Source organism: Aristolochia californica, unplaced genomic scaffold, assembly GCF_029961685.1.
Source record: "Aristolochia californica isolate CCGP_79_NKW_82.1479 unplaced genomic scaffold, dmAriCali1.0.hap1 SCAF_16, whole genome shotgun sequence".
Taxonomy (NCBI): Eukaryota; Viridiplantae; Streptophyta; class Magnoliopsida; order Piperales; family Aristolochiaceae; genus Aristolochia; species Aristolochia californica.
This window is the reverse complement of record NW_027181837.1, coordinates 5,777,346-5,839,357: the sequence shown is the minus strand read 5'-3', so window position 1 is coordinate 5,839,357 and position 62,012 is coordinate 5,777,346. Positions and strand designations below refer to the sequence as shown.

Sequence of the window (62,012 nt, the reverse complement as noted above, 5' to 3'; positions counted from 1 at the left end):
ATTCCTTCGACAAGATGAAATAGAAGATCGTTAGATTGGTGATGATCACCCAAAAAAAACTGGTTTGGTCCGTTTTGTGTTTGCTGGGTTGACCCGGTTTGGGTCTCCGATTGTGGTCTGGTCCTCTTTCTAAATAAATTTGTTTTTCTTTCTTTCTTGGTCTGGTCCGATCCAAAAAATGGTCCGAGTCTCTGTTTTTGGTTCGGTTCAAGAAATCTCGCGACCCGCCAGAAAAAAAAAATCGGACCTAAGTTAATGGAAGCGAATTTTTTCGTACATGTCTTCTTCGTTGACGGTGCGGCTTCTTCGTTGCCGACGACGTTCGGGCTGGTGGTATGCTAGAAGGCCGAGCGGTGGCTCGGATTCAGTCTTCGGCGTCGTCCCGACGGTCCACCAGAGTGGGGGCGACGACGGAGATAATGCGGCTCTTCGTCTTCTATGTCGGTGATGCTGGTGCAGATCGCTGGAAGGTGGTTCATTGCCGGCGATTCGTCGACGGATTTCGGGAGTTCAAGTGACACCAGTTTTGTTGTACAACGACGGCCGAAGAGAACCTCAACAAAGTTGTAGACCTGCTCTGTTTTTTTCGGCGACAAAGTTGCAACTCTGTTCTTCGGCTATGGGAGTGACGACGGGATAGAGCTTTTGCTCTGTTCTTCGGCGACGAGAAGGAGAAGGATTCTCCTGCTCTGATACCAAGTAAAAAATAATACTTCAATTACGATCTTAATTTCTCATTCACATCATCGACTTAAATAGCCGTTTTACAGAATATACACGGAAGAATTTGAGTGATTAACGGGATTACCCCAATCACCAAATTTACAGAATATTTACTTATAGGCTTAAATAGCCGTTTTACAGAATATACATGGAAGAATTTGAGTGATTAACGGGATTACCACAATCACCGGATTTACAAAATATTTACATGATTTCTCCTTAAGGAAAAAAATCTCATAGTGAAATATTAACAAGTAGAACCGAGTTGGGATCAGGTCTGAACCACGGACCGATGGGAACCCGCTTTCCTTTGCTTCGCTGTGTAAAACATTCGCTCCCAAGTCACAGCGACTTCATTGTGAAGACTTCGGATCGAAGACTCGGAACAGAGCAAAAGTAGCGTGTTGTCTACGTCGATTTTCTTTAAAATTCCGAATCCGATGTTCGTCGCAGTCCCAGCAATGGCTGAAGGCAGCATTCGCGAAACGCAAACCGAGATGACCGCTCGACTGATCGCCGAGAACCAGAAGCTCCACGAAGAGAAACAAGAAGCTTTATCGCGGAGAGATTCGCTCCAAAGAGAGCTAAATTCGGAGCGAGAGAAAGTCGAAAATCTGTACAAGGAAATTCTCCAGGCGGAGACGGCACACGAGGAGACTCTCCTGGAGCTACAGGAAGAGAAAAAAGAGCTATACTCGCACAGGGATGCGCATCGCGAACTGGAGCGGGCGATAGAGTTGTTACACGAGGAGTTTAGCTCGATAATTTTAAGCGCGTTGGCGGCTCAAGGCGATCTCCAGGAGGGGTTCGAGAGGAAGACGCGAGAGCATCAGTTTCTGTCGGAGAAGGCTTTGAGGATGTTGATGTGGACGAGGGAGACTGTCTTCGAGGAGGAGGGAGCGAAGCGAGGTCCGATCGACTGTGAAGAGGTCGTTGACGAGGGGATGAAGACGATGATCGAACCGTTTGTTGCGGAAGTGGAGAAGATCAGACTCGGGTTGCTGAAACTAGGGATCGGTAGGAGTCACCGAGACGAGACTCTCAGTCGGTTTTAGTCTCTCATTATTATTATAGTATAATTATATTATTTTCCCTGAAGTTAGACTACTGGTTTGGAAGAAATTTCCGACCATCTGCTGCTACTTTGTATACATCTCAGGCATGTTAACGTTTAATTAGTAACAACAATTTCATTTTAGTAACAAAAAATTTCCGATTGCAATTAGGACTACTTTGAAAACAGAATTTCTAATAACATATATGAAATTCATGAAAGCAGAAGCCCAAGCATACTTCCAACCATGGAAGTCAAATTCCAAGAATTTCCAGAAACAAAGTTAGTCTATCCAAAGTGTAATTGATCGATCACAGACAGCTTTGCTAGACCAAAAATGTGTATAACTTTTCTAAACTCTTTCCCAATAAGGAGTTGGAATTGATCGCTAGTTACAATTTTCCCACTTGTTTCTACATCTAAGGGAAAAAACTACCTCATTATGGGTCAACTTAATTGAAAGTGTCTAACATTCTTTCAAAGCTTAATATGGTAACATTCAACATTGATGCATCCTAAAAAAATTCTCATAGATATAGTATCTTTATGTCCAAACAAAAGAATTTGAATTGCACGAATCATGATAATAAGTCTTTTAGAACAAGTATTCCTTTCCACATATCACAATGCAAATTTTCTCCTTGATAACCATGTGTGACACATTTCGTTATGAATGAACTTCCGAATGCTTACTTAGGATTACCAAAATTTAAATATACATTGTCATTTTCTAAACTTCATGTATATAATTTAATAGAAGATAATATGAAATTAGTGGACCTTTTCAATTGATAAAATACGATACAAATATAAAGGTTATCTCCATCACATAAAAACTACATAGAACGTAGTCCCACATGTTCAACATATCCCTTATAAACAATAGGTGGTAGATCTTTTGTCAACGGATCAATAATTATCAATCCAGAACTAATGTGCTCTACAACCACTTTGATTGCTTACTTATATTAGCCCCGATCTTTTTTTTTCACCCTTTTAGCCTACTTTCTACCACTTACTCTCTACTGCCCCCTTTCCCAAGCTGTCAAGACTATTCATTCCAATTATTTCTCTGATCTCCTCTATACCAAATTATTTCATTTTCAAATCAAATTTATCGACTCTATGATTTGAGAATATTTATAACCTTCATTGTCTTAATTCAATTAAAAAATCTTTCTTTACATTTATATGCATCTATTTGACATATTCCGAGTGATCTCTTAGCAAACATATATACATATATATATTTGAAAACATTTCTAAACATGGTGTTACGACTTTAAATCAGGGTGGACTGAGTCCTTGAAAATTCCGAGAATCATCTAAATTGGCAGGATCTGATCATTTCCACACAAGCTACCTAGACTCAAATCCAAGTTCATCTGGCTGAGTTCTAGGTCGAGTCAACTAATCGAGCGGCCGATGGATCTCCCATTTTCTCTCAAACTCCATTTCCATAGAGTGGCCGAGGGATGAGAAGTTGCCATTTTCAGCCAAAGCTCGAGAAACTGTAGCGCATAGATAGATTCTTTCAATCCTTAAGACTTGAGCGAAGACCCAAATCCACGAAGCAGCAACTGCCCCTCTATGCGTCTGCCGACGTAGATTTTCTTTGAATTCCTCTCACTGTCAGTCCAAGTTCGAACCTTTCCTTCTCAACTGATCAGTCTCAGTCCCAGCAATGGCCGCAGACGACATCCGCGAAACGCAAACGGAGATGATCTTCGCTCATCTCATCACCCGGAACCAGAAGCTCCGTGATGAACAACAATCAGCTTTGTTGCAGAGAGATTCGCTCCGAAGTCACAACCTGTACAAAGAAGTTCTCCGTGCGCAGACACTACAGGAGGAGAAAGCGCGACACTCGCGCACTGATGCGTACCGCGAAGTACTGGAGCCGACCATCGATTTGTTACACGAGGAGTTCACTTACATCATTTTAAGCGCGTTGGTGGCTCAAGGCGATCTGGAAGACGAAGAGAAGTAAAAAAAAAGAAAATTTAGTAATATTTTTAAAAAATTAAAATCATAACACTAATAAGTGTTACATTGATCTTGGTGATTTAAACCATCCTTTAAGGTAAAATTTGAACACCCTTCCCATTTCGAGTTTGTCTACTGAGAAAATTACAATAGATATAAGAAAAATTATATAAAAAATTAAAATAGCTTATAAAGAGTTACCCTTGTCCATCTAACTAATTTTTGAACTATCTTGCTAAATTTTATACTTTCACTATCATTGAAGACTTGAAAACGGTACAAAAATGTCTTAGCACTATTTTGTCAAAGCATGATACTACAACCCACAACCATGTTAATACGGTAAGTATGTTTATACCTCCAAATCCTATCATTGAAGACTTGAAAATGGTACAAAAATGTCTTAGCACTACTTTGTCAAAGCATGGTACTACAACCCACAACCATGTTAATATGGTAAGTATGTTTATACCTCCAAATCCTATCATTGAAGACTTGAAAATGGTACAAAAATGTCTTAGCACTACTTTGTCAAAGTATGGTACTACAACCCACAACCATGTTAATATGGTAAGTATGTTTATACCTCCAAATCCGATCATTTTGTGCCCGAGATTTAATTGGAAGTACTAACATAAATAGAGTAAAAAAATGAGTAAGATTATTGAAGACAAAATAAAAATAAAAAATGTAATTCAAACTTGATTCAAACTTTATAGTAATGACATTTGAGAGTACATAGAATTATTTCTTGGCATTTGGGAATGATTTGGGAATCAAAATTGTAATGTCTCTACTAGTTTCACATAGCTGATTATTGAAAAACAATTCATCTATGATTTTTTGAAGAGCAACTGCATTGCTACTACACTTTTTACTTTTAGCGATATACTTTTGCATAGCTTATATAGGAGGCATAGCACCCAATCTCAGCCATGCATTCCTTTGCACATGCCACCAAATATTGTTTTTCTTGGGTGTAAACCTAGTATTTTCTTTTGTTTGAACAACAAAGTTACCTGCTTTCACTGTTGCAAGCAAAGACATGTCAATGGGATTGAAGAATGTTGTTAACCAAGGAGGACTACGGTTGGGAGTGGTAGATAGATTCACTATGTCAACTCCATCTTGAACTGCTTGAAATTACAATCAAGAAAGATCAAAGGGACATAAGGACAAAATTTTAAGTTAAAATAGAGGATTAAGTGTGAAAGAATGAGAATATAAAATTTTGAAATATTCATTATGGAAGGGTACTATTTGTGAGATGTTGAATTGAATCACACCTTTGCATTGATTAAGGGTGATATTAATATAATTTATAATAGAAAAATTAAATACAATCATTGAGATATTGTCTCTTAAACCTAAGGGATAAACATAAATACAAATGGAGATAAATTTGACTAGGTTTAAAAGAGGCCAACCATTTTGGGCAACAATGGCTTGGTCCAACTCAACATTTGATAAATTTCCAATTGAAAAGCCTCCACGAGAAGTGATAGTATCATGAGCCTCCACTAGAAATGACAATATCATGAGACTCGTCAACCTCTAGCATGATAACAAGTATATGGAAAGAAAATTACCCAGAGTATGGTAAGAATCAGAAGAAAGACATTATGCAATTTGAGAGAAAGCTGGTGTCAAGAGAATCATTCTTACCCCCACTATTGGTTCACAAGGTATCTTGCTACACACTGGAATCCCTTGCTATAATATCTAAGTATTTGGGTGGATTGATTAAATAAAAGATCACTATCCTCCATTTTGGAACCAAGAACTCTTAAACGTTCGTGTACACAAGTATGAAGGTGATAAGGGATAAGCATAATCTCTTCAATTATCGTACAGATCCCATTGGATTTATCCCATGTTGTATTTATATTATCATGTAAAACTTATCTTCTCTATTCTAAATTGTATAAATACCACCCTTACTCAATTGTAAAGGTGTGGTTCATTTCATCCTCTAATGTTGTTTAGTTCAACATCTCACATGGTATTAGAGCAGATTGATCCCTCTGCATCTGTCGTCCTCCCAATTTTTTTTTCCGCATCCACTTTATCTTCACCCGTAACTCACTCTCTGCCACACCATCCCAAGCTAAACCACACGAATGATTTGCTCTCGATTACGTCCGCCTTGCTCTTTGCTGATATTGAGAAAAAAAACTTTTTCTTCCCGTTCTCTGCCTCACCCTCTTCCACCTTCACACTGGCCCCAATCTACGCCCATCGTACCTACAGAACAATTTCTCTTCCGATGTCGCACACCTGTGCGGCATTTAGCCATCACCGCCGAGCCCCTCGTCCATCTGACTCTTCTCATGTTGCCATCTTCCTCATACTTAAGTTGTTTCCACCATCACACCTCCAGAACGACTCCTTTCCCTTCGCCAGACATCTCCACCACCTCCATCCTGAGTCTGTCGCCTACATTCCCTCCTCGGCTACTCCCCTACCTCCACCAAAATTGCCCCCAATTAGAGCCTTTGCCCTACACTCAGCTCTCTCGATGTCGTCGCCGAAGATCATCATCTACCTTCGCCGATGTCACCATCACCATTGCCATTGAGCTTCACCTTCTTCATCACCATAGCTATCACTGTCCACCTTCCCCGTTGTCGCCAATGTTAGCCCCCCACCCCCAATCACGTCGTCTCTGCAGAGTGAGACCTAATTTTAGGGGGAAAATTATTCCCCCCCCCTGACGCCCCGTCCCGTGCATGTACCTGCATAGGGTGCAAACTCACACGTGTGAATTTTGCACGTGCGAGAAAAGAAAAGAAACCCTTATTGCAAATCATTCCCCACACCCCTATCCTGCGCTCATACCATTCGTGCATGGGCGAAATTCACAAATGAGAAAAAAAAACACAACCAACAATTGCTCTTCCACATCTCTTTATCGGATGATGTGTTATCTCCGATTCTTTCCGCCCCAACCGCTACCAGTGTCATTGCTCTTTCCAACTACTACCAATGTCGCTACTCTTCACAGTCGCTACCAATGTCGCTATTCTTCCCAATCGCTACCAATGCTGCTGCTTTTCCACTTCTCTTCACTGGACGATGCGTTCTCTCCGATTCTATCCTCCTGAGCCATTACCAATGCCGCTACTCTTCCACATCTCTTCATCGAATGATATGTTCTCTTCGATTCCAGTTGCCTCAACTGCTACTAGTGCCATTGTTCGTCCACATCTCTTCACTGGAAGATGCAATTTCGTCAGCCCCAACCGCCCACTAGTGCCGCTGCTCTTCTATATCTTTTCACTGGACGATGCAATTCCATCCGCCCCAATCGCTACCAGTGCCGCTACTCTTCCACATCTCTTCACTATATGATGCGTTCTCTCCGATTTTGTCCACCTCAACTGCTACCAGTGTTGCTACTCTTCCACATCTCTTCACTATATGATGCGTTCTCTTCGATTCCATCCACCCCAATCGCTTTCTCTTCCACATCTCTTCACTGGACGATGTGATTCCGTTTGCCCCAGCCACTACCAGTGCCGCCTTCTACATCTCTTTACTAGACTGTGATTTTGTCTGTCCCAGCAGCTACTAGTACCGCTACTCTTCTACATCTCTTCACCAGACAATTCAATTCCGTCCGCCCCAGCAACTACCAGTGTCGTTGATCTTCCATATCTCTTCACCGGACGTTGTGTTCTCTTCAATTCTGTCTACCCCAGCCGCTACAAGCCCCACTGTTCATCTACATCTCTTCACTGGATGATGTGTTCTCTTCAATTCCATTAGGCCTAGCCTCTACCAGTGCTACTGCTCTTCCCCACTACCAGTGTCGTTGCTTTTCCTATCCTTTTGCTTCCAAGAACCCTCAAAATAAATTTCCTTACATAGCCAATGCCAAGTTCATAGTTTCAATTCTATGAGAGAAGATTGGCCTCCCTAACGAGTGGCCTATCTCGAGGGAGCATGGTAAGGGATCAGCATAATCCCTTCAGTTATCAGGTAGATCCCATTGGATTTTTGCCATATGTTATTTATCTTATCATGTAAAACTTATCTTCTTTATTCTAAATTATATAAATACCACCCTTAGTCAATTGTAAAGGTGTGGTTCAGTTCATCCTCTAATGTGGTTTAATTCAACATCTAACAAAAGGCAACTCTATTTGATTCCATTTTGATGACCCAAACTCCCAACTTCCAAATTTCTTGCTGGAGGTAAACAAATTACAAGGTTCACACCATTATTTGGAAGAGCTAAACAAGTTTGCATTTGACCAAAAGATGTTATCCTAGACAACGGAAGAGTACTTCGAGAGATCGAGCAACCCTCTTGACAGGCGAAATAATGTACAACTTCTTTTATCTTCTCTACAACAATGTCAAAGAATTGAATAGATGGCTATGCAATGATATAATGGAATAAACACTCAATCACTATAAATCCTCTCAACTTCAAAAGACATCCAAAATGACATGATAAGAAGTACATGCTTGCAAAAGCAATCAATCTCCTTATGAAGAAGATTATGCATCAAATAAAAGTTTGTTTTATTTGAAAGACAAGAGGCAACTAGCATCAAGCATATCAACAAAAATAATTAACATTTTTGGACATGAATAAAAGCACAATGCTACTAAGACTAAAAGAACAAAATAGAAGAGCATGAAAAAATGGAGGAAGGAGATAAAAAAAGGTGTTGATCCAGGAAAAGTGGAAGATAGGCTCAAGCCCATAAGACAAAGGGAGGCTCATACATCCAAGAGATATAGAAGAAGGGATTAAGGCCCAGAGATCAAGGAGAAGGCTCATAGGCCCACATACAATGATGGTAGGATGGTAAATAAAGGATCATCTCATAGAGATAGCATTGATGTAATTAGGTTAAAGTTTCAGAGTTAAAACCCTAAACCCTAAACTCTAAATCCTAAGTTTAGGGGTACTATTGTAATATAGAAGTTTCATTAATCTATAAATTAAGCTTCGGGGGAAGGGTTAGGAAATCAAGTCCATAATCTCTTCTTCCTCTAGTTTTCTACCCCCTTTTTCTCCATGAGCTCAATCCATGGAGTCCTGAAAATCAACATAGTATCAGAGCATTGATTTTCAGGATTCTGACTATGGTTTTTAAGGTTTCATTCTCCTCCGTTTAGGCTTGGAAAATATTTTTTTCTCTTTTATTTCTTTGTCTCGTGCATTTTTTTTTTTTTTTTTTTGCATTCTTGTTTTGACTAAATCGTTGCCATCATAACTGGTGCAAAGGCCAACGCACTGGAAAAGTCTCCCGGTTGTCGACCCACCGTCGCCGAAAGTCTCTGCCTGCGGTTTCTGTGGGGTGTTTGGAAAATCTTGAGAAGGCCACTCCGGCGTTTACAAAAGATTCACCTTGTTGTTACCGGAGAAGACGACACCGAAAAATCTACTTGTCTTCACGTTGTTGATTTATCGTCATCTCTGTTGCTGAGTTGTCTTCCAAAGACGATCTCCATATATTTTCTTCTCTCTCACTCTGTTCGGCGCAGACAAAGACGACAACCACTGATCCCGCCAAATTATCGCTGAGCTATCTGTTGGTTCTTCCAAGTTGATCTCATTGAGTCATCCTGTCGTTTTGTTGCTCCACTAATAGAGGAAGTTTTCGTTTGGAGAATTGGTTTTCGGAAAGTTTCCTTCCTTTGTAGTAGATTGATTATCGAAAAGTTTCCCTTCACTGTTGTTGCGTATTTTTTTTGCAACTCCTGTTCGTTGGTTGGCAACTTCATCCAGAAACCTGTTGTTAGAAACTTTATTTCAGAAAGCTTTCGGCTGGAATTTTTATTTTTCTGGAAGTCTCTTCTAGATTGAATTATTTGTCAAAAGCCCTCTCTGTTCAGAAGCATACTGCTGTTGAAACGTTTCCTCCCGAAGAGCTCTGGTTTTCCACTCTGTTTGGCCGCAGGGAAGAAGAGATATTGTTGTCGAGTATCTCTATTGAGGTTCTATTTCTTCCAACACTTGTTGGAGTGATTTTTATTCGGAAACTTTCCTTTGGCTGTATAATTCCCGAGCACCAGATTTGTTGCCGTTTCTGGACGACAAATCAAGGAAACCAGCACCCTTCGGGGAATCATATCCAATAAGAGCAAATTGGAGCCTAGAGGGAGAGGCTTGAATTTGGGGAGAGATTTTTAGTGAGGGTTTTCTGTGTCCATGGTTTGGAGACATCAATGTACCCTGAGGAGATCATACCCGATAAGGGAGAATTTGAGCCAAGAATGAGAGGCTGAAATTTGGGGAGAGATTTGCAGTGAGAGTTTTCTATGGCCACTGTTTGGAGTCATCAATGTACTCAAGGAGATCATACCCAATAAGGAAAAGTTGGAGCCAAGAGGGAGATGTTTGAATTTGGGAAGAGATTTGCAGTGAGGGTTTTCTATGGCCAGGGTTTGGAGTCATTAATGTACCCAATGAGATTATACCCAGTAAGGGAAAATTTGGGCCAAGAGAGAGAGGCTGGAATTTCCCGAGAGATTTGCAGTGTGCTGGAACTGGGAAACAGTGAGAAGGCAATTGTTGACTATGAGGATATTTTTTCTCACACGTGTGGCACTCGCACGAGCAAGAAGGTATCTTGGGGGAGGAATTTATTTCCCTGAACTTAGGTCTGGCCAATCCTGTTTTAAGGAACAACGAAGTGTAGCTTCAGTGTCGGCGAGAAGAGCGTTCAGTGCCATCGAGACGCAACAAAGACAACCATCGGCACGACACAGGTGTGTGACGTCAAGAGATGAGAGAGGAGTCGGACCAAGGACAACAGTGGGAGAAGGCGAAGTGGACAAAATCGGAGAGAGCGCATCATTCTACGAAGAGATGTGTTTCTAGGGTTCTTGGAAGCAAAATGATGACATAGAGTGTTAGTGGTGCAATCGGAGAAGAGGAAGCTCTAGCTGTCTGCACAGAGGAGATCGAGAGCGGTGTTTGCAAAGGCAGGAAGCAACAATGACCATGATGCTTGATGGTGTAGAATAGGTCAGAGAGATTTTGGCCATGGACTGAGTGTGAGAGTGCAACCACAAACCCAAGGAAATGAATGCCGAATGGGGAGGAGAGGAAGCAGCGCACATCGTCCGATGATGAAAGGAGGAAAAATTGGAGGAAGACAAACGAGTACAGGTTGATGGTGGACGTCAGCAATTTGAGGGGCGTACGTAAACGGCTTAGAGTAGGAGGCAGGTGGTGGGCCGATGGTTGCTGGTGTTGCAATCGATGGAAGGGAGGTCAGTAACGGAAGGGTGACGACAGAAGCAATCCATCACTATTGGTGATTCAACTTGAAATGTTGGAGGGCGTTGTAGAGAGGGTGTAATCATTGGAGAGGAAGAAGAAGCAGAAAAAAAAATTGGAAGATGGAAAATGTAGAAGATTGATCCGCTCTGATACCATGTGAGACGTCTAACTAAACCACCCCTTTGTATTGATTAAGGGTGGAATTTATACAATTTAGAATAGAAACGATAAATACAATCATGGAGATCTTTATCTCCTAAACCTAAGGGATAAAGATAAATACAAAGGGAGATAATCCCTTATCACTATTCAACAACACAAAATTAATTAATTGTTGCTTGTACTCCTAGAATTATGAAACGAGCAAAAAGATGCAAGCAAATCAAAGTAAGTTTTTTCATCCTACTAATTGTAATCCTCCTGGCACTTTTTTTTATTTGCATACAACCTTTGGTGGAGGCTTTTATTCCATTAATAAATCTATTTCTTGGTGGGTTCAGTGTTGAATTTATGGAAAATAGAAATACTTCATTGACTTATTGTAATCAGAGTACATGAACCTCTATTTATAATAGAGGAAGGTAGTAGAATCCAATTATAATTAAACTACCTTTGTCCTAATTACACCCAAACTTTAACACTTAAAGATAAGTCCTAACATAATTAAATAACCCAATATAAATAGAATATTAACATGACTAAAACACCTTTAAACTGAAACTCTTCTGTGAGACCTGCTTCCATAATAATTTTAGCTTTGTAAGACTTCTTATGCCACCTCACGTGATCATGGTGGGTCCATATCTTATGAGTTTGGGCCCATCTTCCAACACACTTGGATATGTGGGCTTTCCTTAGTTGTGTGGGAATGGGCCCATCTTCCAATACTCTTCCTCAAGCTGGGGGTGAGAGAACATCATGAACTCCCAACTTGCTGCAAATGATGTATAGGATCTTCTCGCAAAAATGGCAATCCTCCATATCTTCCAACACTCCCTCCCCCTCACACTGGTGGTCTCTTCTATGAAGCCCAACTGGCAAAAGATAAGTGACAGTAAAATCACTCTAAGCCGTATGACATTGTCTATACGCAATGCTCATAAGTGTAATAAAACTCCATCACCGTGTCCCTCCACAGGACAACGACTCTCAAGTGGTAGGAGTAATAAATGTCAATTAAGGGGGTAACATATATGTAATAATAAGCTTCTCCATCACGGTGTCCCAACCTGGGCACCGACTCTCACAAGTAGAAATAGGTGATAAATGTTTGTCATCCACAAAACAACGATAAAAGACGTAATAAGTAATAAATGCCTCTCATTCACAAGACGGCGATAAAAGACACGATAAGTGGGTAATGTCTGTTATTCACAAGACGGCGATAAAAGACACAGGGTATATATATAAGTCTTAATGGACTTAAAACACCCAACCATGATGGACTTAAACTCCCAACCGAAACAACACACAAGAGGTTGGCCCAAAGATATTTGTGAGAGTCAAATAAAGGATGTTAGGAGAGAGGATATTGAAGCCACCACTTCTTCAATAATAATGTCTCATCCCAAGAGACACAATAGCTACAGGTGAAATGGGTTGGGCCCATATAACACGAACCAAAATAATAAACCTTATAAAAAGACCCATGAAATAATCTAATGCAAGTATCTGCACCAAATAATATGTTGACCAAGGAATATGTTGCAAATACCTCAAAATAATAATCCAGTCAGAGAAATAGAATCGAGTCGAGCCGAGTCAAGTATCACCAATAATTACCACAATTATTACTATAAAAAATTTCTTCTTAGATGCAAAAGCTTCAACTTTTGTGGTCCCCCTTTTCTTGAATATTTTTGTCAGATTAAAATTACCACAACATATAAAATACCTCTTTCTTGTACTTCTTCTACTACTCCCCCTCAAACTGGGAGGTAATGGCAGTGATCCTAGCTTGAACCAAATAACATAGAAGTAGTAATAAGCCTAAATAACATGTACAAAATTTGCAGTAGTATAGCAGTAGATAACCGGTAAATAATGAAAGTCCTTACGAGTAATAACGACACATAAAATAATTCGGCTTAAATTCGAATTTTTCAATGAACAGATACCAACATGACCTTTCATTCTTCCAATGCAAATATATCCTTAAATATAGATTAAATTGACATGATATTTTCTCCATATGAAACTAGACATAAATACCTTTCATCCAAGTATAATTTCTCTTCATAAAACAGTGATAACCAAAGGAAATGTGCTTACCAGCAACAAGGAACTCCTTTGGTTGTTTATCTTGATGGCTTTGATTCTCGAATATGACATAATCTCAAGTTCTTGACATAGTTATAACATGATAAGCGAATTTAAACACTTTATTCACTATTATATTATGTCCCCTTAACAGACTCCTAAACACAATGGGTTCTTCGAACAACGATATCGTCATAATGTAGAAACAGATGTGTCACTTTTTTTCTTCCCGCACGTGTGAGAATCACACATGGGACTCAAATGGATAGCGTGCATGTCTTCTTCAACCTTGCGTGCATCATTTGGTTTCTTCCTTTGGTGGAGTCTCTCTGAGACTTCTCGTGCGAATGTTGGAAGGCCACGTCAGAGGTTCAGTTGTGGTTGGCGGCGGCTTTCAGAGGCTCCACTGGAGTTGGGGGGACAGTGAAAAGTCGAGAGTTGCAGAGTGGCAATTTACAGAGAGGGCAGTTGTGGGACGGCGAAAGCCCATTCCGATGGCTGAGCTATGGTCGGCGGCTGTGCCTGGAGGCTTTGTTGGGGCTTGGCTTATTCATGGATGAGCGTGTGGCGCGAAGAGAAATTTTCAGTGGGGGGTTATGGGGACAAGGTAGAGGACGAGATTTTTTTTTCTGAAGGTTGGGAGAAAGAAAAGATAAGACGGAGCAACGCTGCAGTGACGAGTATGATAGAGTTGCAGCTCTGGGACTTCAACAACAGGGGAAAAAAATTGCTCAGAGGGATCAATCAAAGGGAGGAGACAATGATGTCTCATGCCCGCTCTGATACCATAGAGAGATTGAGAGAGAAGAAGAAAATAATTTTCTTTGTATTCCTTCATTGTTGAGGTATGAAGGTATTTAAAGTTTTACAGTTTTACAGAAAGTGTCGTAGCATAGCAAGATGAAGTTTACAATTCCTGTTTGACTTTAGCTAAGTTACATAGCTGGATACATAGTACAATTTGAGCTTATCCTTTATCTCTACCATGCTTTATCTCTATCAAGACATATCGTTTTAACATACCATAAGGCCAAAACTCTTCACTCGTTAGACCTATCTAAGTTTATGGTTTCGCTAGGAGGAGCCTCATTCAGTCCAAGTTTTTTACCTTAAAACGTGAAAAATAGTTAACACAAACGACAAAGCAATAAAAGAATAAGGATTGAAACTAAATGAATCAAAATAGCCAAGTCAAAGACAAAGAATACAACGAGATAAAAATGTTCACAAAACGACATGATCAACAAAAAGACTTGCTTCAGTCCCTTCCTCTCCTCTTCTCTCACTCTAACTTAGCAGTCATCGGCTTACCATGGCCCATGGTGAACCCTCAAGTCCCGTTCAACAACCTTGCCCCCCGAGGTGCCTGGTTGTCGGTGTTGTGTCACACTGCAGGACAAGGAGGTTGCTCATGGGTTGAGGTGAAAGAGAAAGAAGCCCACACCCGTAATGCCCATGTTGGGTTCACCCTAGTGACTTGTTGTGCCCACCACGTGCCCACCTTTTTTTCGCTGCAGCTCCGCCACTGAGATTCTGACTTTGGTTCTCTTCAACCTATTATCAAACACATTCCCAATAAGAAATCCAGATTTTACCGTCTACTAAAGAAGTACAGAATCATTTGTTAGACTATGCTTGCTTACATTATTCTCTGTGATGGATTGATGCAATGGGTCCACCACTGACTTTGTTGGTGGGGCTTTGTTCTCAGATCCTACATCAAAATGATCGTATTATGTTTTCTTATTCCTCATCACAAACCTTGGCTGCAAAAATATTTGGATTCAGAATGAAGACACAAACCAACATATTAACAAAATTTCCAAACAAATACATCAGTCAACAACATTTGAATGGTGACTTGTTTTTTGATGTTTAGAACAAATTCAGAGCGCCTGATTAGCAGTCGTACTCGCAGGCCATTTCTCCAGTTTCGTTCGTCGTTTAGCTTTTCAACATGCTCATAATTGAAGCAACTCATAATCAAAACATAGAAATGAGCTTCCACACTAAAAGTGAGTCTAGAAAACCAGTAGTGTCCAAAACACAAAAAAATGGCTAAAAGAAAAAACCATTCTAAATCAACTTACTGCTTTTTCAGCTTGCTCCGATGTCTCAAACTCCACAAGTGCATGCAACTTTACATGAGCAAATGAAATGAACAACATCAACCATCAGAGTAAAAGAAAACATTTTGAACGCATTAGAGTTTGTAAATTTTGGAATGAATACCTTGTTGCTGATAAACACATCTCCTTTCGTTGTCGATCTTGATGCATTTGATTCTTGAGGATGACATCTTCTCAAGTTCTTGTTTTAACGTGATAATAGTAATTAAGGTCTACAACTTATATTGAACCAAAACATTTGTTTAAAAACAACTACAAGGGCAATATGGTCATTTCACCTGAACTTCACTTGATGTAATCTTATTTCTCATGTTGAATTATGCTAGTCCAAATTTCATGTAAATAAGGCATGTAGAGGGGGAGATATAAGAAGATTAGTGTTTTACTAAAAGTAAGGGGCATACTTGTAATTTATAATTTTTTACTTAATAAATAAGCAAGGAGACATGCACACCATCCCCGAAAAATTAGTTTTGAGCCATTCTCTCCACTCTCTCTTCTCCTCTTTTTCTTTCTTCATCTCTTCTTCTCTCTCCTTACTTTTTCCACGGTATCAGAGCATTAGATTGCATCTTTTTCATTCCCTTTACAGTCCCCCCAACTCTCGCGGAGCCTCCGAAAGCCGTCGCCAACCGCAACTGAACCACCGAGGCAACCTTCCGACACCCTGCACCAGAAGTCACGGCCAAAGGAAGAAACTAAATGACACGCGCAAGGATGAAGAAGACGTGCATGATATCTGTTTGAGTCCCACGTGTGATTCTCACACGTGTGGGAATAAAAAAAAAAGACACCTATTTCGCCAATATGACTATGTTGTTGTTCAAAAAACCCTTTGTGTTTAGGGGTCTATGGAGGGGACGTGAGATAATAGTGAATAAAATGTTTAATACATTTATCTTGTTATAACTATGTCAAGAATTTGAGAATATGTCATCCTCGAGAATCATAGCCATCAAGAGCGACAACGAAAGGAGTTCCTTGTTGCTGATAAGCACATTTCCTTTGGTTATCATGTTATATAACAGTGATAACCAAAGAAAATGTGCTTATCAGGAACAAGGTATTCCTTTCGTTGTCGATCTTGATGGATTTGATTTTTGAGATTGACATATTCTCAAGTTCTTGACATAGTTACAACATGATAAACGGATTAAAACACTTTATTCATTGTTATCTCATGTCCCCTCTGCAACCTCTGAACACAATAGGTTTTGCTGAACAATGACATCGTCATATTGTCAAAACAAGTATGTCTATTTTTTTCCCTCCCACACATGTGAGAATCGCATGTGGGACTCAAACAGACAGCGTGCACGTCTTCTTCAACCTTGCGCGCGTCATTTGGTTTCTTCCTTTGGCAGAGTTTCGCCGAGACTTCTAGTGCGAGGGTGTCGGAAGGCCGCGTCGGTGGTTCAGTTGCGGTTGGCGGCGGCTTTCGGAGGCTCCACTGAAGTTGGGGGGATGGTGAAAACCCGAGAGTTGCAGAGTGGGAGTTTACAGTTAGGGCAGTTGTGGGATGGCGGAGCCCATTCTGGTGGTTGAGCTATGGTCGTCGGCCGTACCTGGAGGCTCTGTCAGGGCTTGGCTTATCCATGAACAAGCATGTGGTGCAGAGAGAATTTTTCAATGTGGGGTTATGGGGGCAAGGTAGAAGACAAGAAATTTTTCTTCAAAGGTTGGGAGAAAGAAAAGAGATGACGGAGCAGCACTGCGGTGATGAGCAAGAGGGAGTTGTGGCTCTGGGTCTTCAACAAGGGGAAATAAAATTGCTCAGAGGGAGGAGACAATGATGTCTTGTCCACTATGATACCATATAGAGATTGAGAGAGAAGAAGAAAATATTTTTCTTTGTATTCCTTCATTGATGAGGTATGAAGGTATTTATAGTTTTACAGAAAGTGTCGTAACATGGCAAGACGAAGTTTACAATTCCTATTTGACTTTAGCTAAGTTACATAGCTAGATACATAGTACAATTTGAACTTATCCTTTATCTCTACCTTCCTTTATCTCTATCTAGACCTATCCTTATAACATACCATAAGGCCAAAACTCTTCACTCGTTAGCCCTATCTAAGTTTATGGTTTCACTAGGAGAAGCCTCATTCAATCCAAGTTTTTACCTCTAAAACGTGAAAAATAGTTACACAAATGACAAAGCAATAAAAGAATAAGGATTAAAACTAAAAGAATCAAAATCGGCATCTCAAAGACAAAGAAAACAACGAGACAAAAATGTTTACAAAACAATGTGATAAAAAAAAAGACTTGCTTCAGTCTTTTCCTCGCCTCTTCTCTCACCCTACCTGAATAGTCAACGGCTTACCACGGCCCATGGTGAACCCTCGAGTCCCGTTTGGCATCCTTGGCCCCCGAGGTGCCTGCTTGCTGGTGTTGCATCACACTGCAGGACAAGGAGGTTGTTCATGGGTTGAGGTGAAGGAGAAAGAAGCACACGCCCGTTGTGCCCATGCTGGGTTCCCCCCAGTGACTTGCTGCGCCCTCCACGAGCCCACCCTTTTTTTGTTGCGGCTCCGCCACTGATATTCTGGCTTTGGCTCTCTTCAACCTATTATCAAACACGTTCCCAGTCAGAAATCCAGATTTTGCCGTCCACCAAAGAAGTACAAAACCATCTGTTAGACTATGCTAGCTTACATTATTCTCTGTGATGGACTGAACTGACTCTGTTGGTGGGGCTTTATCCTTAGATCCTACATCGAAATGATCGTATTCTGTTTTCCTGTTCCTCATCTCAAAACCTTGGCTGCAAAAACATTTGGATTTAGAATAAAGACACAAATCAACATATTAACAGAATTTCCAAACAAATACGTCAATCAACAACATTTGTTTTTCGATGTTTAGAGAAAATAACGAGCACCTGAGTAGCAGTGGTACTTGCAGGCCTTTTCGCCAGTTTCGTTCGTCGTTTAGCTTTTCAACCTGCTCATAATTGAATCAACTCATAATCAAAACATAGAAATGAGCTTCCACACTAAAAGTGAGTCTAGAAAACCAGAAGAGTCCAAAGCACAAAAAATGGCTAAAAGAAAAAACCATTCTGAATCAACTTACTGCTTTCTCAGCTTGCTCCGACGTCTCAAACTCCACAAGTGCATGCAACTTTACATGAGCAAATAAAATGAACAACATCAACCATAAGAGTAAAAGAAAACATTTTGTACGTATTAGAGTTTTTAAATTCTGGAATGAGTACCTTGTTGCTGATAAGCACATCTCCTTTCGTTGTTGATCTTGATGCATTTGATTCTTGAGATGACATATTCTCAAGTTCTTGACACTATTCTAACATGATAATAGTAATTAAGGTCTACAACTTATATTGAACCAAAACATATGTTAAAAAACAACTACAAGGGCAATATGGTCATTTCACCTGAACTTCACTTTTATATCTTGATGTAATCTTGTTTCTCATGTTGAATTATGCTTATAGTCCAAATTTCATGTAAATAGGACATGTAGAGTGGGAAATATATGAAGATTAGGGTTTCACCTAAGTAAGGGGCATACTTGTAATTTTTTACTTTTTCACTTAATAAATAAGCCTGGGGACATGCACACCATCCCCGACAAATTAGTTTTGAGCCATTCTCTCCACTCTCTCTTCTCCTCTGATATTTACATGGTATCAGAGCATTAAATTACATCTTTTTCATTCTCTAGAGCCAACATCTACAGAGAAGGAGGATCTTTTCAAGTTTTTTCAGCTACCAGTTGGTAAAAATTCAATTTTTTTTTCTTTTTCTCTCTGCCATAACCCTATGATTACTATTTCTGTTGTTCTTAGAATAGGTCTATATATTATAAACTGCCCAAGAAGGCTTTTTTATGATTTTTTGGGATGTACGCCAACTTCTACTTTGTCCGTGCTAATGTCATCCTCGGCCTACGCTAACATCAGCCCTAGTTGATGATTTTTTAGGTTATTTGATCGGGATTTTGAGATATATTCTACAATTCTGGTTCTTTGGTTTGCACACATCACAATAACTATCCTAACCCTAATTCTACTAGGTGAGGGCCATGGAGCTAGTTATATAAGAGTGTTTAGAAGGTTTCCTTGATCTGATTTGTGTTCATAAACACATATTATGGCTGATTCCTGTGAGGTGTATACTCCAACTAGGGAAATGCCAATTTCTGACGGGAAGGATATAATTACCATCACATCTAAGCAATTGAACGGTGATAGTTATCTTACCTGGAAAAAAGGTAGGAAGAATCTGAAGTTTATTAGGGATGGCCCTTCTGTCCCCCCTAATGATGACCGGGAAACAGATGACAACCAATTTATGACTTGGATTGTCAATAGCATAGACTCTTCCCTTTGAAATCAAGTTATGAATTTTGAGAATACCAAGGCTATATGGTTATCTCTCGAAACTTGATATGCTCAAGAGAGCAATCTCACCAGAGTGTACGATATTGAGTTCATCGGGCTGGAGAGTGGTAACAAGACAGTGACTAAGTATTACAATTCATTTCTAGGAATTTGGTAGGAAAGTAATGTTTATCATCTGTTTACTACGGATGAACAGGAACTTAGAAAACAACAAAATCAAATCCATGTGACAAAATTTCTTGAGGCTTTGGTGTTGAATTTGACAACATAAAAGCCCAGGTGCTTGCATCTGATGGAAGTCCCAAACTTGTCTACTACTTTTAATAGAGTAATAAAAGTTGAAAAGACGATTGTGCATAAAGTTGGAAAAGATACAAAAGTGGTTGAAGTCATGGCACTTAATACATCAGCTAGTGCATCCGCCTCCACAAAGTATTCCAAGGACTGGTAGAGGCAGAGGTAGTGACAGTTAGTGATGAGAGGCTTAATCTTCTTTGAATTACCAATGAAGGAAATGGAGATTGTCAATAGTAAAAATTCATAAATAACTGTAAACTCTTGGGCATTAAATCACTTCAAAACTGGTGTCTCCAATGTTTTGACACAATGCAAGTACAAAACAGACGAATATTTTTCTCTGAAACTTTCCAAGAAATTTTATTCTACATTGAACTTACCAAAACCCTCAGGGTCCTTGTTAATGAGTTTCATCATGGCATCGTTCGCGAGAAGGCTTGCATCACTAAACTGGTACTCAACCTGTTCTACGGAATCACATTTTGGGTAAAAGTACAGTTCTGTAATCTGTTCTTGGAGACTCATATTGATGAAAACAGAAATGGAACAAATATGCAATCCATTACTGAATATTTATAAATTGATAAAAGTAGAAATCGACCGCTTTTGCAATCCATTCCAGAAAATTCATCTTGATAATAACAAAAAGGATCAAGCATAATATCCCAGCATTTGAAAAACAGAGCAAATGACTACGCCTCAAAGCATTGAAAAACTGAGCAAATAACTAAATCCCAAAACAAATGATTTTGATTGCAAAAAAATGTTATATTATGAGCCCCAATGGCTATTAGTTTGATTAACTACTAACCTTTAAAATCCCACAAATTAATGGGTTTTTAAATCCTGGTGGCTTTCTAAAGTCAGATTTTCACTACACTCCTCTTTCTTTTCGATCGTTTCTTCTTTTTGTTATCTTTAAATAATTAATGATAAAAAGAGATACTGAACAAAACTTTAAATTTTGGTTAATACATCAACAGGGCTAGAACCCCATTTAGGAAAGAGGGAAACATTCTTTACTCTCCTTTCTCTAATAATTAAAGATTTAGAGTCCAAGTATCTTGGTTATTTTCAAAAACTCTTGACATAAAAGAAGATTGCCAACTAATTTTCAAATCTTGGGTAAAAGTAGAAACTGATGCATTAGGGTATTATTTTTTTTCTAAAACCATATTTTAATATATCATACAACTTGTAGAAATAAGGTTTAATCACTCAGGTTTTGGTGTTTCACATACTTAGAGTTTATTTGTAATTCTACATACAAGTATGTTATGATCCTGGGTAAAGTGTTTGACTTTCCGCTACCTATGAGACCGATCTTTTGGGTAGTATTGGCTAGGTACTTAACATTTTGTATTAGAGCCACTATTTACGTTGTGAGTTCGAATTTTGAAGGGAGCGACCTAGCGGAGTCGTTAGAGTGATATCCATTCTCAAGTCGTGTCTTGTACATTTCTTAGTCAAATTGTCTTAGACAACTCTCTTGGAATTGTTATATGAATAGCTATCCTCCTTGACATTTATTTAAATGAAGTATAAGATGGTCCTTAAACTTTTCATACTTTTCCTTTGGTTGATAAACATATTTGCAAACTGCATTCATCTTTGAGCACAAACTTATAAAACGACCCCTTTCCATTCATGAAATAAAATATTTTATCGATAAAAGATTTGCTAACTCATTAAAAAAAAAACCATATCTGAGGCTGGGAAATGCAAGCAGAACTTCACATGAACTATTTATCAGTCATTCCATTTTATTTAAAGACATGCACCATGAAACAACTAAAAGGCCAATATAACACAATCAAGTAGGCCATCCAAGAGCAATTGTTGTCAAAGTATCATACTCGCCTCTTGAAAATATGCATAACTCACTAAACTTCATAGCAAAAAAGTTTTGTCAGGAAGCCTAACTACCTGATGTCCATGGGAAAGATGCCCTCCATGAGGAAGATCTAGGGCCTTGATTCTTTCATGTGGCTTCAATAATGCCCGTTTAATCCTTGAAGTTAGTTGGAGACCTTGACAATGATTGCACATTAACTGCAAAAAGTATCAACATAAGATCAAGTGATAAGTAGAGTGAAGCTGGGATGAGAATAAACAACCACTCATTCTAACAATTAGCCATCTAATCACTACAATAAAAGGAGCTAATGCATCTAATTATTATTATTTTTTTGAAACGATGTTGAATTTTATTAAAAGATAGCTCGAACGAGCAAATTACAAGGGGATTGCATCTAATTATTGACAAACTCATATAGTGCACATCTCATACAACCAACTGTCTCTTCCCCAACAAGAGAAATATTTTTAACTTGCCAAAGAACTAGCGATAAAACATTCGTTTTGTTCTTCTCCCCTAGGTTTCGTGATTCCACCTTTCCTGGAGACTCTTATTCTACAAAACCTCTCTCTCTCTCTCTCTCTGTGTGTCAGGTTTCATTACTTGTTTATCAAACGGTAAATGGATAAATTATAAAATTTGATAAAAATCTATAAAAATTTAACAAGAACATTTTGTTGAATCAAATGTTGAAGGACATCTGGGTCTTTCAAAAAAATGAATACAGCCATTGACTTGCATATTGTCCTCTGCGATTAAAAAGTAAAAAGTTACGAAAAATAGATCACTTAAAAAAAACTAGTACAGTCATAAAGTTACAACTTGTCTTACATTAGCATATTTTTTTGTCTACGAGGAGGAAAATTGTGTGGCAATTTGAGGAGGGGAATTAACTTACGGTTCTTTTGACATTAATATACTCATAGAATAAATTACAAATTGCCCTTAAAACTTAAATGGGGTAATGGGGCATTTGGTTACAAAATAAGCATTACTTTTATCCATTATGTTTAATAAATGGTAAGTGGTAAAGAGGTAAAAGTATCCATCCTTACTCTGTAAAGGAATTTTCTTTTGTTTTTGTATACAGATGAAGGGGTGGTAGACCAATTATTTGATAAAATTGACACCTCTAATATCAATATTTAGCATATCTTGAAATCCAAGACATCTCACTTGAGAAGCAAAAGGTATCAAAGAGATGAGGAACCCTGATAAAGAGGAGAAGATGACATCCTTTAAAAACGAGGATTAGAAGAAATTTCTCACTGGATACTGCGAGTTTCTTAAGAAATTTCTCATTGGATATTGCAAGTTTCATTATATGCAACTCATAATTTGCTGAAGCATTTTCTAATGATTATATAATATTTCTCATTGGTGTCTAAATTTCTCTCGTTAGTTGATTATTGTAAATTTGAACTTTTCATATTAGTTTCTTTCAAGGTTGATTATGCGAATCTTACTGAGCTTTAGTTTCCTGTTTCCAGTTTACAATTTTGTTACTGCCTCTATTGCATGTTCTTGAAACTTTACTCAAGTCTATTATTCATTGCTTCAGGATCTAAAGAATCAATGGCAAGAGTTACTCTTCAGGGATGCTTTGTCTTATATGAAAACAATTCTAGAAGCAGAGGCCACCTCTTTGAGTACTAAATCTTTTTGGGATCTTGGTCACGGCAATCCAAAATCAGATTCTGATGGTTTCTAGATGAAGAAACGAAAGGACTCAAAATGAAGCACATAAACTAAGCACCTCTATTTTAACATTTCAATTGCTCTTGCCCTTCTTCTTATGTCGGTCTTAATGGGGTCAAGGCCGATGTTCTTGAGTCGGTGAAAGCATATATTGTACTAAATCAAATTCATATTATTTTCCTATTTGACTCATGATGACCATAAAACAAGTTAGTGATATTCATATAGTGAATAACCCTTTTGTATGTGAATCATGCTTCTTTGTTCAGATGAAAGTTAAGATACGAATTTTGGCCATGTTGTTCGACGATGATGTTGAGAAATCCACAAGGCTTGAAACTGACTCAGAAGTAGACATGAGATTCTTATTACTTCAAAGAAGATCAAATTTGATGAAACAATTGGTTGAAAAGAATTCACAATGCATCTATTGGGCTCGTAAACATCAAGATACAAAGAATGTTCCAAATCTCCCAACATCAAAGTATGTGTCCCATGGTAGTATTCTTGTCCCCATGGTATCAACTAGTTTGACTCCCAACAATCTATACTCTTGAAGCATATCTATGACATACTTACATTGTGTCATCACAACACCTTCTTTACTTTTCGCCACTTCAATGTCAAGAAAATATTTCAATGGTCCCAAGTTTTTAGTTTGAAAATGTGCAGAAAAATGAGACTTGGTATCGTCTATACCGGAAATATTAGATAATATAATGTCATCTTCATATATTGTTTCTTAATATTTATTTGTTATTATATTAACTTCATAACTTGGTATGTACAATGTATCGATCTTGTCCTGTTCTACAAGTTCATGCTTGTTTTTACCAGTGAAAATGAAATTTTGATGTTCCTCGGTGTTTTTGATACGAAACATAATTCATATGGAAGAGTATAAGAATCTAGGTATGAAATCATTATTTTAGGGAAAACAAAAAACATTTCTAGGGGGGTATTAGTGCGTGCGCGAGTCAAATAAAAGTGTAAGCGATTACACTGTCACTTGACTCGAACGCGTTAGTGCGCACATCGTAGGCGAGTTGAACTGGATGAACCCGTTCGTTCACTTGAACTCACTCCTGAGTAAAGTGGGTGAATTAGGATTTCTACCAAATTCCTTGTTCATCCACTTTCCCTCGTGTGGACGCTCCCTCTACTATGTAAAAATTTATCTTATGTTATTAATAAAATAAAATATTATATTTATTTATTATATTAATTATTTTTATTATATATTAAATCAGTAATTAAAGAGTGATAATTAAAACATTATTAAAATAAACCTTTGATCAAGTATTTTTTTAATTATCCTATTTTTATAATTAATTAAACCCATAAATTTTTTCTTTTTGGCAATATATTATTAATTTATACTATGTAAAAATCTTTTTTATGTTATTAATAAAATAAAATATTTATTTATTTATTATATTAAATATTTTTATTACTGTATTAAATTAGTGATAATTAAAATATTGTTAAAGTAAGCATTTGATCAAGTAATTTTTTTTAATTATTCTATTTCTATAATTAATTAAACTAATATTTTTTTATTTTGTGAAAATATATTATTAATTTATTTTGTGGGGGCATGGATTGGAAACCTTCGACTTGTCTGTTCATCTACTCTGGTGTCTCATAGGTTGCTAAAAATGATGAAAATTTCATCTATTTTTAATTAATTATTTTATTTTATTTTATTTTTGGAGGGTGGGAGGAGGAAAAAGGGTAATGACGTGCTTCGGGTTTGTTATCATCCGACAAGTGGCTTTGCACAAAACTACAAAATCTCTCTAGTCTTTTCTATTTAGTTTCTTATTTGGATGCACTAAAAAAAAGATAAAAATTAAATATTTATATATTTTAAAAAAATTATAAATCAAAATTAAGGCCATCGATTAAAAAAATAGAATAAACTTTCTTTAGGGTTATTTATGCTTGTTGACATGTATATACGAATATGATATTATTTTCTATTTTGATTATAAAATAGTATATACTAGTAGAGTTTTCTAAAATAAAGAATAATATTTTTTAAAATAAAAAGTAAAATAATTATTACGAATAGAAAGTTTTCAAATATAAAACTATACAATATGATATACTATAATATGTAAGATAAACATAGTAATTCAGATAATAATAATGATTATTTTATTAACATTTATTATTTAAAATATAGAATAATATTTTTTTAAATAACAAGTAAAATAATTATTTCTAATAGATAGTTTTCAAATATAAAACTATACAATATGATATACTATAATATGTAAGATAAACATAGTAACTCATATCTTATATAATAATTATATTTATTTTATTAACATTTATTATTTAAAATAATGAATAATATTTTTGCTTAAAATAAAAATAAAATAATTATTTCTAATAGATAGTTTTCAAATATAAAACTATACAATATGATATACTATAATATGTAAGATAAACATAGTAATTCATATCTTATACAATAATTATATTTTTTTGTTAAAATTTATTATTTAAAATAAAGAATAATAAGTTTTACAATAAAAATAAAATAATTATTACTAATAGATAGTTTTCAAATATAAAACTATACAATATGATATACTATAATATGTAAGATAAACATAGTAATTCATATCTTATATAATAATTATATTTATTTTATTAACATTTATTATTTAAAATAAATAAATATTTTTGCTTAAAATAAAAATAAAATAATTATTTATTATGGATAGTTTTCAAATATAAAACTATACAATATGATATACTATAATATGTAAGATAAACATAGTAATTCATATCTTATATAATAATTATATTTATTTTATTAAATTTATTATTTAAAATAAATAAATATTTTTTCTTAAAATAAAAATAAAATAAATATTTCTAATAGATAGTTTTCAAATATAAAACTATAAGATAAACATAGTAATTCATATCTTATATAATAATTATATTTATTTTATTAAAATTTATTATTTAAAATAAAGAATAATAATTTTTACAATAAAAATAAAATAATTATTACTAATAGATAGTTTTCAAATATGAAACTATACAATATGATATAATATAATATGTAAGATAAACATAGTAATTCATATCTTATATAATAATTATATTTATTTTATTAACATTTATTATATAAAATATTGAATAATATTTTAAAAATAAAAATGAAAATAATTATTTCTAATAGATAGTTTTCAAATATAAAACTATACAATATGATATACTATAATATGTAAGATAAACATAGTAATTCATATCTTATATAATAATTATATTTATTTTATTAACATTTATTATATAAAATATTGAATAATATTTTAAAAATAAAAATGAAAATAATTATTTCTAATAGATAGTTTTCAAATATAAAACTATACAATATGATATACTATAATATGTAAGATAAACATAGTAATTCGTATCTTATATAATAATTATATTTATTTTATTAACATTTATTATTTAAAATAAATAAATATTATTGTTATAGTAATAAAGGGCTTCTCTTAACTTGAGTAAGAAAGAGATAGGGTTAGTGCACCCAGCTCTAGCTCTAAAAAAAACCAGTGGTGGTATAATAATAATTAATAATAATTTAAAATATACTACAAATGATGTATATACTTGCTTTCAAATCTATGTTTATACTTTTAAATAACAAGAAGAAATTATGGAAGATCATAATTTGTAGATTTGAAAATCTAGGTTAAAATAAAATTCAATTTAAACGATAGATGTTCAGCAATTCAGCATATTAGTACCTAAATTAAAACATGCTTGTAACAAACGCAAGATCCCAAAGAAACTAAAGAAAAAATACCATCACAATGGAACAGAAACTAGCATTTTATATGCTTTAATCAACAAAAGTTTCTGAACAATCAACAATATACACTTTTGATTCCTTTAATCAACTAATCAGGGAGGATCTGCAGAGAGGACATGTCGTCGCTCTCCTCAACCATGGACGGAGGCACTCGCTGTGGAACACATGCGAGCATGGAGTCTCCGTCACCTCCTTCCTCGATCCTGCTAACTCTTCCATACAAACTGCGCAAGTCTCTCCGGCAGCTATCTCGCTGACCTCCTTCACCTTCATGTTCTGGCCGACAGAAGCCGGCGGCATTGACTCAGGCGCCGCGGGAAACAGTGGCTGAATGTGGATTTCCAACATCTCACTAACGTCAATAGCCACATCCAACCTCGTACGCCCATTCCTCCACGTGATCTCCGCCAAATCACCTCCAACAATATAGAGATGTGCAAGGAGTTGGGCGTACGCCTCGGAGCTCAAGGAGAAGTGGTCCAGTATTCCGGAGGCCGCATTCTGCCAGCGACTCCGATCCAACAATAAGGAAAGCGGCAGACGAAAGCTCATGGCCGGTATGAGGAGATTAACTTGTTCAATATGGGCTCCTTCCGGCATAGGACGCATACAGAAGACTTGATGGCAGATTGAGATAACCGCCGTGGGATCGTTGACAGGGGCTTCAAACGATTGGTTAAAACTCATTTCAATAGACACAGGTTCTTCAGGGGTAAGTAGGGCAGGAACAGGAGAAGCAGCGGGGTAATCAGCCATGAAGGCTACTGAAGAAGAGGAACGACTGGAGTGGAAGAAGAGGAAGGGGCCACTGAAGAAGAGGAACGACTGGAATGGAAGAAGAGGAAGGAGCACCGGAGTGGAGTGGAGTGGAAGAAGAGGAAGGAGCAGTTGAGTTTGAGTGGAAGAAGACTGAGAAGCTGCTGGATTGGAGTTCAGAAAGCGCGGGAAGAGTACGCAAGCTGAGCCCTTAATTTATAGGCGAACAGAGTTTAAACCCCGCCGTTAGTTTAGAAACCGCGTAGTTAGTTAAGATCGTTCGAGTTTAAATTTGGCGGTGGAAGATGAAGGCGCTCCAGAAGATCAACGGCTGCGATGCCTCCTTCAGCAGCGCCAGCGGGAAAGGGTCACTGCCCTCTTGATTTCCCCCGCCCCAAGGCACGAAAAGAAAGAGGGCGAGGGACTCTGGTCTGTGTTGATTCGATTCGTTATCGAGCTGCCTGCAGACGAAGATGGAGTATGAGAACAAGCACGTCCTCGCCCCCATGGTTCGCGTGGTCAGTTGGCAGTACCATGCCTCTTTTTTTTTTTTTTTTTTTCATCTTGCGGTTGATTCCTTCATTCTTTAGCTGTTTATTTGCCCTACAGAGTGCTATCCCATTCTTGTGCATGTAGGGAACTTTACCATTTCGGCTTTTAGCTGCAGAATATGGTGCAGACATCACTTACGGAGAAGAGATAATCGATCATAAGATGCTGAAGTGTGAACGGAAGATAAAAGGTAACGCAAAAGGCGAAAAAAAAAAAACAGAGAAATTGTACCGTATGCTGGTTTTAAACATCAAAATTATAGTTTAGAACTTGTTTTATGTTCTTTGATAATTTTCAATTTCCACAGCTTGACTAGGAAATATTGTTTGTTTATCTAGGTGTATAGCATAGAGGAAATATGGTTCTAAGGTTGCTAGATCTTACTGGTACCAAATCATGTCCTCTGTTAACCGAGAGAAGGATACTGGTTTTACACAAATTCTTGTTCATTCTGTGGTAAAATCTCTTAAATAAATTCTGTTTTCTTCTAGAGTCTCTTGGTACTACAGATTTTGAGGAGAAAGGAACGACAGCTTTAGTTTTCAGGACTTGCGCCAAGGAGGCAGATTGGGTACTTCAGATTCTGTGAGGGCTCTTGCTGCTGCTCAGATGCTGTATGTTTATTCTTGTTGTATCTTAGATATAGATCAAGTTGTAAATAAGTAAATCTAGTTGGTGATCAATTACCGAGGCATTGCACTTAGTAAGTACTGGCCTAACCGGTCAATCATATGGAATTTATATAACTCTTACCTTTTCCAGTTATTGTGCAAGATAACTTTGACAAGAAAAGGGTATTACCTAACTGATATTTTTCTCAAGTTCTGTATTTTGGTAATGTTTACCTCAGTCATTGCATGATCATCATAATTGGAGAATTTTTAGAGTGTATTTCCACTTTCAGGTTCAAAGATGTAGCGGCTATTGACATCAACATGGGCTGCCCCAAGTCATTCTCTATCAGTGGGGGCATGGGTGCAGCTTTATTGTCGAAGCCGGAGCTTATCCATGATGTAATAGATGTGTCTTTATTGAGATATGGCAGTTTCATGATTTTTATCTTGATTATTGCTATTTTTATCCGGTGTCATATTGTAGTTTCATTTTATGCAGATTTTAACTACATTAAGAAGAAACTTAGACACTCCAGTAACTTGTAAAATTCGACTTCTTAAGTCACCTCAAGACACCATAGAGCTTGCTAGACGAATTGAGAAGACCGGTGTCTCTGCTCTTGTGGTTCATGGAAGGTAAACACTTCATATATTCCTAGTCATTTTTTTCTGAATGTTTGTTACAATAAAAAAATATTATTTCTTGTTGCGGTATATTCTGTCTTGATGGTTTATTCTAGTTTTATTCGGTGTTTCTTTGTACTTTTAGTGTTTATATAGGAAATTGCTCACCGATTCTTCCAAGTATTGTTTGCTAAGAATAGTAAGATGAGAAAATATTGAATGTTGTGTGCCATTTGAATGAAATGTCTAGGAGTAGATATTCTGGAATAGATGATTTTTGAGAAGATTAACTTGAATATGCTTTGAAAGTTTGACTAGAATTTTGTATATCCGATATGTATCCTAATTTAACCCTTTGGAGTATCGACTTATGTCGAAAATAAAAGTAAATAAAAAATCTGGAAATATATGCTCTTCAGCAATCCTCCATTTTTTAACAAAGTTTCAAACTGGTATTAGATTCCAAACGAGTTTAGTGAACCCTTTTGTAATACTATAGATAAGCTACAAAATTCAGGACCTATTCTGTCTGTTGTATCTTCTCTCGTTAAACTTGGATTGGTATTTCCTCTTGTTTGCTTCATGTATAGGCCTGAAATTAAATTAGATTTAAAGAGGAAGATAAGTATTTAAGCACAAGCGAGGTTGACAACATGGTGACCTTACAGTGTATCTATTAGAAAGCAGTTGATGAATTTGTGGACATAACAAGCTAATAGAGTTAATCTCATCCTTTAAAAAAAAAAAAAAAAAAGGGAGGTTGAGTTGATAACAGGGAAATGACGGATGAAAAAGGCACCATGATTTAGAGTTGTTTGTAGCTCAGGCTGTCAACACAGTTGCAATGCTTAAAAAATTGGCTTAGTGCGTGTTGCCACCTCTATAGTGAACAATGCAATCTCGTACACTCAGGCATCATTATCTTAAAGGTCATTTTAAATGTATGTAATGACTTTACATAAATAATGTTACATATAGTGAAGATTTACATAACTAAGTATAATATATTCAAGCATATTCACAGCAGGTTCTGGCGATATTAGTACTCGGTTCCACAACCATCTGAATTTTTATCTGGTGCATAGGACATTAGATATTTAGATATGCGATTACTTTTGAGTACTCCTAAGGGTATGCACCCCTGAAACGTCCTGATTAACTTGCCTCAACCTGACCTCCTCCAACATGGCAACGTGTTTTTCTCTACAATCCTGCAATTTGGCTGATAAGAAATATGTTCATGGGGTTCAGACATTTGCTGACATGGGTATAGTTGGAGATAGTCCCTCTCAATGTCCAGACTTTATGACTTTTGTTTCTGCTTGTCGTTTACTCTTTTTGTACTTAAAATAAGTGAATTTATGCCATTCAAAAAGTAGAAAAAGAGTTTATAAGTTGTAGTGAGAAGAGTGTTTTTCTCCATGTACTAATCTCTTACTTAAATGAATTTATAAGTGGGGAAAAGTGATTGACTTTCAGCCTAACGTGTTCCTATCAAATACAAACCATATCATCATTGTAAGATTTGTTACTGGGAATTATTCCATATTGGTTAATAATTAGAAGAGTCATGTGGTTCTTAGTTGGGAAAAAGGCCCGGTTTTGCTATTTTAGTTTGTATGCTATATGTGTTATTTTTGTCTTAGACCCATTGTCCCTTTGAGTAGGTTTGTATGTGAAGGGGAGTGTTAGTGGAAATAATCCCATATTAGTAAATATCAAGAAAAGTCATACGGATATTAGGTGGGAAAAGACCTCCTAACTTCGGTTGGGATGGACCTGGATCCTAATGTGTTCTAGAGCCTCATAATGCAAGAAGGGAGGAAACTATCTATCTTGTCTCCAAATCTATTAGTTTATAACTGAAACTACATGAATATTTAGTTTCAATTAGCACTCTGTATTACATAATATGATTTAACCTCTTAAGTTTCTTTACAAGGAAATGGTTTTTCATATACTCGAATAGTCCCTCTCAAGTTTGAGCATACAAGTTATAGATTTCGAACTTGTAATATTATGAATGTAATTGTGCTGATGACAAGGCGTGGGTGAATATATCGGCAAACCAATTTTATTGAGAAGAGGTAATAGATGTGTCTTTATTGAGATATGGCAGTTTCAGAATTTTTATCTTGATTATTTCTATTTTTATCCGGTGTCATGCTATAGTTTCATTTTTATGCAGATGTTAACTACATTAAAAAGGAACTTAGACACTCTAGTAACTTGTAAAATTCGACTTCTTAAGTCATCTCAAGACACTGTAGAGCTAGCTAGACGAATTGAGAAGACTGGTGTCTCTGCTCTTGCGGTTCATGGAAGGTAAACACTTCATATATATATAGTCATTTTTCCGAATGTTTGTTACAATAGAAAAATATATTTTCTTGTTGTGGTATATTCTGTGTTGATGGTTTATTCTAGTTTTATTTGGTGTTTCATTGTACTTCTGGTGTTGATATAGGAAATTGCTCTCCGATTCTTCCAAGTATTCTTTGCTAAGAATAGTAAGATGAGAAAATATAGAATGTTGCGTGCTATTTGAATGAAATGTCTAGGAGAAGATACTGGGATGGATGATTACTGCATTTCTGAGAAGATTAACTTGAAGGTGGATATATAACCTGATTTAACTCTTTGGAGTACTGACTTATATAAAAAATACAAGTAAATAAAAATACAAGCAGGAGTTTTTGAACTTCTGTGACAAGCTAGGTCTCTTTGACATATATGCTCCATCTTGAGGGGGAGCGTTGAAAAACAACTGCAAATTATTCTTATCCTTTGTCTCTCTCTTTCTCTCTTCATCTCTTCTTGTCTTTCCTTACTTTTTACAACATAATTATTTTTTTTGAATTGAAGACTACATTACCTTCCTACAACTGTAAATATCTTCTCAATGTTTTTGCCGGAGTGGTCCTCAGGTAAGTTTTCAACAACGACTATTTGAGACTAAAACAGAAGAAAAAGATATTTTAAGTATAACTGAAATGTTTTCAAAGATTTAAAAAGAATAAGAAATTTTCTGAAAGCAATCAACCGGCAATTCCTCCTGTCTCTTTCGGTGAACAGATGTTTGCGTCTTGCTCTCTTACCGTCATTACTGACAACCTTCAAAACCAAATGAATGACATGTAATTTAGAGGAATTTAGTTAAGAAATCTTGTCAAACGATTGAAGAAATCTTATAAAAAAAAAAGCTTACCAGCTTGAAGAACCCTGAATAGCTGCCACTAATATTTGATTATTAGTGATGAGCTTTTACTCTTCTTTGAATTAGCAATGAAGGAAATGGAGATTGTCAATAGTAAAAACTCATAAATAACTGTAAACTCTTGGGCATTAAATCACTTCAAAACTGGTGTCTCCACAGTTTTGACACAGATCAAGTACAAAACAGAGGACTATTTTTCTCCGAAACTTTCAAAGAAATTTTATTTTACATTGAACTTACCAAGACCCTCAGGGCCCTTGTTAATGAGTTTCATCATGGCATCGTTAGCAATAAGACTTGCATCACTAAACTGGTACTCAACCTGTTATATGGAATCACATTTTGGGTAAAAGTACAGTTCTGTAATCTGTTCTTGGAGACTCATCTTGATGAAAACAGAAATGGAAAAAAATTGCAATCTATTACTGAATATTTATAAATTGATAAAAGCAGAAAGCGAACGCTTCTGCAATCCATTCCAGAAAATTCATCTTGGTAATAACAGAAAGGATCAAGCATAATATCCCAGCATTTGAAAAACAGAGCAAATGACTACGCCTCAAAGCATTGAAAAACAGCGCAAATAACTAAATCCCAAAACAACATTTCTAAGTATTGATAAAAGCAAAGCACAAAGGGAACGCTTTGGCAATCCATTCCTAAAAATTCATCTTGAGAATGAAAATAAAAAAGATCAAGCATAATATCCCAGCATTAGAAAAACAGAGCAAATGATAAGGCCTCAAAGCATTGAAGAAACAGAGATAATAACTAAACCCCAAAACAACATTTATCAGGTCAGCAGATTAAGCCATCAACCTTTAGACCAAATAAAGTAAGCTTTAAAAAGTAGTGAAAAAAAACACAACCACTTGAACATGACAAAATCCTAAACAAAAATTCCAAATACACCCAAGTTTCTATTCCATGGAATTCACCACCCTTCTGTGTTCCTCAAAGTCCTCTTAGCTGCCTTGGGACTTAGACAAAGACCTATAAATAAATCATCCCTTCCCATGATTCAAATCTAGGCATCTCATGTGCTGCCAAAGAGGTCTCCACATGTCTTTTGCTTCATGTGTAGAAGAAAAGCTTCTCAATCCTGAGCAAAGACATTTTTAATGGGGATTAATAATTCAGAGGTTCGTCTGTTAGGCCTTTGAAGATTCCAGCTTCTTTTAAGATAAACCATACCATCAAATAGGCCTAGGGTAACTGCTCCCGAGCCACCAGAAGCATCCCTCAACTCCAAAAACAGCATGAAACTTGGTATTCCTCTTATCATGGTCAATCTTCTGTTGGCCCCTAATGAGCAAAAACCCATTTAAAAAATAATCGTCCTGAGAAGTGGAGACTGTTTATTGCAATACATGATCCAATAACAATTTCTCTAGACACAAGTGTTTTTTACCAGGTAAAGCTCAAAACCTGGAAATACCCAATTTAAATTCCGTTTCCTGGATATTGAGTAGAGAGATTGATGAATAACTCTGCCTCTGACACTTCTTGAAGGTGTTAGAGTGCGACTAGAGTGCAAATTCAAAGCTAACTCATCAAAAGAAGAAAAGATCTCTGTGTCTAGACAAAACAACAGGTAAATATGGAATATATAAGTTTGAGATTCCATCATTGGAAGGATTTGAATGCGAAAAAAGGAAAACCAATTTAGTGAATCTGCCGAGTAACATTCCTTCGAGGTTCGGCCTCTTCAAAAACTGCAGTTTATCTTTGCAACTACAGCTTAAATGCTGTCAGCATTAACCTAGTGCGAGAGACGGATATGTTTATTCTCAAGATTTTAGATAAAATATGACTAGATTATTGCAACGGGAACGATGAAACCTTTTGTCAATCAAAGATCGCCTCTAAACAGCTTCCACTTCAAAGAAAAAACACCAAAAACCTGAAACTACGAAAAAGAAAAATCAACTACGAAATCGATTACGAAGTGAACAGAAGCATATCTTCATCCAGGATATGCTTGGGTGGATCAGGCATTGATGGAAGCGGGGAACCAGAGATTATTTGGACGGATTCTTATCGCCCGCATAAAACCAATGGGATCCTCTACCCATAAAATGGAAACGCGGGTAGAAATAAACTGAGAACGGCACCTGCGGCTGCACCCTGGGGACGAACTCGGGTGCCTCGGCATTGAATTTGAAAGACGCAGACGACTTCACCTCCATTTCTCTGATCGAATCATTAACCGTGGCCTGCGCCATGCTCCCTCTCACCTTATTTTCTGTTTCTTTTTTCTCTCGAGAGATTTCATGTTCATGGGGGGTGTTTGGAGAGTCTGAACCCACATTTCCCGGCCAAATATGGGCATCATTGTTCGAGGAGACCCATCATCACTCTTCTTTACTTCTCTTACGTTTGACCGAATTTACAATGTTGGATTTTGTCAAGATCAACAGAAAGGCACGGGTTGTTTAGTCCTTTTATTTGAATCACTCGTGGTCTTGTTTTTTTGACCTTTTAAATTTTTTTTTTACTTATTATAAATAAATAACAATTTTGATTGCAAAAAATGTTATATAATGAATTCCGATGGCTATTAGTTTGATTAACTACTAACCTTTAAAACCCCACAAATTAATGGTTTTGTAAATTCAAATGGCTTTCTAAAGTCAAAGTTTATTATAAATAATATAAATATATTTAATTATTATTATATTTAATTATTGAAATTAACACTATGTAAATAATATAAATTTGGTAATACATAAATATATAATCATTTAATTGAAATAATTTAGTATTTTTAAATTAAAAAGTATTATTAAATTAATTTGGTTTAAATGAATGTATTGATTTAAATAAAGTAAAATACATTTAAAGAGGATTTAATGGAAAGAAGGATGTTCTCTCACAAAAGAAACATAGAACAAATTTAAAAATAAAAAAGAATAGTTGTCAATCAAATATCGCCTAGCTCCAAGAATTTACCCAGCTATGTGCTTATGAAAGAGGATTTAATGAAAAGAAGACAGTTTTGTCACAAAAGAAACATACAAACAAATTTAAACTAAAAATGAACAATTGTCAATCAAAGTCGCCTAGCTCCATGAATTTACCCGGCTATGTGCTTATGAAAGAGGATTTAATGAAAAGAAGACAATTCTCTCACAAAAGAAACATAGAAACAAATTTAAAATAAAAAGAACAGTTGTTAATCAAAGATCACCTAGCTCCAAGAATTTACCCGGCATGCTTATGAAAAAAGGATTTAATGAAAACAAGACAATTCTCTCACAAAAGAAACATAAAAACAATTTTAAAATAAAAAGAACAGTTGTCAATCAAAGATCGCCTAGCTCCAACAATTTCGCCTGCTATGTGCTTATGAAAGATGATTTAATGAAAAGAAGACAACTAAACATAGAAACAAATTTAAAATAAAAAAGAACAGTAGTCAATCAAAGATAGGATTTAATGAAATGAAGACAATTTTCTCACAAAATAAACATATAAACAAATTTAAAATAAAAAAGAACAGTTGTCAATCAAAGATTGTCTCTAATTGACATCCACTTCAAATAAAAAATACCAAAAACTTGAAATTACGAGAAAGAAAAATCAACTACGAAATCGATTACGAAGTGAACCGAAGCATACTTGTTTGATAATCTTATGGGGAAGATCTTTATGTAGGATATGCTTGGGTGGATCGCATGGATGGAAGCGGCAAACCAGCGATCATTTGGACAGATTCTTGATCGCCTGCATAAAACCATTCGGATCCTCTACCCATAAAATTGAAACAAAGGTAGAAATAACTTGAGAATGGCACCTGCGGTTGCACGCTGGGGACATACTCGGGTGTGTCGGCATTGCATTTTAAAGATGCTGACAACTTCACCTCCATTTGACTGGTCGAATCTTTGACTATGGCCTGTGCCATGCTCCCTCTCTTTTTGTACCTTATTTTCTGTTTCTTTTTCCAGTGATTTCTAGTTCGTGAGGTGAGTCTTGGAGAGTCTCTGAACAAGGAGATATGTAACTGTTTGGGAAAGAGAACCCCACATTTCTCGCCCAAATATGGGCATCATTGTTCGATCGGAGGAGACCCCATTATCACTCTTTTTACCTCTCTTACACATTTTATCGAATTTACAAGGTTGGATTGTGTCAAGATCGACAGGAAGACACTGGTTAGTTTAGTCTTTTCATTTGAAACAAGTGGTCTTTTTTTTAACCTTTTTTAATCTATTGTCTTTACTTTTTATAAATGAATAATGATTTTGATTGCAAAAAAATGTTATATTATGAGCCCCAATGGCTATTAGTTTGATTAACTACTAACCTTTAAAATCCCACAAATTAATGGGTTTTTAAATCCTGATGGCTTTCTAAAGTCAGATTTTCACTACACTCCTCTTTCTTTTCGATCGTTTCTTCTTTTTGTTATTTTTAAATAATTAATGATAAAAAGAGATACTGAACAAAACTTTAAATTTTGGTTAATACATCAACAGGGCTAGAACCCCATTTAGGAAAGAGGGAAACATTCTTTACTCTCCTTTCTCTAATAATTAAAGATTTAGAGTCCAAGTATCTTGGATATTTTCAAAAACTCTTGACATAAAAGAAGATTGCCAACTAATTTTCAAATCTTGGGTAAAAGTAGAAAATGATGCATTAGGGTATTAATTTTTTTCTAAAACCATATTTTAATATATCATACAAGTTGTAGAAATAAGGTTTAATCACTCAGGTTTTGGTGTTTCACGTGCTTAGAATTTATTGGTAATTCTACATACAAGTATGTTATGATCCTGGGTAAAGTGTTTGACTTTCCGCTACCTATGAGGCCGATCTTTTGGGTAGTATTGGCTAAGTACTTAACATTTGGTATTAGAGCCACTACTTATATTATGAGTTCGAATTCTAAAGGGAGCGACCTCGCGGTGTCATTAGAGTGGGCCGTCGCTAAAATAGGCCGTCGTGGACATCGACTCGTAACAGAGGAGTTTGTTGAACGTCGGATTAGTTTTGCTCTCAAACAATATATTGAAGACATAAATATGTTTCAAGGCATTTAATGACCTATTATTTCAAAAATCATTAGTTTTCTACAAATATTTTTGCTCCACAAAGTTTTTGACTTTGCCCTTACTAGAGAACAAGAGAAGTCACATGCATAATCACACATATCGTGCCTCATATTAGATATTGCTATCGCAATCAATTAGGGCATTACACGCATATTTACAACTTAGAAATGCTTATGAAGAGAAACACAAGTGGGTACCCAAAACCAAGGCAAACATTGAAAATACCTAGAAATTAAAGAGTAAGAAAATATGATTATCCAAGGAAAGTGCATTGGCTAATGGCTTTTCAAAGGAATCCAATAAGATTAGTCGGTTCACAAAATAATTTATTTTCTTTTATAGGTATGTCTTCGAGCCAAAGTAAAAAAAAAAAACGTATGGATCTTAGATAGTAGGTGATCAAGGTACATGATAAGCAACAAAAGAAATTTGTGGAAATTAGTTATTAAGAAGTTATTATAAAATTTTGTAATAAATTACATTAATTACTTATGTGAAACAGTTAAGGAAAATAAATAAAATTTTAAAAATATAATGTTGTCCTATTTAAATTTAAATAAATGTAACAAAATAAAAAATAACATTAATTATATATTAATACACTTAAATAAATAATCTAACTATTAAAATTACCTAGATATATTTATCTTAAATTTAATATATTAAAAATTATGACAAGCAATAATATGTTTGTATTATTATAAATTAATAAGGATTTTAGTTATTAAAATAATATTTTTACATGATATATTTTGTAATAATAATAAAATTATTATTATATTAAATTATTAAGATTGACACCATATAAATAATATAAATTTGGTAATATATAAAATATATAATCATTTAGCTGAAATAATTTTATTAATTTAAAGTAAAAAGTATTATTAAATTAATTTGGTTGAAATGAATGTGTTGATTTAAATAAAGTAAAATACATTTAAATGTAATTAAATTAAAATTAAGAAGGACCAAATTTCGTTTTCAATTTTGCTTTCCTCTAAAATTCCAATTTTATTCTTAGAGAACTGAATTTGAATTCCACGAAAAGTTGAGGTTTTCGGAAAAAAAATTCAAAGCAATTCCAGACGTGTTAACTCTATAATTATTGATCCAAGATACTAACCCTTCATTAAATGTATAAATTAACCACCAGATTTAGATCTAACTATTATTTTATTCTTCATCTAACAAAACTCTCTTCCCACTTCTTTCAAATCCTTCTATTAGCTACCGTGATTTTTCGTCATCAAAATTATGGCCGAGCGTTGTTCTTTCGAGTTCATACATAACATGAAAACAAGAACACCTCTGCATGCTCGCTCTTCTCTTTTTCATCACCCCGCCGAAGAGACATGGATCCAGCTACTAAAGTGTGTCTCTCATTTTCGACAATTCAAACAAATCCTGGCCTGTTTCTTCACAAATGGTCTCCAAAGCTCCGGTCTTCTGATCACCAAGTTAATCGATTTCTGCAGCTCTGCTTCCCATATGAACGTCGCTACTTCAATCTTCGGTCAAGTTCCCCATCCAAGTCCCTTCGTTTGGACGGCAATGATGAGAGGTCTTGCCGAAAACCGGCTTCACCACTCCTGCATCCTCTTCTTCAGGGAAATGCGTCGTCGGGGTACTGACCCAATCCACCTGACGTACCCTGCTGTAATCAAAGGTTGTGCTGGTTCGATGGCTGTCTTGGAGGGGATACAGGTTCACACTGATGTTCTCAAGACTGGTTTTGTGTCGGATATTTATGTGCAAAACGGTCTTCTGGGTATGTACGCAAAATGTGGGTTAATGGAGAACGCGCGGCAATTATATGACGAGATTCCCCAAAGAGACATCGTTTCACATACTTCAATTATTTCCGGTTATTTTGGTGCTGGAGACCTGGCTTCAGCTCAGCTTGTCTTTGATGGGGTCGAAGAGGCTGATGTTATTCTGTGGAGTGCTGTGGTCGCTGGGTACTCCCAAAATGGGGCTCCTGCTCAAGCTCTGCATTTGTTTGAACGGATGAGTAGTTTGGGAATAAAGCCGAATTCGATTACCATGGTGAGTGTCATATCTGCATGTGCCCAATTGAGAGATTTTCAGAGAGGAAAATGGGCACATAATTTGATGATGGAAACTGGGATTAAGATGGATATGTTGGTGTGTACTTCTCTGTTAGACTTGTACATTAAGGGCGGATTCTTTGAGGAAGCCTGTAAAATATTTAACCAGATGCCTATAAAAGATGTTGTCTCGTGGAATTCTTTGATTATTGGTTATGCTCAGAATGGTTATGCAACCGAGGCTATGGGATTCTTCACCGAGATGCTGCACTTAGGCATAGAGCCTAATAGGGTCACTTTACTGGGTGTACTCTCTTCTTGTGCCCAACTAGGAGCTCTTGATGAAGGGAAGGAGATTGAACATTTGGTTGAGAAGTTGGGGCTACAATCTGATCTATCCATTGGAACTGCCCTTTTGGATATGTACGCAAAATGCGGGAGCTTGAGTGATGCCAATAGAATTTTTTGTGCTATCTATCCTAGGGATGTTGTCATGTGGAGTGCTCTCATAAATGGCTATGCAACTAATGGGCATCAAAAAGAAACACTTTCATTGTTGGGAGGAATGTTGAAAACAGGGATCCAACCTAATGGGGTCACCTGTGTGGGGATTTTGAAGGCTTGTTCTCATAGAGGTTTAGTCCAACAAGGCTATGAACATTTTGATACCATGATTAGTGGTTATGGTATTGAGCCTAGAACAGAGCACTATGCTTGTATGGTTGATATCCTTGGTCGGTCTGGAAGGATTGAGGAGGCTAAAAAGTTCATAGATAGCATGCCAATGGAGCCTGGGGCTAGTATTTGGGGTTCCTTGCTCGGTGCTTGTGTGACTCATAAAAATATTGAGGTTGGACAGTATGCTGCTCAACATCTCAATGAATTAGAACCATTAAGTGATCAAAATTTTGTGTTTATGTCAAATATTTATGCTGCCATGAATAGATGGGAGGATGTTCACAATACAAGGTCATCATTGAAGTGTGGCGGAGCCCATAAGACCCCTGGATGCAGTTGGATAGAAGTCACTGGCAAGATCCACGAATTTCTTGTGGGAGACAGAGCGCATCCGATGTGTTGTCAAATATATGAGATTTTGGATAGCTTAACTGAGCAATTGAGATTAGTGGGAAATTGTTCAGTGAATGAAGCATAATCATTTTGAGCCAGTGAAATCATTCTTTTTCATTTCCTTGTTCGCATTTCTTGATAAGCAACAAGTTAGATCTCCATGTTCAAATTGTTGATACTACACAGTGATTCATAACAGGTAATCAGATGAAAGGGCACTTGTTTATCATTCGTAATTTGAGTGGTCAAGATCTTGTCGTTCCTGCTTTTCACAAACAGAACATGAGCAGGTTTACCTGCTCCAGGATTAGCCTAACTGATGGAAGAAATAATTCTTGCTTGAGAATATTCCCGTTCACATGCAATTACAAAGTAAATTAGAGCAAGGTGGTCTGCACCTATGATGACTTTTGACCTTGACTGGAAAAGTTCCATGTTTCATTTAAACCTTCTCTGGAGCAAACCACATGCATCATATCAAGAGATGTTCATGTGTTTGAACTCAACAGTTGTCAGTGGCTTCACTTGATTAATGGTAATTAAAAATGAAGAAGCATTTAAGTGGTTGGATTTGTCTTCATTGTAGAGTGGAGGAGACAGCATATCATATGCTGAATATTTGGCTGACATTTTTTGCAGAAGTACAGGAACAGAAACCAGAAAATCAGGTAGCTCAGACCAGGTAGTCAATGAATCGCCACCTGTTCATCGCCATTTTCAATTACAAATATTTCTTTCTTCCCACTTACCTGTGTTATTCTTACAAAAAAAAAAAAAAAACCTGCAAATAATTCTCTACAGCATGTAGTAATAATGACTTGAACGAAGAGTGGATTAAGGAAATGCTTCTGCGATCATCTTTACGCTCTTTATTGTCAATAAATCACTGTCTTATCTTCGTTCAGGATCCCGAAAGATTCCTTTTCTTTTGTGTGATTGACCACTGTTGATATTAAACTAGTTCCGACTTTTAAATGAGTGGAGAAGAACAACAAAAGGATAATGTTTCTTTTTTGGAGGAAAGGTCAAGTCAGTTTGTCACATCAGACCCCACTTTCTCACCTTATAGAATGTGGAGTCACATGGGTTTCTTCACTTCGTTTTGTATTCTCATTCTCTTCCCTTGCAAGAGCTTCTTTTGTCTCTTTGGGATTTACTGAGCAGAGAAGAAAGAGAGATGGAACCTCCGCCTTCTCAACAGATTTCTGGGATCGAATCCAAGGTTGAAGACGACCAGGAAAAGGTTACTGATGAATGGCAAGTAGCAATTGTGTCTGTTGTTTATTCTTCTCTCCCTCAGTTTCTGTATATCAATTTTTGTAAAAGTCTTATCTATTTTGCAGTTGTTCTTGTTGCTACAACTGCACAGAGGATCTCATAGATTTCTTGTGCTGTTCGTACCTCTGTTAACGTCGTTTTGGAGCAACAGCATCTTGCCTGCTACTTCGCACTTCGTATGCAAGAAAAACCACAAGGAAAAAGAAACCATGGGATGTATCTGTCTTGTCTGATTCTGTGGTTTTCTTTTATCTTTTTCATTTCTTTTCCTTTTTTTTTCTCTCTGATACTACTACGATTGAGATGATGAGGCAGGCAAGCTGTTAGCTTTTTGTTCTGGAAAACTTATCGTAAGTTTCTGGTTTTCATTTGCTCAAGATGATGCTGAAGAAGATGACAACAGTAGATATCTTGGGAGGTTTCTACTCATAAACTCTGCATGGAGCCGATCGACAATTACATATACAGAGCTTTCACAAAATTAAAAACCAAAACCTTACAGAGTACCAATTCCAAGGCAGTGAATTAACAATTCCCTCGGGTTCACAAAATTATTAGTTCGGCTTCCTTCTTGTAGCAGAAATTCCACAGTGAGATTCGTCATAAGAAAATCAGGAGAACAAAAAGATGACATACTTGAAATTCATCACCAGCTTCTTATTAGTGGAAGAAGTTCGTACCTGCCGCATCGTCATCGTCATCGTCATCGTCATCGTCATCCTCCTTGAGTTTAGTTTGCCCCCCTTCCCTCTTAAATGGCAGATTCATTGGCCCAAATGGAGAATCCACATCAATGGTTCCCATCATTGAATACCCTGCTCTCTTTCCTCTGATCATATCCCAAAGAGCAGATCCGAAATCCTTGGGTTTGAATGTAATTGGGATCTCAATCATTCCATAGCCATTCTTGTCGATATTTGCAGACTTTGAAAGACGAGCTCCTCCGATACTTACACCAGCAAGACACATCTCATATTCCAGAGCATTCAAACCCAAATCAAAGTCATTCTTATTGTCGACTTTCAAGTGAAGCATAGCAGTTGTTTCCTCAAAGGAAAAGCTAGTGAATTTAACCTTCATGAGATCAACATCAGGCTTGTAAGGTACAGGTATCTCACCTGTTGTCTCCAAAGGTAGACTGATGTTCCCAAAGACTGGCAAATCCACAATAAGCTCCACTGCAACCTTGTAAGGAATCACACTTCCAGATTTGATGTCTTTATATGTCTCCTTGATGTCATCGAAAATTAGGGTCACCGGAACTTTAATTGTTTCGGTACCATGAGCATGGATTGTCCCTGCATCAGGGATTAAGCCTTGCATGAGCTTCCTACCATCACTCTCAATGAGATACTTTACATCAACCAGAGGGATTGGGATTGGATTAGGATTTGAGACTAAAACGTCGATGACAAGGTCTGCATGCTTCAGATCGATCGATGGGATATGCACAGCGGCTACACTGGCTGAGGGTTTGCCAAATCCAACAGTTTCTTCGATCTTTTCTCCGACGTCATGAATAAATTCCTTCACTTTTTCTAAGAAACCTCCCTTGTCTTCATCTCCTTCTTGCTTCTCTACTGGTTTATCTGACGATGCCATGAATTCTGTAGAAAGAAAAAAACCAAATATTAGACGACGTGAATTGTACCTCTTGGCACATGTCCTTGAGAATTCTAACGACTAAAACAGCAGAACCACGTCGTTGCTGAAGGAAGAGAAATTCTGACAAGCTCTGCAAAAAGCACTGGTTCATTTTAACACTGAAAGGAATCTTCGATTTGAAAGCAGTTCAATTTGATTAGGTGAAGGAGTGAAGGACGAAAAAATGAAAACCATTCCGAGTTGGGGATGTACGAGGAAGCATAACCTGCTTAAACCAAATCAGCAAACTGCAAACAAGAAATGCAGATGGAAGGCAGAACCATCGATCATACAAGATCAAACGGAAACTTTTGTAGAATGGGTATTTTTGGGCAATGAGAACTCCTAGAAGATAGCCGCGTACTGGTGTCCGCCAAACGAACTCTTCAAACGGCAGTTGTTAGGAAGCCCAGACTTCGGTAAGTTTTTGTCATTTCATATCTGAGGGTCAAAGGGCTGAACGAATAAAACAAGTTATTTAATGCGAAAATGCGAAACACTATCTCAACCGTCCGAATCATGATCAACGGCTATCTCCTACATAACACGTATCTTGAAGCGCTCCCTCTTCTTCGAGACTCCACAGTTTCCCGCGCGGTAAAACAGAAAGGGTATGCGAGTGCAGCCCATGGAGGATCCGAAAATTGTCTCCCTGGCAATGCTCCTCCAGCGCTCTCGCCCTCTCAGCGCGGCTGCTTTTATCCCAATTCCTTCCGGCACTTCCGAACCATCAAGTACTTTTGATCGTATATCCAAAAAACGCAAGCTCAACCCTTCGGACGGAAATCATTCATCAGGTCTTGATTGTCAGATTGACGTCTTCGAAGTGAACCTTCCCTCTAGAATACTTTCCTCGCTCCGTCATCCCTCATTTCTCATTGGAACGGTTCGTCTCACTGATTCGAGTTCCCGCAACCCAGGCTGCTTCAACAGCGACTGTCTTACTTTCTCGGACGGTGCTGCTAAGCTTTGTTGTTCTGTCCTCGGCCTTGACGGTAAAATCTTGGGCAAGCGGATTCGTGTTCTTGCCTGGAATTTCATTCCTTTGAAATGCAATGGCGGAGTCTTAGAGATTATCCGGTGGGATCTTGTCGAACCTGCTGATAATGTTGATTTTAGAAGCTCTCCGTTACTTTCATTATCTTCTTCTTGTCATAATAGATGTCAGCCTGCTGTTTGTGGCAAATTGGTTGCCATCAGCCCATTTGTGGTTGTTCCTTGTACCGTTCAGAGTCGTAAATATCGACCCAAAGCTGAACATGGAATTACCGATGGTGGAAATTTGAAGGGGTTTCTTGCCGATATAATGACCTGTAACTGCGCGTCATGTTATTCGGGTGCCTTCCAAGAGAAAAGTCATCATTCATTCACCAAGCCTGTAATACTCTATTTCTGTGGATCCACTTCTTCCTGGCGCTCGGTAATGTCAAATCTGCTTGGTTATATTGTTTGTATAAGGGACGTGAAGAAGAAGTTAGTTTCGACGGGTAGAGAGAAGTCGTATGAAATGTTTGTAACAAGAGACAGAGCCGCATTATATCTTTTTCAATTGCCTTCTGAAACTATCTCATGTAGGAAAATCAGAATTTCTGGAAAAGGTGAAATGGGACGATATAACGGTACTGTCACAGGTATCCATATGCAAGGAATGGTCATCGAGTTGGACAAGAAAGTATGGCTTCTGCTTACCGATCACTTACTAGCTCCCCCACATTCTTTGAGGATTGGATCTATTGTAAGTAGTTCTCTGTTAGGTCATTTACTTTAAATAGGTTTCTTTTAAATGTAAGTTGCCTACCAAACCAAATAAAATGGGGAGCCTTAAAATTGTAATAATTTCTAGCGGATGATCTAGGTTTCATTTTATCATATTCTTTTATTTTGATTTTTTTAGGTTGCGTTGAGTAATATTCACTTTGTACATACAACATTCCCTTGGGTAAAGGTGCTGTTGCTGGGGGCTTGCTTTAAGACCAGCCTTAGTGTCAAGTCCTTTTCACCTTTGGAGGCTCAGTAAGCAATTGCATGGGCCATTTTGAGTCATTCTTCATGTTAGTTGTTCTTGGACTTTTTCTGAAGTTAGAGTTTTCCGTGGTACAGGTGTAATTACAGGTCACTAAACCAGAGCTTGTTGGGAAAGTTTATAGAATCATTGACGTTTTCTGCCAAATTTTGGTAATAAAATTTAAGAAATGGATGCAGGTACTTGTTTTTCTTTTTTGAAAAAACCTTTGCTCCATTTACTCACTCTTTTGGTTGATTTCAGGGTGTTACTTGTAATATCATCTTTCAGGAAAAAATTTTCTGGGACCTTATCCGAGAAGGAAATTTTAGGATCAAAACATGTAACTCTTCTTGCTTACAGATTTTAGCATTGTGTGCTTTCCCATGGTTGTTTAGATTGAGTTCATGACTTTCTATAAAAATGCCAACTTACAGACACATATTATTGTAGTTAAATATTTATTTTTTTAACAACCCTTGTATTGCTTCTTGTCATCAGACAGAAGGATTTGTACACATGTACTGCAGGTCGTGCTTACCTTCATGTGCATTTCGAACTCGGGTAAATTGGTAAATTTGTGAATGCTTTTAGATGTAATGTTACATCCATTTTTTGCTACAATTAAGCATTTTGCATGCATTTCCTTCTTCATTTTCATAATATCAATATCCATTGGCAGCATCAATTATTCATCGAGTTCTGTGAACATGATTGCTGGAACTCTGGCGGAGAGACAGATACTGGGAAACTGAAATTGGTATAACTTTGGTATAGTTCAACATTTAGTTTTCAGGGACTTTAAAAAACTCAGTAATTTTGTGATGATGATGCCTATTATCAAATATAACTGATTGTAATAAATTTTGGCTATCTTACAACATTTCAGGTGGTGCCTCTCACTAATTTTATAGGCAGTTGTGAAGTCCTTTGGATCAATCTGCTATCACAAATGCAAAATGATACTGACATAACTGATATAGAGACACATGATGCTGCCCTAAGTTGTGAAGGGAAACCTCATGGCCAACTGACTAGACGATTTATATCTTCTGAAGATCTTGGAGTCATTTTGATGGGAACATTACAGGTTAAAAATATGGATTTTTTTATTATTTATTTTTATTTGAAATCTTAGGGAAGTGAAATTTTTATCAGATTGGGTATTTCAACCTTTTCTATGTATTTGTGTAGATCTGTCCTTCTTCAGGGAGGTTGCAGATGATTGATGCAACAGGAAGCATTGACATTGTGGTCCCAGATTTGCTATCCAACAGTGACCTCAACAAAATTTATGAGGTGAAATTAGATGCCCAATTTATTATATGTGTGATATTTTGTAGATAATGCATTATCAGTCCAAATGTTTCTCCATATGATCTATTAAAATACTGTTGAAAAATTGATGATATGCCGCTTGTGTTCATGATTAGTAGCTGACTAAGATTCTACCCACTTGTCTCTGGTTTGCAGGTTAAGGACTATGTTCTCATCCTTGAAGGATTACCTGTACCATTGGATTCCATTGAATCACTGAAGTGTGATATTTTTTCATGCAGAAGTATTTTCAACCATGTTATATCCAAGAAAAAGAAATTTCAACATACATCTTATGTCCTCTTTTATCTGAGGAATGCAACCTGTCTCAGTTCAGCCTTTAATTTTCTACATAAGGATAGGCATGTTAGTTTCAACAAAAATGCAGGTGCTAAGTTTCAATTACTGTTGGTGACCCACAAGTATCCTGCTGTTCAAAGTGTATGACCTACTTGCATCTGTGAATTTGAGTGTATGATATGGTAATTGAGTTTCCTTATCAATTTTTGTTGACATTCTTATTACAGATTCAAGACGATCATCTCATTGGACTCAGGTCGAGCTTATTTGCAGAGGCAAAGATTTTACCTTATTATTTGTTTCTTCATGGTGACAACGGAGAGAGTTTATCGGCTGATGTTACCATGGAGGAACTAACGGGAGATCTGAGACATGCTCAAAGCAATGATGATCCTGACAAATTATTTTCTGGGAGGCTTAAGGTGTTCCATGCATCAGACGAAATAAGGACACTTACATCATGCGAACATAAGCTGTTACAGATGCATTCACCTTGTGAAGTTCCTTGTTCACTTGCTATCAGGACTGATAACAGTGTGCAGCTTCTAGCATGCCTTCTATACCATGATGATGGTGATGAAACTAGTGAACTGAAAGTTCTTTTGGAATTTAAACGTGAAACATTTAGTCAATACAAGGTTTGTATTTCTATCCCCTTTTATATTTAATCTTTTAAATCTTACTTTTGACAGTATCAAGAACATGTGTGATCAAAGCTTGTAACATGACTTATTTCATTTTAGTTGCTACGTATTGGAGCACTCTACATCATGCAACATGTGAAAGAAGAGGTCAAGCAAAGTTTAGCATGTCATAAAGCTCTCGTTACTTCTCAAAAGCCCATCTGGAGTCTTTCTTTCTCATCTGAGAAGGTTCTCTATCAAAATGGATCACAGAAAAGCCATTATTTAGAAGCTTCCTCTGTCAATAATGGTAGGGAGTGTCTGATAAATTTACAAAAGAATGAGGTATCATCCAAGTTGTCTACCTCAGATATCCATCTTTACATCCCATCCGAAGCAGCAGACCTTTTGAGTGGTAGCAATGGTTCTTGTGAAAATGGGTTGAGCAGTCTGTTTCTTGCACTTGAGCAGGTGTTGAGTGTGTCCGCATGCATTAGTATGATGGCTACTGCATCAGTACATGTTTCTGTATTGTGTAATTCCGATTACAGGTTACCTGTTGGTGATTTAATTTCACTTAATGGAAACATAGTGAAGATTCACACTGTTGAACGATCAAGTAACTCATGCATACATCTCAGCGATGATTATCACATGGTAATTTTCTATTCCTATTTGTGCTAATTTTTATTTTGAGGTAATTGGATTTGAAACCTGTGCATGTGTCTGTATCATTGCATTATCTCAAACATTCAGGTGAGGATTCAAGGTACTTTTGGTCCTAATGCCTATCCTGTTGCAATGGGTCCAGGCATGAATGCAACTTTCTACCGTGTTCTTATGATGGGGTATTTACTCTTGACTTGAAAATATCCTGGTTTTTTGTTCTTGTAGTGTCTTTGACCTCAATCATTCAACGGCCTTTCATTCCACTGTTTTCTGCAGCAGAGAGCATAAATTGATGCTGACACCTGTGTCTTTTGTTGTCATCAACTCTATAAAGGAAGTTGATATCCATTACTATGCCAGAAAATGTTCTGTACCTGTGTCCGATACAGAAATTTTAAGCAGGGAATTTGTCAACACAGTCCCATCATGTTTAATTTGGCACTTATACCAGAGAAAAGAAAACTGGCCAGTTCAATTATGTTGCAGGGTAAGATATTTGTTGACTTCTGTATAACAAATGACATTATTATGTTTCGCTTGCTGTTGGCAGACCTATCTACCACAGATGAATGACCTTTGGATAGTCCACAGGTCGTTGCAGTTCATAGTCTTGTAGTTGAGCACACTGACAAAATACAAAATACACATCTAACTGAATGGTCCAAGATGCCAGCAATCGGAATTCCTCTTGCAGGTTTTATCTTGGGTAAGATTCATGCCTTATTTACAGAGGTGTGCTCTTAAGGAGACAGAAATGTGGGAAATTTGCTTGTGCACTTGTTTACTGAGAATATACTATATACTCAGGCTTCTTTCTCATCATTTCATTCAGATGACGGATCATCATCATGCTCTTGCTGGGCTGATGCTGAGAATGCAACAGCTCTACTCAGACTGAATGAAACTTCGAGCAAGGTTTTTAATGACAGCTGTTGTAGTTTAAAGTGGACAAACATCAACAAAACCCTCAAAACTACTGGCAACCTTTTGGAGAAGATGCTAAACAAGCACCAAAGGGTTACAGTAAAGAAATACAGAAAACTTCTGGATTCAACATCACTAGATCTCATGTTCTCTGTTGATTCCAGTAAGGAACTTAGTTCCCATGATGAGAACCTTCTCAAATTTGTCATTTTAAATGCCTGCTGTGGATCAGTTTTGGTACGTTTCTCTCTACTCTAGATCGGGAATCTTTATATTTGATTGGTTTCTTAATCTGTTCTCCCCCTCCATAGAATGTTATAGTAATTGGTTAAAATTGCACACCTGCACCCAGTCATACTGCTGTTTACAGCCATGCTAACTATGCACTTATCTGGATTCAAAACTAAGCACTATGACATTGGCACCATTTGGTTCTTGCATGAGGTTCAGTTGGTTGTTACTATAATATTAGGATGTTGTAAAAGTTGAAAATTGAGAAGAACTGGATAGATAGGAAGAGAGAGAGAGAGAGAGACAGGAAGATTGTGTGAGAGAGTGTGCAGCTTTCAACACTCTTTGAGGGGTCTGAAATTCGATCCTTCCTTGTTATTAATCCTGATTTTAAGTCATAGTGAATCAAAGTACATAAATGCCCCTCTATACCCTACTGACTTTAACTCCCTAATTATAACTCAGAATCAACAGAAACTTGAACCATATGACACGTACACCAAGACAACTAACTCCTAACATAGAGGGAAAATCTGATAAATCTGAAATGACCAAACTATCCTTTTTCATATAATTCAACACTCTCTCTCAAGCTTGAGCATATATATCTAGAAGCCTCAACTTGTTACAAAAATTCTAGAGCATATATATAAGCCTCATCTTGTTACAAAAAATCTTAAATTCTCTTTTTCCCAAAACTTTATAAACACATCATTGAGCTGAATGACCATTGTACCACACTCATTACGGCATCACAAATGAAATGATAGTCTACCTTATTTGTTTAGTTCGTTTATGAAAGACCAAATTACGAACATGAAAATGGCAGCTTGATTGTCACAATGCATCACCATTGCACCCTTGGTTGGGAAGTTTAACTCTTGCAAAACTAATTGAACCTCTAAAAGTTCACTAATTGTGTGAGCAAATGTCTAGTATTCTTCTTCTACACTAGATTGGGTTACAATATTTTGTTTCTTGCTTTTCCAATTAATCAAATTCCCTTTAACAAATACACAATAACTAGACTTTCTATCCAATTTGGACCTGCATAGTCAACAACAAATGGCATGTGGCTCAAGCAATAAACCTTTTCCTGGTGCTCCTTTTAGATATCTCAATACTCCATGTGCAACCTCTAGGCGAATCTTTCTTGGATGCTCCATGAACTGACTAATTACACTTACAACAAACGAGATATTAGGCTATGTAACCTTTCATACATAGTCTAGATATTAGGCCATGTAACCTTCCATACAGTCTTATCTCTGAGTTTAACACTCATCTTCATGAAGATTATGGTTCACTTTCATAGGTGTTTCGATAGGCTTTGCTCCTAATAAGTGATACTCTTATAACATATATGTGATATCATTTGTATCAAAGCAATCCCTACTTTACTTTTTGTTACCTGAATCTCAAGAAAATACTTGAGGGAACTTGAGTCCTAAATTTTGTAGTGTTTTGAAGATGTACTTTGACCTCTTCAATACCTTTTACGTTGCTTCCCAACAACACTATGTCATCTACACAACAAGCACTACAACTCTAGTAGACCTCTTTAAAACAAATTATGAGTGGTCACAATAACTTTTGGTAAAACTTAAGGACATAATCACTTTGCTGAGCTTGTGAAACCATGCTATGGGGCTTTACTTGAGGTTGTAAATGACCTTGTTTAGCTAGCCTACACAGTTTGCAATTACCCCTTGAGCAACATACACAAAAGCTTGCTCCATGTATACCTCTTTAACCAAATCCCCATACCAGAATGTATTTTTTATTTCTAATTGAAAGGGGCCAACCCTTACTAACAGCCACAATAATCGGAATGTAAATAGATGTCAATCGAGCCACACGCGAGAAACTTTCAAAAATATTCATACCATACTTTTGGGTAATACCCCATCAGCTTTGTATTTCAGAGTGTAAACTCAGTTATAGCCCACAACAATAGCATCTAGAGGTAGATCGCATAATGTCAGGTGCCTCTTTAAGCAACACCTTCATCTCCATCCATAGTCTGATTACATTAAGGAGAGGACAAAGTACCATGCACTGAAGAATGAATAGTACAGGAAGACTAAGACAAGATAAACATTTTGGATAGACCAAACAATAGGATCAAATTTGGATAAGGAATGGTGTCTACAAGCACAAACACCCTTGCAAAAAGTAATAGGAACATCAAATCACTTACCTTAGGAGCTCTTGACGGGGAGAAAACTATCAAGGATGGAGAAGAGGGAGCCTTTGATGGTGTCTTGGCAGCACTAGTCATGGCTTTTATGAACATCCACCACTAGAACAGGAGCAACAATATCAATATCAAGTGGTGTAAAGTTGTAGAGTCATCAGGCTTCGGAAAATAGGGAACAATCTCAAAGGATGTGATATTAGTTGACATAAATTTTTTTGGTGGAAGGACAATAACACTTGTGCCTTTTTTTAGTATGAGAATACCTTAGGAAAACACACTTAACTAATCTTGGGTATAACTTGTAATGTGATGAACCAACAACATACACAAAGCAAGTAGACCCAAAAACACAAGGACAATGTGGAAACAACTCGCTATCGGGTTTTAAAGCTTGCAGTAGAATTTTCTCTCCAAGTACAGAAGAGGGCATGATGGCATCAACAATAGGATTGTTAGCAGCGAATACACTTGGTTCATGCTTCCTTATTTAAGTCTGGGAATTCTCTTTAAGGAAAGTTTCAATTTTTTTCTATTGGTTGGTCCAAGACCCTCAAGTGGATGTGCAATTATAAGTGCTTGGAATGATGAAGTGTGGGTTGGTGTGCTGGTATTGGTGATTTTTTGTGATTATTGATAGTTCTGGACTGAAATTCATAGAGGCATATCAATGGCTGAAGTTGGGGAAGTTGTTACACTTTCCAAGGGATGAAGTAATTCAGATTCCAAGTCTCATACCATTCAAATAACCTTACTAAGCTAAATGGACAGAATTACATTAGTTGGTCCAAATCTGTTAAAATGTTTCTTGAGGCCAAAAGAACGCTGAAGTTCTTTAGGGAAGTTCCTCCTTCACCCTCTAATGATGACTGGGAGGTAGAAGACAGCCAAGTAATGACTTGGCTAGTGAGTAGTATAGAGGAAAGTCTAAGTGATCAGGTGACAAGTTCTAATACATCAAAGGAGATGCACCCAAAATTCTCTGAGTATGGTTGTTTTCACTAGAGCACCCTGAAGCCTCACTAAACACTTGGCATTCACCTCTAACCTCCACCCCCCAGCTGCACCCAAAACTTGCTATTTTTTGCTCGGACAATAACTAGAAGACATCAACCTCTTCAACTCCTTCCTCTTCCGACAACCACATGGAAGATGAGAACCAGGTACCTCCTCCATACCAAGCTGAGACCCATTTTAACTCTGAATCAGTCACACCTTTTGACGACTGGACTAGAAAAACACAATCAATTCCAGAGTCCATCACTAATATTGTTTCCTCTGGGTGAGTGATCAGGAAATCTGGTTGCAAAACTTCAATTTGAGAAACATAAATATGACGATGAGACCTGGGCTCAAATGATGGAATTGGCTGAAATCATGGGCGTAGTATAGAAAGGAAAATTTCCTGGAGTCCAAGAAGATAAAAGGAGTACCTAAGCCAAAAAAGAAAGAATAAATGATTATTACCTTTTGGAATGTCTAAGGAGTTGGCTTGAAGAAGAAGAGAAGCACTATCCACAAACTCTTGGCTACCAGTAAATCAGCCAGAGTTATATTGCAAGAGATAAAAATCCAAGCTATGCAAGATCAGGTTGCCAAAGACCTTTGGAATTGCACGTATTTGGAGTGGAAGGCAGTCATAGCTATTGGTCACTTTGGTGGTATATTGGCACTTTGGGACTCTAACTTGGTGTTATTTGGGCCTTCTCCATTAGTCTTAAGCTAATTGATTGGGACTCTGACAATCAATGGTGCCTTGCGGGGGTTTATGGCCCGACCTAGTACAGAGAGCAGGTTAAATAAGTGTGAAGGAAGAATAGAAAATTGAGAGAAAAAAGGAGACAAGAGAAGAAGAAATTTCTAAAGAGTCTGAAAGGCTTCGTTGAGGAATGTGCACAAATTCCCAGACTTCTTAAATAAGTGTTTGGAGTTACAAATTACAAAAGTGCCCCTATACATGTAATAAACCTAAATCTTCTTATATCTCCCTAACTACACTAATTAACCACTAATATAGTTTAGCATATAGAACAAGATTACATAAAGAAAATTAACCTCTAAAGTGGTAAAATGACCAAAATACCTCTAGATGTATTTTCTAATAGAAAGAAGAAAGAAATGAGCACCTCCTCCTACACTGCTAGTTCGCTTAGATGGTCTGGACCAATCTACTCAACAAAATCAGGATCCAATTTTGTGTCCTTAGTGACCTCTCGATTGCTAGTAAGTGGGGAAAAGTTGTCAAATTCCTGGCCTGGGCAAGGAGCTCCTTTCGGCTTGCATTGTTCACATCCTGTGAAGCCTATGGACTGAGAGGAACAACCGGCAGTTCAACAACAGACTCTCTACTATTGATGAGGTTACCTTACGAATTGCTGGCTTTATCTTAGCTTAGATTCATACTAAAAAGAAATTCGAGCATCTTTAGGGCATCCCTTTTAGAGAGAAATGGCGTGCCATTGATGTGTACCCCACCGAAGTCTACTTCCACTATGGATTGGACTCCGCTACTGGTACTTTAGAGTTTAACTTTGATGGGAACACCATTGGCAATCTAGGTAAAGCGGGTTTAGGGGGGGTGGGGATGATCAGGAATAGTGAGGGAGTTGGTCTTGCTTCCTACTCTCAACCCTTCCTACTTGGCAGTCAATCTAAAACAAGCTAACATACCAACCAGCACAAAAAAGAAATCCACCAAAAGCACAATAAATTTCTTGTGCAGACAAGGTGGAGCTCACAGTAGATATGATTAGGACACCCAAACTTCAAACTAAACCACTAGTATTCAAGTACCCTCTTAACAGTAGCAATTCAACACAAAATAGCAAGAATCACCAACAGCATAGATGATATCAACATCCAGAAGGTTGAGACAGGCAATAGGCACTGGTCTGGGGACCTATGCAGATGAGGGTTGGAACAAAGGTAACATATAACTCTCTAGAGATTTAAATAACTCATAGAACTGCTCAATGGGAGTATAAACCATCAAGCCTAGGGTTATGACACAAAGGAAAAAAGGAAAAGTCTAAACTTGAACTTCAATCAACAGAGAATTCTAAAAAATCCCCTTTTCTGGAGTAGTCGTAGATTAGAGATAGGAGAAAAGGTTGTTAGAAACTCTTTGTAATTTGGGTCCAGTTCTCTGATACCATGTAAAAGTGGACAATTGAGAAGAAATAGAGAGAAGATAGGAGAGAAAAAACACTAGAGAGAGAGAGAGAGAGAGAGAGGAAGAGTGCAAATTTCAACAATTGTTTAGAGAGGTCTGGAATTTGACCCCTTGTTGACCCTCACTTAAGTCATAATTGGTCATGTCTGTAAATGCCCTTCTATACCCAACTCACCCTAACTCCCTAATTACCACTCAAAATCAACTAAAACTTGGATCATACAACACACACTAATACAAACTTCTAACATAGAGGGACAATCTGTAAATGTAAAATAACCAAACTACCTTTTTTATAAATTCAATAGATATAACTTTCACATTCAGATTAATAAATACTAACAGGTTTCTGTTCTTGCTATCGCTCAGAATGTTGTGGGCAGTAAGATGGATTCAAATACTATGGAGCAGTTGAAGCAGGTAACAGAAATTGAGCCTATTCTGCAATCAATGAAGAATGTTTGGGTCAAGGAAGTCAGGCATATAAATCCAGCTCAAGAAGCAAGGGCTTTAATCCAAGAGCTGGTGGCCACTTAGATAAAGTCCTCCTTCGGTGCGAATTGTTTATTTTCAAGAACTGGAACGGGTCTTCTGTTTTTGGAGTAGGCATTTACTGCTGCACATGGTGCAGCCACAGGCAGATTGATCAGATGCCCATTGAGCGAACCTGTGATTGGTCTGAAGCACGAGATTCCTGCTCCCTGTGGTGCATCAAATCCCAACTCGAGTTTAGTAGTACCAGAGGGAGAGAAGGCAACAAGTCAGGCTATGAATTGTGGTCACCACTTGACTCAGCTAAGTCAACTTGAGGTCACAGAGTGCTTATCCGTGAAGACGGCCACCATGCGCTAGTGATGATCGGAGCAGACATCAGTGCAAAAATCTGATTGATTCTCCCCGGATCATACTTAATTCATTTCATGTATTTAAAACGGTGTATGTGCGCGGTGCACCCCCAGCAACTCTTGTAAATTATAAGGAAGAAACCATGAGATTCATGAATCTTCTACATTACCCCTTCTCAATGGAGTTGTATCGTTGTAGCTCAATGGAGAAATGGAGTAATCAATTTATGTCATCTCCCCCACGAGCCACAATCTCAGTAAGGAACAGATGCTTCAGATGAGGTGAGGTGGGCTGGTCGGCCAGGTACCCACTATGGAGATCTATAGTTGTACTAGTGCTGCCTTGCATCATAGGCGGATGTGTTGCCCTATACATAGTGGATAGTTTTTGTTTTTTTTATCATGACCCGTGGGTCTTATTATAACCCTTAAGAAAAGACGCATTTTAATTATAAAGTTAAGCTTAACGTGGGTAGTGAAGGAAATAAGAATTCAGCCTGAAAATTAAATGACACTTGTACACTTACATTTAATGAAAAAATAGGCATAGTAAAAAAAAAAAACAGAACCATGAAACTCCTTAGTCTTGCCCATGTGTTGTTTCTAATCTAATTGGCATTTGTTTATACATTACGATGCTCGCTTTATAACTACTCTCACTCAATTTTCAACTCTTCTGTCATCAGAGTCCACTCAAAGAGCACTTTCTTGACCCTCTGCCGTCTCTCTTTTCCCACCATTATTTAGCAAATGTGGAATTGGACCTAACCCCTCAAGACTTAGACGCCTATAGTGGCATCACCACTTTGTGAAAGCTAATCAAGCAAAAGGGAAGAACCTTTAAATCTTCCTTCAGCTTACTATAAATACCCCCTGTACCCAACTCCTCACTTCACCAGCTTTCACTTTACTCTGTGCTGTACAACCATCTCTACGTGACAAACATTTCATGCATCAGCACAGCCTTCACTCCATGGCTTTCCTCTTCTTCCTTCTCTTCTTGTTCCACAGTTCCAGAGTTTACAGTGACCTCGACGTGAATTTTTATGGAGATAGTTGTCCAAACTTGACAAGGATAGTGAGATACGGAGTGTGGTCAGCTATCCAGAATGATACTAGGATGGCAGCTTCGCTCCTCCGCTTGCATTTCCATGACTGTTTTGTAAATGTAAGAGGAAAGATCTTTTACGAGTTTTGAATTCATTTTTTAGCTTTATTCACTTGGAAGAAACTCACTCCACTAAGACCTGTTTATCGACTTTCTTTTAGAGAAGTTGTGATAGTTTGACAAGGATTGTCACTCAAGAAAAGGAATGTTAGTCAACATTCTTCTTAAATGTTATTAGTTAGGTTGTGAGTTGAAGATGATGACCTCAATGACCAGTCAATGGAACTAATCTCTGTGATTGTCATTTGAGCATGCACAGGGTTGTGACGGATCTGTACTACTTGATGATACTAGCAACTCTAAGGGGGAGAAAAATGCGTTTCCAAATCGCAATTCGGCGAGAGGTTTCGAGATTATCGACAGCATAAAGGCCAGGGTTGAGAAAGCCTGCCCATCCACTGTCTCTTGCACAGATATCCTGACCCTTGCCAGTAGAGATGCAGTTTCCTTGGTAACCTTAACCAACTCTTCTTATTCTTGACATGTTTATTTTCTAGTTCAAGGTGATACATCTCAGCCTTTTTAAGAAGTTTGACAAATACATTAAATCTGTTTTTCAGGCAGGAGGGCCCTTCTGGTCCGTGCCACTGGGGAGGAGAGATGGCACAACAGCCAGCGAGAGCGATGCCAACAGCCAACTTCCAACACCCTTCGAGTCCCTGCAAAATATTACCGCAAAGTTCACTTCAAAGGGTCTCACTTCTAAGGATGTTGTTGTACTTTCAGGTTCTCATCTTTGTCATCTTTGTTACGTCTATAGGCAGCTCCGTTATATAGTTCTCCAGTGTAATTTACATAAAGGGATTTCCTTTATGCTCCTAAATGCAGAATTTGGCTTCAAATCAAAATGGAAGTAGTACATTGAGAACAAGAAGGGCCAGCTGGTGCTAACTTTGTTTCCGTTGCTCACTTCTTGTGCTTCAATTGACTCATTCGTTTTGTTACATATTGACCAGGTGCCCACACCATTGGGTTCGCCCAGTGTTCCACCTTCAAGCGCCGGCTGTTCGACTTCAACGGCTCCGGCAGTCCGGATCCTTCCCTCGATTCATCTCTCCTTGGGGATCTGCAGAGCCTGTGCCCAGATGGAAGTGGGTCAGACACCACGCTAGCACCTCTGGATCCTGTCACCAAAAACAAGTTTGACAACGTGTATTACAAGAACCTCATGAACAGTTCAGGGCTACTGCAATCAGATCAAGCTCTTATGGGGGACAACGACACTGCCTCCATGGTGAGTTACTATAGCAAGTACCCTTATTTGTTCAACAAGGACTTTGGGGCTTCAATGGTGAAGATGGCCAGTGTAGGGGTGCTCATTGGAGAAAATGGAGAGATAAGGAAGAATTGTAGGGTTGTGAATTTGTAGTTTGCTAGTTCTTACAAGTCAAATTCACTCAGTGGCCTTGTAAGATTGCATAAAACGAAAAAAATAGTTCAACCAGAATCAAAACCGAGTTTCAAAAGCAGTTACTTTAGAAATGAACAAACCACCTCTTTCTCTCAATGCTGAGACATATATGATAGCAGAATTTTCTAGATATGTTATAAAATTCATAGAAGTATTGAAAAGCGAAAGCCCAATAAACATACTTCCAGCCATGGCCGTTAAATTTCAAGAATTTTTCAGAAAGCATCTAGTCTATCCAAAGTCTAATCAATGGATCCAGTTTTTACGTATAACTTCTCAAAACTTCTTTTCCATAAAAAGAAGAGAAATTGGAACTGATGGGCAGTTACAACTATCCCATTGTTCCTACATCTAAGGGAAAACAGCCTAATAATGGATCAACTAAAAACAGGAACGTGACTAACATTCTCCCAGTTGACTCATTCAATATTTATTATGTACCATTTAATATTGATACATCCTCAAAAAAAAATTCCATAGATATAATATCCTTATACCCAAACAAAAAAATTTAAATTGTATGGATCATTACGGTAAGTCCATGAAAACAAGTATTACCTTCTACGTATCACAATGTAATTTTTTTCCTTTGAATGGGAATCATATGTGGCACATTCCTTATTAATGAACTTCCAAATGCTCACTCAGGATCACCAAAATTTAAACATACATTGACATTCTCTAAAATTCATGTGAAATAAGAAAAACCAAATATGAAATTAATGAAGTTTTTCAATTAAAAAAATACAATACAAACATAAAGGGTATCTCAATCACATAAAACTACATAGTAGAATTGAGTCTCATATGTTCAACATGTCCCTTATAAAAAATAGGTGGTAGACTTTTTGTCAACGGATCAACAATCATTAATCCAGTGCTAATGTGCTCCATAGCCACTTTGTTTGCTTTAACATATTCTCGAATAGCTAAATACTTAATGTTAGTGTTTCCTACAACTTCCACTCTTATTGTTCTTAGCCAAAAACACTGCAGCGGAATTATTATAGTAAATCCTCAATGGCTTGAAAATTGTGTCAACAATTTTAAGCCCAAAAATAAAACTCATCAACCATATAGCCTACGACGTTGCTTCAAAATATGTTACAAACTTTGCTTCTATGGTAAAAATAGCAATCAAAGATTGTTTTACACTTCTTCAATAAATGACCCTTCGAGCTATTAAGAAACGTATCCTGATGTTGACTTTCCTCAGTCAAGGCAGTCATCAAAATCAAAGTCTGAATATACAATCACCTTCGGATGATCAAATTGCCTATATGTAAGCATGCAGTCGTTAGTCCCATGAAGGTACCACATGACTTGCTTTGCAATTCTCTAATGGTCCAAACTGGGTTACTTTGATATTACAACTGCATATGCAATATCATGTTTTGTGCAAACCTGAGCATACATTGAGCTCCCAACAACAGAAGCATAAGAATTTTTTTTCACTTGTTCCCTATCCAAATCATTTTTAGAACCTTGTCCCAAATTGAACTTGTCACCTTTAATAATAGGTGCAACACCAGATGAACAAGTCTTCCTACGAAATCTCTCTAAAACTTTATTAATATAAGTTTCTTGAGACACTCCTAATGTCCCTCGAAACATGTCTCTCTTAATCTTGATGCCTACAACATAAGAAGTTTCACCCATATACTTAATATCAAATTGCATCGAGAGAAATCGCTTAACCTCATAAAGTAAACCTAAATCACTTGAAGAAAGTAGAATATCATCTACATATAGGACTAAGAAAATTATTTTTCTCCCACTGATCTTATGGTTGATCCATGATATTCTCCATAAAACTAATTGAAAAAAAAACATCATGAAATTTTAAATACCTTTAATGAGAGGTTTGTTTTAGCCCATAAATAGATTTCTTAAGCCTACAAACCATGTGATCACTCCCCTCTGAAATAAAATCTTCAGGTTGTTTCATGTAAACCTCTGCTTCTAGGTATCTATTGAGGAAAACCATTTTCACATCAATTTGATGTAACTCTATATCAAAATGAGCTACCAATGCCATGATCATCCGAAAAGAATCCTTCTTTGAAACAGGGGAGAAAGTATCAGGATAATCAATTCCTTCTTGTTGAATGAATTCTTTGGTTACAAGTCTTGCCTTATATCTCTCAATATTGCCTGAAAAATTTCTTTTGGTTTTAAAAATCCACTGATAGCCAATGGCCTTCCTCTTAAGCACATAGTTAATACTACCCAAAAGACCGACATGTTAGGAGCATAAGGCATAGGTACTTAACCCCATGACCATAACAGTACACCACCCACCTTCGTGAGCCGACGTCCACGGCAGCTTAACACTTAGCGACGGGGTCCAGGTCAGGAGCCCATACTCCCTTACGGAGCCCGCATTTGTTATTCGTTTCGCCCACGTAGGGCACTTCCCTCGGGGATTCGAACTTGCGACGTGGGAGCCCGCTCTGATACCAAATGTTAAGCACCTAGCCAATACTACCCAAAAGACTAGCCTGTTAAGAGCGCAAGACATGGGTACTTAACCCCAAGACCATAACACTTCCCTCCTTTAGGAAATTCAACAAAATCCTAGACTTGGTTATTAGCCATTGAATCCAACTCTTCCTTCGTAGCATCATTCCATAATGTGAATTTATTTCTACTCACAACTTGTGAAAACATAATAGGATTATCTTCAACACCAATGTCCATGTCAGATTCTTGAAGGTACACAACATAATCTGAAGAAATTATAGGTTTCATAACTCTTGAAGGTCTTAATATTATTTCAACATTTTTAGGTTGAAAATGCCAAGTAACTAGATTTATAAGAAT

General features: G+C 37.2%; 4 protein-coding genes, 1 long non-coding RNA gene and 2 pseudogenes across 7 annotated transcripts; 5 read left to right on the top strand and 2 right to left on the bottom strand.

Moving 5' to 3' along the window:
• Window positions 1–17,697: 17,697 nt before the first annotated feature.
• LOC137952551 (la-related protein 6C-like) lies at window positions 17,698–35,451 on the bottom strand (annotated as a pseudogene).
• Window positions 29,130–30,035, top strand: LOC137953459 (uncharacterized; annotated as a pseudogene).
• A 4,115-nt stretch (window positions 35,452–39,566) lies between the features above and the next one.
• On the top strand, window positions 39,567–41,599 carry LOC137954006 (pentatricopeptide repeat-containing protein At1g08070, chloroplastic-like). Its single transcript, XM_068801585.1, has one exon. The coding sequence runs from the start codon at window positions 39,580–39,582 to the stop codon at window positions 41,491–41,493; it is 1,914 nt and encodes a 637-aa protein (XP_068657686.1). The 5' UTR covers window positions 39,567–39,579; the 3' UTR covers window positions 41,494–41,599.
• A 923-nt stretch (window positions 41,600–42,522) lies between these two features.
• Window positions 42,523–43,063, top strand: LOC137953811 (uncharacterized). The gene is made up of 2 exons (XR_011112433.1): window positions 42,523–42,665; window positions 42,752–43,063. It is a non-coding gene; the product is annotated as an uncharacterized lncRNA (long non-coding RNA).
• A 283-nt stretch (window positions 43,064–43,346) lies between these two features.
• Window positions 43,347–44,288, bottom strand: LOC137952550 (desiccation-related protein At2g46140-like). Its single transcript, XM_068799633.1, has one exon. It carries the CDS (start codon window positions 44,286–44,288, stop codon window positions 43,347–43,349), a length of 942 nt encoding a protein of 313 aa, XP_068655734.1.
• A 575-nt stretch (window positions 44,289–44,863) lies between these two features.
• LOC137953046 (CST complex subunit CTC1) lies at window positions 44,864–56,787 on the top strand. Of its 3 annotated transcripts, none has more exons than XM_068800233.1 (16): window positions 44,864–46,065; window positions 46,225–46,343; window positions 46,431–46,505; window positions 46,597–46,675; window positions 46,834–46,896; window positions 47,015–47,092; window positions 47,222–47,422; window positions 47,527–47,631; window positions 47,806–48,090; window positions 48,177–48,587; window positions 48,693–49,229; window positions 49,329–49,420; window positions 49,521–49,728; window positions 49,833–49,947; window positions 50,074–50,402; window positions 56,135–56,787. In XM_068800233.1, exons 1-16 carry the CDS (start codon window positions 44,944–44,946, stop codon window positions 56,300–56,302), a joined length of 3,987 nt encoding a protein of 1,328 aa, XP_068656334.1. In that variant the 5' UTR covers window positions 44,864–44,943; the 3' UTR covers window positions 56,303–56,787. The 3 variants fall into 3 exon arrangements, with proteins under 3 accessions (XP_068656334.1, XP_068656333.1, XP_068656335.1); XM_068800232.1 differs by having other exon boundaries at window positions 49,518–49,728; XM_068800234.1 differs by lacking the exons at window positions 49,833–49,947; window positions 50,074–50,402; window positions 56,135–56,787 and having other exon boundaries at window positions 49,576–49,722.
• Window positions 56,788–57,519: 732 nt separating this feature from the next.
• LOC137953636 (peroxidase 10) lies at window positions 57,520–59,147 on the top strand. Its single transcript, XM_068801086.1, has 4 exons — window positions 57,520–57,778; window positions 58,038–58,229; window positions 58,339–58,504; window positions 58,735–59,147. Exons 1-4 carry the CDS (start codon window positions 57,560–57,562, stop codon window positions 59,145–59,147), a joined length of 990 nt encoding a protein of 329 aa, XP_068657187.1. The 5' UTR covers window positions 57,520–57,559.
• Window positions 59,148–62,012: the final 2,865 nt, after the last annotated feature.

Coding starts and splice junctions, on each gene's coding strand:
- LOC137953636 (XM_068801086.1), top strand. CDS start 57,560: ATGCATCAGCACAGCCTTCACTCCATGGCTTTCCTCTTCTTCCTTCTC. Junction 58,230..58,338: donor GTAGAGATGCAGTTTCCTTG/GTAACCTTAACC, acceptor TCTGTTTTTCAG/GCAGGAGGGCCCTTCTGGTC. Junction 58,505..58,734: donor GGATGTTGTTGTACTTTCAG/GTTCTCATCTTT, acceptor CATATTGACCAG/GTGCCCACACCATTGGGTTC.
- LOC137953046 (XM_068800232.1), top strand. CDS start 44,944: ATGCGAGTGCAGCCCATGGAGGATCCGAAAATTGTCTCCCTGGCAATG. Junction 47,423..47,526: donor TTTTGATGGGAACATTACAG/GTTAAAAATATG, acceptor GTATTTGTGTAG/ATCTGTCCTTCTTCAGGGAG. Junction 49,948..50,073: donor TCTTGCAGGTTTTATCTTGG/GTAAGATTCATG, acceptor CATTTCATTCAG/ATGACGGATCATCATCATGC.
- LOC137952550 (XM_068799633.1), bottom strand. CDS start 44,288: ATGGCATCGTCAGATAAACCAGTAGAGAAGCAAGAAGGAGATGAAGAC.
- LOC137954006 (XM_068801585.1), top strand. CDS start 39,580: ATGAAAACAAGAACACCTCTGCATGCTCGCTCTTCTCTTTTTCATCAC.